We start from the raw sequence: 70,345 nt of genomic DNA, 5'->3' as shown, positions 1-70,345 counted from the left end.
TTAGTCACAAGTTGGCCATCATTGTCTGACTTTGTCCTCAGTGGAAATACTATCTCCTTTGACTACTCTTCTGGCTGGCTGACTCAAACTTCTGCACGATTATCCTCTGGTGGTTGTGTCGTGTGGTGTTTGTAAAAGCAGTACTTACTTTTTGTTATCTTATGGCCTCCTTAGTAGCTTGAATGTTTGGTCTTCATTTGTAAGTCGCTTTGAATAAAAGCATCAGGTAAATGTAATGTAATGTAAATGTGTCTTCACTGATGTGGGACTATAAGTAGAGTATTAGTAGAATATCAGGCACTGACTCTTGGGTTTTAACCGCACCCCCTTCCATATTTACTAAACAGACACCATGATACATGCTATATACGAATATGTGTAAATACATGTGCTTTGTTGCAGTACACATATATATACTGATTCATATAGCAGATTCTTCTGTGTAAAGTGGCCACCAGTGGAGTGCACACGCACATTTTTCCCGGCATGTGCATTTCCTTGGGATTACCTGGTCGTTGTTGGCACCTTGCCGTAGGGAGCTTTCCACAAGAATGATGGCTGGACAAGCACCAACGGAGGTTCCAGTCAGCAAAGTGGCCCAACATAGCGACTGAGATGTTAGTCATGTCGTCAGTCACACAGACAGACAGACACACACACACACAGACAGACACATCGTCTGTGGAATGAAATCCTGAACCAATTAATTCTCAATTAGGCGTCAGATGGGCCCACTCTGATGGCCAGCCAGAGGGCTGTATCCTTTTCGGGGGTGGGCAGGGTGACGTGCAGCGTTTGATTGGCGCCCGTGCCCTCACCGTCGCCGTCTGTCAGAGCTGTCAGGGTGTAATTGAGATGCCACTTGGAAGGTTGGCAGCGTGACTGGCAGGGTGAGAGTACCAAAGTCTTGCAAGGACTTTTTTTTTTTTTTTGAAGTGGGAATGGGGGCAGTGGAGGACATGAGATTGAAAACAGCCTAAATGGTGGCAAAGACTTTTGAGGAGATTGACTTGTGGTTTGGAGGCGCGAGGGAGATAATGCAGGAGAGAGTGGAAACCTTTTGACGGCCCTCCTGGGGGCCTGATTGCTGTTGCAAAATGCTGATAAGTCTGTGTGTGTATGTGCGGGTGCATGTGTGTTTATGTTTTCAAGGCCATCCCCAGGATTACTGGCCTCTCAAATCCTGTGTGTGTGTCATGGGGTTAGTTAAGATAACATGATTGTTGTAATTGTTCGGGCTGCTAATCAGCTGGAGACGTCAGAGTTCGATTTCTGACCCTTATCTCTGCTGCCGGCTGTGTGTGTGTCTGTTTGCCCATGTGTCTGTCTGTGTGTGTGCCTAAGTGTCTGTGGTATGCACAGGGCAAAGAGAAAACAATAATAATATGGAAAGTGTCCCCCTATCTCTGGCCACAGGCTGGTAGGGCAAGCAGACATAGCTCAGACGGGTTGAAATGGCTCTGCCTTATTTTGGAGGCCATTAAAAAGGCAGATTTAGCTCCCAAGGCACCACAGCCTCATTTGTTGAGCAGAATTGCAGTGACCAGACTGAGAAACGGGAATGTCTAATCCTCCTCCTTCGTCCCTGTGTTTTCTGCCAATTGTCGTTTGTAAGGCTAACACAGCGCATCTGCTACAAGCACCAGGTAGCATTAGCTTATTTTACACTTAATTGGATCACTCTAAATGAATTCGCAATTTAGTGACAGTAGGCAGCAATTGTTGTTTGTTGCACTTCATTGTTACAGAGGCAGACATGGTATGTTTAGATTACTGTCACTTAATATCACAGTCAGTGGCACTTGTAATTTGTCACAATGATAAGAGGTGTCAGGGTCGGTTGGCATCAGCGGTTCTGTGGTAGCTCGCTGGAGTCACCCTGCTGTTTGATAAAGCCAGCAAGTACATCATTATTTATTTATTTATTTCAGATTACATTTTAAGTCTGTTAAGAGTTTGCTTTGAGATTTTAGATGAGTGATGAGTTAAGGTCTGTCAGGCGTAGTTGTTGAGGTTTCTATCAGAGTTTGCATAAAGGAGAATAAGGTACAATAATAAGAAGTAAACAAAATATCAGAATCGGCATCAGTTGAAGTTGCCATATATGATGAACCAATGACTGTACTGTATATACAGTATAGAGGTGGAACAGTGTTGATATCTCAAAAGCTTTAAGAACAGGAGTTTGCCCCAAAAATAGCTGAACTAATAATAATAATAATAAAGAAAGCTTAAGAACAATAGTGTGCTTGCTATAAATACAGTCATTGATGTGAACTTGTTTGGATCAGTCCTACTGTTGCCGAGTTGTGTGTGCTCACCTACTCTGCCCACTCCACAGGTACTCGGAGCGGAGTAACACTAAGTGTGTGGGCATCACCATAGAGACGCGGCCAGACTACTGCCTAAAGCGGCACCTCAGCGACATGCTAGGCTACGGCTGCACGCGCCTGGAGATCGGCGTCCAGAGCGTCTACGAGGACGTGGCGCGAGACACAAACAGGTGAAGGGACCAGCACTTGCAGCTGAGGTCACTACACCCAGTCGTTGACTGAACACTATGGATCTGTCCTGCTACGTGTGTGTGTGTGTGTGTGTGTGTGTGTGTGCATGTGTGTGCATGTGCACCCACTGTGTGTGTATTTGTGTCTTTCTTATCAGGGGCCACACGGTGCGTGCGGTGTGTGAATCCTTCCATCTGGCCAAAGATGCCGGGTTTAAGGTGGTGTCCCACATGATGCCCGACTTGCCCAACGTGGGGATGGAGCGCGACATAGAGCAGTTCATTGTGAGTAACACACACACACACACACACACATACATTGAACCAGCCTCCTCTCTCTGTCTGATCTCCATGTGTACCCTTGCACCAGAGCTCTCTCTGTCACACTCACACACGTTCAGTTTCAAAATGAGTATGCAATGAGAACATTGACTTGTTGTGACCCCACAGAATTGCACACATTGCACACAAAGGGTACAGGGTGTCCCCAGAGTCTTGCACCTCCTATGATTTCTTGTAGGCGGATTAGTTTTGGTTGGATCACTATGGCGGTATTATGTTGCAGAATCATTTACCACATTGTTGGAATCAGAGGATGCAGGATGAAGCATGAGGGCTTATGGGAGACATTGTGACGTTGATTTTGGTCCTTGTCTCGCTTACTGCGGTCTGGAAAATTTCAGTTCTCGATGTGGCTGTTATAACAGACGGTTGATTGGCAAGAAACTGATGTGATGATGATTGAATGGGAGAATCAGGCAGAAGTGTGTGTGTTGGCCAAGGAGGTTGGGTGATTTCAAAGGCAGTAACGTATCCTATACTTTTTGTGTGTGTGTGTATATATATATATATATATGTGTATATACATACACATGTGTGTGCGTGTAGGGAGTAGGGACTGAGATGGCCTTGAGTATATTGCCTTCTGTGCATGCGTGGGCATAGTGTGTAATGATCTGGGTGTGTGTGTGTGTGTGCATAGGTGTGTGTGATGATCTGTGTGTGCAGCACATCAGATCATCCTCCTCTGGATCCCCAGCTTTTCCCCTCTCGGAGACCTCCTCCCACACACACACACACACACACACACATGTCGCTATACTCCCCACACAGCAGTCACCATTATCAGAGATGAATTGTCCCTTTATTACCGAAGGGGCCTTTAATACAGAGAGCTCCATTAAAGTGAAGAGGCAATCCCAATCAGGGGTGTCTCCGCATGGGTGGGCCTATTCAGCCTTCTCTCCACCAGAGCACAGAGCCAGGAAGCCCTTTGTGTCGCTGCCGCTGCCGTAGCTCAAACGAGGAGCTTCGTGTGTGTGAGTGAGTTTCTGAGACTGTTAGCAGCGTGTCTGAGGCAGCCTGGTGCAGTGTGAGGAAAGAACATCAGTGGAAAAAATGTTTTTTTTTTTTTTTTTTATGTTTTTTGTCACTTCTACGGCTCCGTTTGAGAAACGTTGTTATCTCACTGGCAATTTTGACTTGTGTTTATTCAACAAGCACTGAAGGATCTAAATTTCTTTTGTGGTATGTGATTATTTCGTTATTTTTTGATTATTTGAGTTATTCGTTTTATGTAGTCATGGCACAGTGGGCCCAAGCCTCTAGGCCAGGTGGTCTCCGATAAGGATTAAGCTCATCATAGATTTAAATTAATGCTTGTCCATCAAACTTTAATCCTGTACCCTTAGTAATTCTTGTCTGGGGAAAAAAAATGACCCCTGGTGATTAATAGACCTAGATATCTAAAGAGATTTATATCTTTTTTCAAAAGTAAGGTGTTCTCAGAAAGTATAAAGACTACTTCCATATCAATGCTTATTCTGAATATTCTCTGATGTGACATAATTGAAGTAAAACTTCTCACCCCACCATCCGATTCCATGAGCTGCGCTGAGAAGATTTAATAACTATTGTGGTGAATGTAGTTCACAACTACATCCCAATCATGTTTCAGTGTTCAGAATGTCGTCAAAGTAATACCCCCTTCCCCCCAACGTTGCATCATACCCTGCTTTGATATTCTCCTTGGCTGTAGACGTACTGTATCTTCTTCTCATTTGGGCTCATCTGATTGCGATCAGTAAGTGGTATTTGCCGGTGGCTTGGCTGGAGCAGGCCTCTCTGGAGATGTGTAGATACCAGAGGAGGGGTTTTGGGCTTGGAGAAGGGAAGATTAATGCTTGGCCCTGGCCACTCCACTGCCTCCTAATGTGACGAGTACCGTGTTATCACACTCAGCCTCAGTTCCCAAAGAGCCCACCTGCGTCACAGGGTGTTCTCTCTCTCTCTCTCTTCTCTCTCTCTCTCTCTCTCTCTCTCTCTCTCTCTCTCTTTCTCCTGCCTCTGTGTTTGCTTTGCACTCCTCTTTTATCTCTAGCTCTGCTGCTCCTTTGTTCGCTCTCCATGTCTGTCAGTTCAGCTCACTTTTCTTTTTTTCTTCATTTCTCTTCTCTGCTTGTTGTTGCTTTCAGCTCCAGCATTAGCTGCGCTCCACTTGCCTGTCACACTTTCCCTTCTCACCTCTCTGTTTCACTCTCTCTCTTTTTTGCTGTCTCCTGCTCTCTTCCACTTCTCCTCCTCCACCCACTGTGTCTTGAGGAGCGAGGGGTCCCTGTCCCTGTCCCTGTCCCTGTCCCTGGTATCAGAGGGGGGAGGTGGGGGTTGGCACAGGAGCGAGGAAACGGAGGCCGATAGCAGAATCCCATTAAACGGCGTCTCCAGCCCAGGCGCTCACTTATCTGGCCCCTCGCAGACATCTCACCGACCAACACACACACACACACACACATAGCTCACCAACACACACACATAGCTCACCGACACACACACATAGCTCACCGACACACACACACGCACATCTCACCAACACACACACACACACACGCACATCTCACCAACACACACACACACACCTCACCGACAAACACACACTTTGGTACACATCCAGTGTAAACCTCAGACAGACATACAATACTTTTAGACAAAATCTGCAGTAGGTCCTCAGATTCAACACAGACAGCAATACCAACCAGACTTTTTAGATTTCTGTGTGTACATTATTTTTGTCAACTGTATTAATATGTAAAAGCCCCTTGAGGGGCGCTGTCTGCTGGAATGACACACTCATGTGTTTGTGTGCTCACTCACTGAGGCGTCCTAAGTTACTGTGCTGTCGCAGAGATTTTAACGGCTCTCACGGCCAAACTACGTCTGACGCAAAGCCTGTGACGTTGGAAGGAGTTGCTGGTGCCTCTTTTGGTAACCATGGCGACCCAGCAGAAGCAAAGTTTACTGCATGAGAACCAGCAGTGATGAACTGATGTAGGCCAAACCTACAATTTAGTTTGATGTCATACACCATATTCCACATCATTTTGCCGTTAGTTCTTCCTAAGCTTCCATTTCACAAGTTCCGTATTGTTTTGCTTTTGTTGTTTCTTCTGTACTTTCTTCAGGAGTTCTTTGAGAACCCTGCGTTCCGTCCAGATGGACTGAAGCTGTACCCAACATTGGTGATCCGCGGGACGGGTCTGTACGAGCTGTGGAAGACGGGCCGCTACAAGAGCTACTCTCCCAGTGCCCTCGTGGACCTGGTGGCCCGCATCCTGGCTCTGGTGCCGCCCTGGACCCGAGTGTATCGTGTCCAGAGGTGAGGCACGCTCCGCGCGGTAGAACTCAAGGGCACTTTAGAAGGCTAGCAGTGTTTGACATGAATGTCTTCATTCATCGATATTGAAGGTCCATGCTTGGGTGGCTATTTAAACTATATGAGGACCCACATTACCTTGTTGATCATGTCAATACAAGGAGCAACTTAAAGGTACACTATGCAAGATTTTCATGTTAATATAACCTCTACGAAGCCAATTTGATGGTAAACAAACTTGTAATAGGCAGATTGTTCACCTAGCATAGCTATACAGCATAGACGTAGCGAGTCGCTGCCGAGAAAACCAGCCATGCAACTTCCAGCAAATCTCCCGAGAATTGTGAAACATTACCTTGTCAGTCTATATAGCTCTTTGGAGATCCTTCACCTCCACAACAAAAGCATTTTCACAGGGGCATAAGTCACGAGAAGTTTGCTATGTACAACAGCAGAGTGAAATATAAATATATCGCGACTCTAGAGGGAGCTCTACAGTCACCAAAAATACCTAAAACCTGCATAGTGTACCTTTAAGTTCATAGATTCACTTAACAATAACTGTTTTTGATTATTGCTTGCTGCCTTTGGGTCATAAAATCTTCTGAACTGAACTTAACCCCAATCGTTACATATGATAAGAAATACTTTTCAATCAAATACTTACAAGTGATTGGTCCTCTGTCTTGTCCCAGGGACATCCCCATGCCGCTAGTGAGCTCTGGGGTGGAGCATGGTAACCTGAGGGAGCTGGCATTGGCCCGCATGAAGGACATGGGCACTGAGGTAAAGACCTCTCACAGCAGCCCAAACATAAATAAAACAAAATACATATGTAATAACTATAAACTATTTTAGGGCAAAACATTTACACAATAAATTGCTGCATATCATGTTAAGTTTGTTTGAACTGAAAGTTGAACCGTAAAAAGGCATGGAATTCCCTATAGCCTAATGTTTGATAATTTCTCATTATGTCTGTGTAGTAAATTACATTTTGTTTTGTTTTTACCCCTGCACTGTAGTGTCGGGATGTAAGAACCAGAGAGGTGGGCATTCAGGAAATCCATCACAAAGTGCGACCCTATCAGGTATGGCCGCTCCGGCATTTAGTCTCCTAAATAAAGAGGCCACAAGGCATGTCAGGGCCATAACGATACATTGTGCAATTTTAGACTGTCCCAGACAAAAGATTACGGTCATGAAAGAAAAATTACAATAACTTTGTTCTGAACATAGGCTCAGAAATTGTGGTCCTACGTTACACTGTATGATAGGATGAATGATGGCAGTTGTCTCAGTCTTGCGACCAAAGATGGCCTGCGACAAACATCTGAAAGGGTCATTTAGGATGGCCAGTACACTATGTGAGTGCCGCCAGACCCTATGACTGGCATGGGAATTGTATTGATGATGATGTTTTATTCTATATTGACTTGTGCCATAGCCTATGGTTCAGAACGCTTTATTAATCTTACAGTCCACATACATCAAATTTAATGTTATTAGACTTAATAACTTAGAATTAGAACTTATTCGATCTGTGCAGCACAGTATGGTTTGAAATAAACTTTTAAGACGGCTGAAATCTCATAGTCTGTAGATGCCATTACACAGCAGTCACACAATCAATAATGCGGTCATAACGCTTGTTGTTAATTTCACTGTTGATTCTCAGGAGCGAATGAAGCAATTAAATAACAGTAGGCCAGGGCACCATTTTCATTTCATTAAAAAAACATCCTTACATCCTTGTGCAAAGTAATAGAAACACAACAGGTTGCAGCTGTCTGAGAATAAAGGAAAAACTGATTTGTATTCTCCTTTAAATCTCCATTAAAATGCATCACTAGTCTTTTTAACTTTTTGTAGAGTAAAACACAAGTTGTGTTGTGGGAAAATAGAGACTCTACACATTTAGTTTGGAATTATTTTGCAGAAGGATCTCCATGTAATGTTGTCTGTGTGCGTGTGTGGGCATGCATGTATATGCGTGCGTGCATGTGTGGACAGGTGGAGCTGATCAGGCGCGACTATGTAGCGAACGGCGGCTGGGAGACATTTCTGTCGTATGAGGACCCGGAGCAGGACATTCTGATCGGACTTCTCCGGCTACGCCGCTGCTCGCCGCAGTCCTTCCGGGCGGAGCTCAAGGGTGGCGTGTCCATCGTGCGCGAGCTCCATGTTTACGGCAGCGTGGTGCCCGTCCGCAGCAGAGATCCCAGCAAGTTCCAGCACCAGGTAACATGCACTGATGCAGTCCTCCTCCCTCGCTCTGTCACACACACACACACACACACACACACACACACACACTCTCTGGTAGATAGAACCAACACACTGACTCATGTTATCTGACTCAAACACACACTCTGACATAGTCTCTTTCTTTTTCTCCTTTTCTCTTTCTCTCTCGCTCTCTCTCTCTCACACACACACATACATCCGGTCATACATTCATGCTCATGCACTGTGATCCCACCAGGTTCCAACAGCAGATAACACTCACAGACACACATACAAACACAATGTCCTTATGCTATTTCCAACACCTGTTGACGCGTATAGGATCAGATATATACACCGGAAGATTCCAGTCCCAGTCAACACACTGATACAGTCACAACTTGACATACGCACTATCAGAACCTGTCGGAACCTTATCAGCGTCTCTCCTCAAATCTCTTATTGCATTCCTGTTTAACAGGTTTTATGTGTGCTCCTAACTGACAAATCACTGTATCTACAACCCCCTGTATCTCGCAGGGCTTTGGTATGATGCTGATGGAGGAGGCAGCGAGGATAGCCCAAGAGGAGCACGGCTCCAGCAAGCTTGCTGTCATCTCAGGTAAAAAAATAAATAAATAAACATATCTACATCTTGCTCCCTGCCGGCTCCAGACCACTTTCCTCTGCACGTCTGGCTTATCTGTCGGAGAGTGGTACCTACCTTGGAGTAGATAGTTCAGTGCAGTTTAGTTATAGTAGCTAAATTAATTATAGGTTAGTTAGTTAATTATAGGTTAGTTAGTTAGTTAGTAAGTTAGTTATAATTAGTTATAGGCTACATTGTATTAATTTAACAATTACAAATGAAACCAACATAATGCAACATTTAATTTGAAACAGTTATTCATAGCTGTAGCAAAAATGTTGAAGCATGGTTTAAAACAAGTACGGATATTTTTAGCCCCCAAGGTGGATAGTTTATAGCCTGGCAAGTAACTGGTCACTAGCGATTGGGAATCGTTTATGACACTAGCATGGTGACCGGCTTAAACATAGCGTTAACTTTGAAATCGTTGGTCCAACCTAAAAAAACACATTGATCAGGGATTCCTGACGTTACTTCCTACTTGGCCTAAAGTTTACAAACTGTCAAAAAACAGCATTGCTAGCCAGGAAACTATCTATGTGAACCTACCTTTGCTGTAAATAAATTTACACATTCTTTCGACTGCAATTTTTTTTTTATGTTTGCAGGCGTTACTCCTACCATTTACCATAGCCCCATTCGGTTTTTAATCTATAGCGCCATCCCCTCTCGTTGCTGATTGGGCAGGTAGTCTGCCGACTTGGGGAAATGCTAGTGAACTATCGTGTTTCAGACTAGTATCACCCTGAAAGGAGATCTAGTGAGCGTGGCCAGGCTAGATAATTTAGGTAGTAAGAATGTTTACGTTACTGTAACTGATGTTCAGTAAGCAAAATGCTAATAAATGATTTAGAAAATGTGTATCAGTAAGAGTATTTGCTGCAGCTGCTCTGCCTTTTAGGTAATCTAATTGGGGTCCTAATTGCAGAGCAAAGCCTCCATGGGGGTAGGTCGTGTAAGCAGTGAAGACACAACGGCTGAAAGGGCCAAATTGCAGGGCGTTCCTGTACTTGTCCCCTTTACCTGGGTAGTGGGCATAGTACCTGTAATGAAAGCATTCCTTATATTGGTCCTAAACAAGTTTCACACTGTTCTTGGCCTACTGTCACCATCGTTATATGGATCTAAGCCACTGCTGAGTTAACAAATAAATACATCTGTTGGCTTCCTCTGATTAATCCCCATTTTGTTTCTCTTATAGGGGTAGGAACCAGGAACTACTACAGAAAGATGGGCTATGAGCTAGAGGGACCGTATATGGTGAAGCGTCTCGATTAATGGTCCTGGGAGAGGCTGGACAAAACGCAGGATACTTTTTATAGACTTTTTTTTATGCCCTTGAGATACCGAAGCAAAATGAGGAAAGGGATGGCTTTATATACACAGCAAACGCACATTTTGAGGCCTTTTAGTGAAAAATCTGCATGGCTGATTCCTTAGTGCAAAGGTCATGGACATTTCTGTCAATGGAATTGGGGACTGAGAAGGTAATGTTACCAAATTCTACAGAAGTTTGCCAGTCAACAGCAGCTTATGACCAATTCTAGTCATTTTTGCTGCCCATTATGTTATTTCCTGTATTTATTTAATGGGTTATTAGGCTACTTAGATAGTATGTCATAACAATTTTGGTTAGTCCATGGACTTAGAGTTGTTTGTATGCAATCTGCAGACTTCCCATTTACCGCAGTCATGTAACATTCTTTTTGGCAGCAGTATAGAGTTTACCTGCTGTTTGTTTAATGAGTCGGTGTGTAGGGTGAAAAATTGAATATCAGCAGTTGAGTACACCTAGCTGTTATGTAAATGCACAGAATCTTTCGGAAAGGAGGCAACTGCGTTGCTTAAGTAAATCCTTGTTAATCTTTGTCCAGTTCCCTTCTGAAATTACATATGCATCCTTTAAATGGAATGTACTAATTATGTTGAGTGTCGATGCTGGCAAAGAACGACATTTTGGGTGGTCCAAGATCAGTAGGGGGTTTTCAGTTTGTCTCGAATAAAGTCTATTAATCTAAAATCCGTGTTATGTGTATTGGTGGCGCTATGGTATCTGACAGCTACGACCAAAATGAAGCAAACTCATAAGGTTCCCTGTCAGGACTGTAGATGACATGTCACCAAATCCATAATGGGCCTCTGAACGAGTCCCTTTTTTCAGTCGACTGAACATTTCACTCGAACTATAATATGGTTACCATGAGCTCTGTAGCATTGCCAGGGAGACGGATAGAAAAACCTCCCGGCTTGATGGTGACTTTGATAAGTTTTTCCTGCTTCATTTGACACCTCAGTACAGCAATTACAGCTCTATCTCGAACTCAGGGCACAGTGAATGATGACCGAATGCTTTTAAAGGCTGAACCATGATGAGCTTCGTCACTGCGACTACATTTGGAGAAATGTGTCATCTGAAAATGGCTAATGAAATCGCTCGTGCATCTCCCACACTGCGGTGACACGCCACCCGCACCTGTTCTGGCGCTCATCATTTCCCGACAAAGGGGGTCTTGTCGTGACTTTGGTGCACACCAACATTAAACTGGGGATGCCCCGTAAAAGAAGCAATGAAAGTCCTCAAGTTCCTCCGCATATTTTAATCCAAAATGATGCGCACATCTTGTTGGTGTCCTCGACTCAAGTCATTTCTTACTCCGCTTGTATGACACGCTTATGCCAGGCATCCGAGTGAAGATTAACTCCACGAGCGAAAGAGCATGGTGCGATGAAGTGCCAGCACACTAACGGACGCCTGGGAAAGCCGTCTGGCCATTTCATTTACGAGCCGCTGATGCATGAAGAACAGGGCAAGGTGCACCCCGTGAAGGAAATGTCATCTGTGTGATCCACTAACAACACTCACCGATGCATCATATCGTGCCGAGACGGAAGTCACCGGGTCATTCACCCTCGCTGCCCTTTTCCTGCGCCCTGCTCCCCTTTGCTCCCGTCTGTCTACACTTTTCTCCCCGTCAAAATAGAACAATGCACCAGTTTAGTTTCCCTGCTGTGGTATAATTTTGGCTGTGGTCACACCCTCTAGACCTCATATAATAATGTTGGTAATGCAATTGCGCTTACTCCGTAAATTGGAATTTTTGTATTCATAGCAGGGATCTCATGCGGCTTTATCGTGTAATTTTCTGGTCTTGTTTTTACAGAGGCTCCTAGGAGAGCTATGCCAAACCACATTCAGGGCTCTTAACCCCACTGAGAGAATGGCACCCCTGTTCATTCACACACAAACAAATTGAGCATTTGAGCAGTCTCAGAGGAACTCCATATGCTGCACACTAATGTTTGTACCGGTACCACCAGCTCATGTTTTGAAAAAAGCCAAATGAGACAAAATGCAAAAGCAAAATGTAGCTTTAAGAACACCAGCAGCACAGAGACTCAGATTAGTGTGATGGAGCCGTTAGCTGGGCTGGGGACCAGACAACCGATCCTTATGACAGATGAGAAGATGAAGTGTTGGTTGATTTGCAGCAGTCCATGTGTTTTTTTGTTGGCCACACATTTAATATCCTGAAGAAATAGAATCGTCTTTGGATTGATCTAGCCGTTTCACTGTCTGCTCTGTACAAACAAAATGGATTTTCCACAAAGGAAGGAGAAAAAGAGACCTCACACATTTCAAGTGGGTGAGATGGGAGGATGCAAACTTTGTGTCTGTATGCGCACAACATACAAAAAGGATATCTCCTGTTTTCATCACACAAACACTTCATCGTCCCTCAGGAGAAGGAAGTATTTTCCTGAGAAATGCAGTTAGACATGCTCAGTCCACAGGGGAACTTCAAAGACCTCACAAGAAAGAATTGTAGATTGGCGCCATTGCTGTGAGCACAATAACTTGTGCAGGGTTTTGCTGTGACCAGACAAATTTCACTCATTTCCTGTGTCATGTTACTGAAATTACATTTGATGTGACAACAGTCAAAAGAAACCTCTTAATTTGACAGAAAATATCCATCTTTTGGAGGAAAATGAAATGAAGCTGTAACACAACATCCCCAACATAGTAGTGCTGGAGAATGTTGCGATAGAAGGAATCTAGGAATCAGACGCCAAACTCATACACAACTTTTTTTTAAATCCATTCTTCAATAAATACATCCAAGCTCATTAAAACACAAATGTAAAAAATGTGTAAAAAAAAACAAATCGCCAGGATCTATCATGATCACTGTTGATTTACAGTGTAGATACCCTTTAAGATCAAGTATCGAGTGCCTCAGATATGCCATTTAATGTGCCTGAGGTTGCAAATCAAGCAAGCAGAAATCCCTTTAGTCAATCCCTTATGTACAGCCACTTTCTCACCACAAGCCACTGACCAGATCTCAGTGAGCGAAGTAGGGGGGGAAATGACATTTTGCGCCAGTTTCCTGTACATGGATTAAGCGTTCTGGACTTAAAGACCTAAAAACCTTTAATGGAGAGACCTCCACTGAAAAAAAGTGTGTCCTAGTTTTAGGACTAGACTTAATCCATGTACCATGAGTAGGACACTGGCCCCGGGAGTCCAGTGATGTCCTGCGAGTCATTCCTCCAGCATATGCCCTGTGCTGCGCGTGAGCAGCCACCGCCTCAGTGCTGCTTGAGGGCGTGTCGCAGGTAGCCCTCCAGCTGCTGGGCGCTGGGCCGGGCGTCTGGGTCTGAGGCCAGCATGTGCAACAGCAGGGTGCAGACGGCGGGGTTGGGTGGAGGGGGCAGCGGTGGAGCACGCCGCCCCTTCATGGGGATCACAAGCTGCAGGTCGGGGTTCTGACACAATGCCTCGCCCAGGGGGGTTAGCCAGCGGCCGCGCACAAAATACGCCCCTATAGACACACACACACACACACACACACACACAAAGAGAAAGACAAGCAAAAAAGGAACAAGCATACAGACAAGGACACACACACACAAACAGGGACACACACAGTCACGTAGGTCCATTAGATACAGATTCACAGTTAAATTGAATTTGACTCTTCAGACAACAGGAATGAACACAAACAACTTTCCACTAAAAGATGTTCCCTCTCGCACTCACTTACTGACTCACTGAATGACGGATCACGCGCATGACTAAGAAGTTAACTGGCCTTAACAGGACTCTGACCTTTCTGTGATTCTACACCACCAGACCGAGTAAAAGCCTCTGCCACTGTTCCTTCTGTTCACCTGCATTTCCCCTCAGTTATAAAGTGTTTCTCCTTATTAAGTGACTCAATACAAGAAATGTATGTGTCCTCTCTAATGTGTTCCCTCATTCATTCAACCTTCATTTATTCTTGGAGGTTCGTTGAGGGTAGTCCTCTTTTCAGTGAGGCCAAGATTACAATAACAATGAAACAACAAAAGAGATAGTAGACAATAATTGTAGTGAAAAGTAATTGTTAAATTTATTTAATAATAAAAATAATATTATTAAATAATAATAATTAAAAAATGATATTTAAAGGTACTCTAAGCAATGTTACACGGTTTCTAAGCTAAAACATTTTTTGGTCACATACAGCAAATATCACCTCACCATCCGCTAGCTGGCTATGCCCTGAATACACTGTAAAAAAAAAAAATTGTGGTTTCTGGACAGCCCAGGCTCCAAAAACAGCAACATGCATGTTTAAGAGAGTTTCAATTGCACGAGAGGGAGTAGCGAAATAGCTCTCTGTTTTGTTTGAACATCAACAGAAGTGACATTACCCAACATCGCTTAGAGCACCTTTAAACAGGTTCAAATTGACCTAAAGTTTATCTTCATAGTGTGCCTTGCTTGTTGCAAAAAGTAAATAAAACCTATAATTCTAAATTTAATACATAGCTAATCATACTCAATATAGTGTATCTGGTATACACTGAGTAACTCACCGAGCTGTTCATGAGTGGATCCATCTTCCAGAAAGGTGATTCTCTCCAGGACAGCCCAGAAGAGCACCCCCATGGAGAAAATGTCTGCCTGAGCTGTGTAGTTGCGCCCGGCCCACACCTCTGGGGCCATGTAGAAGTCTGAGCCACACGTGGAGGAGAACGCTGGCAGAGTTTGGTCGCCTTCCGACAGACGCTCTGTTATCTTACTGAGGCCAAAATCTGCCACCTGTGAATTAGCAAGAGATGGACAATGTTCATACAGACACAGGTGTTAACTAGTTGTATGGGTAAGAAAGTAGGAATGACTAAACTCCACCATTTGACTCTTTGGAATGCTTTGGAGGGGTACAGCACTTCCTCATGAGGGACATATTCAGCTAGACTGAGCCCAATTTAACAAGGTTCACGCTTCTCATTTCTCCATGGGTTTTTAACCAAGAGGTTCCCTGCTTTCTGTATAGAACCCCTATCCTGATTGAATACAATTCAACCTTCAAACCAATCTTCAGGGGACGGTAGAAAGAACTGGGTGGAACTTTGGTTACTAGGGCTGTAACAATTAATCAATTAGTTGTCAACTATTCCCATTCACGGTGTTTTTCGATGGATTTATTCTTTTCAAACTTCTGGTTTACATAATGCTCTATGCCAGTAAACATCTTTGACATGTGGACAAAACCAAGCATTTGAGGACATCACCTTGGGCTTCAGGAAACACCGATTGACATTTCCCACCATTTTCTATCATATTATAGACCAAACAACTAATCAATTAATTGAGAAAATAATTGATTAGGAAAACAGTCCTTAGTTGCAGCCCAAGCTTCTACCAAAACTCAACTGTGTTAAGCAGGAGATGTGCACAATTCCTCATCCGTGATGTGACTACTGCTTATTGGATGCTGCTGGAGCGTGTCATTTTTCTGCCATCATAGACATCTGCATCAGCGCTCTACAAAGGTCAATTAAAGGTTCAGTCCATGATTCTAGAATGCTTTGAGAGCACAGAGTCATTTTACTTGCTGCTAACTTGAAATCTCAACGTTTTGCCAAAAACACTTCCTCATGAAGTAGGGCTGATTCAGACCGGTTGTGTGGCGTGACAATGTCAGCTGTGTGGCGTGTCCGTTTTTATTTCGGCTCCCATGTTAGCAGGTTAGAACTTGCTCACTGCCTTGCGTGACACGCACGTCTCAGGTGTGGTTCGAGCCACGCCAAAAACACATGCATGCCAGAAATAGGACCGACGCCTATTTTTAATGGAAGCGTTTCCATTCAAAACAGAAAATGAATGATGTGAATGAGATGTTTTAATAGGCAGAGAGGCCGGCGCAGAGCAGTGCCACGCAGCACGCAGCACACAGCAGACGCATTTGTGGTTCACGCCACGCAGTCGGTCCGCATCAGCCCTTAGGAAGTGTATAACATTATGCACCAAACTACATATGCTACCTTAGGTGTTTTTAGTTATGGGGTCAAATTACAGACAGAACGTGTGGTAATGAAATATACATCTTCACCATCAAATCAGTCACCTAATGGGCATTTGATACTACCTTATCACTATTTAGTTCTGTTTCTTTCATGTTCTAGAAACAATATGTGGATGGGTGAGGGCTAGACGATGGTGGTAAGGGTCTAATTCGTGACCATGTTCACGTCAGTCACATCGAACTGAGATTTATTCATGGAGTTGTGCATCGATGCATGATCCCCCTTTTTTAAATTGATCAGAGTTCTGTGACACTGAAGGGATCAATACTCCCCGAATCAAATGGAGCAAGTGGGCGTCTGTGACAACCATACAGCCCTGTAAATACAAAGAACTTTTAACAGAATGGAGTTTATGATCCATTTCTTTATGCAGACGTCTACGGTGACACAAAAAGAGCCTCTGAAAACACTGGAAATTACTTCCAGCTGGCAAAAAGAGTTCAGATGTACTGACACATACTGTAGGTTGTACCCTCAGGGAGAGAGCACCCCACGGTTACGAGTCAGCAAAGTACTCGCTCTTAACAAATGGGCTTTGGTGAACCCACACTTGTATGTGCTAAAAGGTAATTAAAGGCCTTTTTTGTACAATGGGTGATTGATTTTTTTTTTTTTTTTTTTTTTAAAGCAAGACTTAATCAATTTTCCCATTAGACCATCTTTTGCCTGCTGCTGCAAGTGAACGGAATCTTATTCAAGTTAATGAAGTGAGGAATCGATTTGGGTTCATAAAGGTAGCCAGTTGTTGAACATTAATAGACACCAGACCCTTCTCAATACAATTGTAATAAGACCCAATACCACCTGGCAACACAATATGTGCCAGTTATGGGAGCATTCTGAGAAGGGAAAGGAATGGTACCAATAAACAAAAGTATTATGGACATACATAATACCCTATCAGTAAATAGTATTCTTCCCCACAGCAGCCAAAATAGTTACAATGTGTGTCTTGAGATAAGTCTACTTGATAATACTCTACAGCATGTTTATGAAAGTAAACTCACAGAAACAGGCTCCTTAACATTGCCAGTAAGTGATACTGTGAAGTATTGCAACAATCTGCATTTAAACAACTGTTGATATCAATATAACATGCTGTTGCCAAGGACTGTGTGCACTTCAGCATTTAAATATGATGATAATTATGTGCAATTTGTCATCATTTGTGATAATAATGTGTGTGTGTGTGTGTGTGTCTGTGTGTTGGGGGTCCCCATCCCCAACCAGTTTCACTCTACCTTAATGACGGGCCCCTTTTTAGTGAGTTGCACCAACACATTATCGGGCTTGAGGTCGCGGTGCACAATACCCAGCACATGCAGGAATGTCATGGCACTGCTCAGCTGTTTGAGCACGCTGTGGTTGCGCTCCGTGTCCGGCGGCCTGGACAGCATGTAGTGGTTCAGATCGCCCCCTTCACAATATTCCATCACCAGCCACAGTGCGGAGCAACGCCGGGGTACGACCTCGGCTCTTGGCTGCATTGGTCGTTTGCGGGAGCGAGAGTTTGTGCCTTTGGTACTGTGCTTATGACCCGAGGCCAGGGCGCCTTTCAATGCGCTCTCCACCAGGTCCAGAGGTAGTCTGCCGGGTTTAAGTAGCTGAAGCGTGTTTGGTCCTGTCTGTGCGAGACAACTGTGCAAGGCAATGACGTTCGGGTGGTTCTCGGCCGTTGTTCTCATGACCCACAGCTCCTGCAGGTACAGCTGTATGCCTTCAGGGCTAATGCACGGCAGACGCTTGATAGCCACTCTGTCTCCGGCTCCTTTCTCGAGACCCTCGAACACCACTCCGTAGCTCCCTCGGCCCACTTCCCGTTGTAAAATGTACAATTCTTCCATTTCGGTAAAAGCTGTTTGTACGTTTCTATTTTTAAGGTTGCGCTAAGGCGCTTTGAGATCCAAACTTCCTTGTTATTCAATGAGCAATGCTGAGTAAACAACGTACCTGTGGGAAAAATACACGTGTAGTGTTAATGTTGCACTCAAACAGATCAATGAGATAGCATTCATCTACATGAGCGTTCTGCCGAGAATCTGAATCTGAATTCAAATGCAATGGTGGTTGTCTTGTGGTCAAGCAGCTTACTGGGATAAAATAGCAAACTTTCGTAGATAGATCAGATGAAAGTTACAATGCTGAGTCAGTAATGTGGTTTGCAAGTAGCCTAATTATGCATAGTTTAACGTTAGGGTTTGATTAACAGATTATTCACCGTGAATTGGGATAATAGGAAAATTAGCAAGTTACCAAGACTGCAGAGGCCTCACAAAAAATAAAAAATAAGTTGGCTAGCGCGTCGATAGCTAATGTACCGTTTACATAGGCTAAATGACAGTTGTAATGTTATCGGGTTAATTTTGGACCAAAACGTCCGAAGTATGACGTCCGGACTATAGATACTTTTAGCTAACTGAGCTAGTTTCTACTTTGCTAGCTTACCAGTTTAGTCATAACGTCTGCTAAATGTTAGTTATCGATACTATTTTACTAATATTGTGTAATTGAAGTAGAAGAACAGAAACTTACCCATGTACCAATACAGGTCTATCGCACTGAAGTTGTACTCTATCTTCACTAGTTACAATAGTTTTTGATCAAGTGAACAATGTTTCAAGTTAAATGAAAACACTGTTGCACTGATAGAACTAGTCTTCCGTAAGCCTACTTCAGATATTCCCGCTTCACGCACGCAGATAACAACGTTCTTTCCCATTGGTCAAAGCGCACTGTGTGACCAATCAGTGACGGTTACAGTATCAACGAGTTTGAAATATCCTATCAATTTAAACACCACGAGATGGGCAGTTCTCATGGCAGTTCTCCGTGTCCTTGAGTCACTACAAACACAAAAACACGTTTCCTCATGTAGCCTAGTCCTAGATTACGCCTGCGGGCATTTAAAAACGTAGGCTATAGGCTAGGCCTAGAGGCCTACGCCACGTTTATGTCACCGTTCACCTTTCATATAGCCTTCCTATAGGCCCTATTTTGTTGAGACAAAAAGAGCGTAAATAATACAGTAGGGCCTACATACGGAAAGTAGGCTATTCGCAGCGCTTTACTTTTTCCACATTTTATTATGTTTCAGTTATTAAAATGGATTCAATATTTTTTTTCTCATCAATCTACACACAAAAATATAAATAGCCAGTTTATGGTCTACAATTGGAGTTTGTAGACAACTTGAGTGAATATAGCCTAAGCTACAAACAGGGGCATTTTTTTCTCTTCTCGTAGCTGAGTATTGGAGACATGGATTTCTATGCAACGTCACGAAAACATGCGTGCGCAACCAAGAGGCAGAAAGCACCATAGAACAGCATAGAGCAAAAGAGCAAAAGAATCAAATTAGTTTTTGTGCTGAAAACTGCACCAATTAGAAATCACGATGGTTAGAGAATGTTAAATATGTTCAATATCCCTAACAGAATGCATGTCTTCATCAATAATGTCAAAATATGATGTTATATTAATAATGCAAATGAACGTCAAACTTTGAAATATAGTCTGAAATGAGATGTTATTATCATTGAGACAACAGGGGTATACAAAAAAATCTGATTGTAGCTTACAGCAGCTGACTATTTAGGTTAGGTTTATAACGTTGTGGACGGCCACCAAGCGTCTTCTGCCTCACAGCTGCGCGCGCATCTAGTTTTGTTGGTAAACGGGAAACCCATGTATAGGCAGGTGCGCACATACGGCGAACACTATGCACGTGTCAATGAGCGTGCTCTCACTACAACCACGCTGTTAACTTAAATAGGTTAACATCACTCTAAGTTCGCCTTCAAGCAAGCAAAACGATGATTTAAAGATATCTGTTTCGCTGGAAGGGCAAGGGGTAGCAACATGGCAACACAGGGACAGAGACAGGCCCGATGGCTGTGAGTATTAAACGGGCAAGACAAAAGTTATATAGGCCTATTGATAAACCCGGAAAAAGTTGGCAGGTAGGCTAGCCTATATGTTTCGGTCCCTGTGATTATTTGTGAAATTGTGCAAACAGGCTTTTCAAGGCATTTGAGAAGAAAGGAGTGGTAGAATGTAGCCTGGGTGCCATTCCGAACTTAGTCCCGCCCACAGCATTTGAGGTCGGGAAGTTCGGTCTGGCATTGTTCCATTGTGGTGGAAGTATGCTCGCCCTATATCAGGCGGACCAATCAAATCAGGCTTTACGATGATGGACGGGTGAGCAACAGCGCCTGGTCGGTCACGTCATCTGAGCACCTTTGATTAGGCTTATGTTTGAAACAAAAACGCTAGAAGGATACATGCTTTTAAGACCCCATATGGAAAATTCATATTATTTATTTAATGAGGTTGTATCACTGAAAACGATTATTTCTGAAAACTTTGGCCAAAGTTGAGATGTGGGAAAACTCGTGGTTTCACTTTCATCAAGGGAAAACAGCTCTGTTGCATTGCGTTCCCTCATTGGTTTGAAATCTCTGATTGACCACCTGTTCGAGGGATTTGCGACAGCCTTTCCCAGCTGTTTAACATGTTTGTAGTATATCACTGTTCAACAGAATTCTTTTTAAAAACGGAGGGATATAGGAGAAGAAGGATGGTTAGTGTGTTACCGGTCCTCACGGTAAGCTATTTTGTTGCTCTGATTGGTTAGGTCTATCCGATTGAGTGCAGAGGCATTCCCCTGTATCGGTTGAAACACGCCCCATAATTACGTCCCAATGGAGCAGTATCATGGTAGCCTAGAAATCTAGACGCACCCTAGCGGCGGCAAATTAATTTGCTCAGCCTGTACGTCTAGTATCAAACCATAGGGATTTCTATTGGCTGACGCCGTGGACGTCATCCAATCACAGCGCTCTATTTTGTTAGAGAGTCTTAAGGCAGGCTTAACAGGATAACGACAGTCCTGCAACGGTGAACAACAAGGAAGGTGGCTATGGTGAACGAAGAGCGGTTGTTTGAATCGGCGTTGGCGTCAACTTTGGAGGAGTTGGACTTTTTTTTTTGAAAGATGAGCAACACAATGCACTTAAGTCATTCCTTTTGAAGAAGATTGTATTTGCCGTTTTGCCGACCGGATACGGATATGGTCCTAGTGCTGGGCTATTGCATGCCTAGGCAGTTTGAAAGACAATTCTCTGCCCACCCCTTGGATTAAGTGAGGTGAATGGTTCGATTCCAGACTATACATTTCAATGATAGGATGGCCCGCCAGGCTAGTATCATGGTGCATTCAGGGCAATAAGGAATGACAAGGACCGCCCCCATGGCTAGGCTACTTTGTTTTTCCGACAGCTTTCCGTATGCACTGTAAATATCCCTGTCAGTTGCTGAGAACAATTGACAACTATCTTATGAAATTCCTCAGACATTTCATGAGACCTTTGGCCTGTATTTAGATTAAATGTCAAGATGAGTAATGTGGGTGCAAACCTTCACATAAGCCGAAAGTTGTCACACATTTCAGCACCTCTTTTTTTCAGGCGTCATGAGAGAATGCTTCAGTGAAGCCTCAACGCTTTTGAAAGTCATGTTGTTGTAAGTGAATCACTAGGCCGAGATAGGAATTCATGTTGATTTACAAATGAAAGTGGTCAATTCTTCAGCCTTGCCAATATGCTGCATAATCATTACTTTGTGTGGTTCCATATGGATTTACAAGTCTTATTGACCAAAACCATTAGCCTATAACAACTTTAAACGTTATCCTATATATAGGCTGTTACATGCTCTTACATAGCAGAAAATGCTTAGGAACACACTATTTCACATGTTCCCTGGAGTGGTCCCTCTGCACTGTGATTGCTCAGTTTCTCAAACGGAAGCATCTAAAAATGTGTCAATGGAGTTTAAAAGGCATTCAGCTGTGATGTGAATTTCCAGCACTGTATACCATAATGCCTCACGTGCGTTCTTTCTGTGACTGGCAGGCTCTCTGAGTCAGTCATTTTACTGGGGTTTGAAATTAACCTCTGTCCCAACATTTGAGCAATGCATTCCATCAGTCTGATCCCCATATTCTTCATTATCTGAAGGTGATGAAGTCAGTCACGCTTCGTGCCCTCTCCCTTATTCCATAACCGTACATCACCCCATCTGCTGTTTTGTTGTGTGTAGGCTACTGCACACATCACACAGAAAATTGCCTATGCATATGGTTTGATTTTCATGACTTTGTTATCCTCTTGTTTTTGGTAGTGACCCTGAGAAGCTATATGGAAAGAAAGAGCTACACAAATACACTCAACATTGTCTAACTGAAGACATTTTCAGGCCAGAAATTCATGATCAGTTGTGCTGGCGTTTTCCTTCCACAGGCGGCATCCTAAATCTCTAAGAGTTTGTCATTTCACTCACAAGGTTAATTAGTTGACCAATGAAAGATGACTTTTAATTTGCACTTAGACTGAGGTCGCAAAATATCACTTTTATTTCTCTGTGAGTTAGTCTATGTATGTATTTATTTATTTATTTCGGAAGAGGTTGTATGACTGTAAGAAGAAACACAGAGAATATTGACTTCAGATGCATTTCAATTCACCTTTAGATTTCCAATCATCTCTAATGAAATTAGCAAGTTTATGAGGCAGTTAAGAATATGTTATAGGCTAGGATGAAGATTCCACTGTGTGTGTTTTATTCATTTAAATATCTGTGAAGAACTCATGCAATTACATAATTTCAGTCCAAGGTACATTTCCATATATAAATATGATGTCCATATATTTTTGATGTTGTTCTGTATTTCCCCTCAGGCACCTGTTCCTGGTTCAAATTACTGTGATTATCAGAGAGGTCTCTACTGCCAATGACAAGGAGTAGTGCATTATACTTCAGTCCAGTTGCCCCAGGTGATTCAGGTTTGCTTCAGTGAATTTCACTGTTTGGCAAGACCATGAGACTTTGCACTGATACCAAGACTGTGGGGCAGGCAAAGCAGGCACAATCCAGAGAAACCAAAATTACTGCATGTTTATCCAATATGAAGTTTTCAATAACACTGTTAGTGTTTTCTGTGATCTGTAGTGAACTCAAACAATCATGTTAGTTGATCCAAATGACTTGTTTTGTACAGTACATTATTTGCTCTCAAATTTCTTAATTTAGGAGACACTGTGACACAGCAGTGACACTGACCATGTTGACTTTGTGTGTAAAGAATAAAGTATTATTTTTTAAGATTTTAAGAGTTTAAATACAAAATGTATGCCCAGTAAATATATCCATTAAAGGACATCAATCATACTAAATATGTATTACACAACACTTAAAGTAGCTGTATTTTTAGAGAAGGAAATACTGTTGGTATTTGTTCTGAATATTGGTTCTTAAATGATGCTGCTTGATTAAAAAGCTAATTTCAAGTATGAACATGCTTTCCTCTCTAATCCTTTCATTCATATACAAAAATAAGAGTGCATGGTTGTAAAGATGAAAGCTTGGTAAGAAATATAAGCTTATCTAAAAATACCTTTCCCCCCCCATCATAATTCTAAGCCATGGGGGGGGTGTTCCCTCCGTGTGTGTGTGTTTTCTCTCCTTGCATGTTCATTCACCCCAGGGTCACACAATATATGGTTGTCTTCCTAACAGTAACAACATTGAGTAACCTTTGGCCACATTGCCCAGTTCTGTCTCTCGAGCAGCCAGAACAACAATAGAATGATGTAGGGAAAAATCTCTCCCCTCAAATTTGTATCAAAATATACATGGCATGGACAATGAATCATACTTCCTCTTCATATGTTTTTTCCCCTTATATGTGACTACTGTGTGGTTTGCCATATCTTTTGCGTGTGTTCCAATTTCTTCTCCTGGTGGCATGGTTGACTCTGGCCAGGGACCCAGAGAGTATATTCTACCTCAGGGAGCTTTTGTTTTTCTTCCTGATGCAGGTTTGAGCAGCCACTGATATGCTTTAACCATCATCTGCCTTTTGAGCAACCCTATATTAGGGTCAGCTAATCACAAATAAAACCTGGAAAGCCTCGTTTCAGTGTCTTATCGGATGATTAAGTTTAATTGCTTTTTTAATAGGCTTTTGTATGATTCGTCCTCTCGTTTCTTGTTTCCCTTGCTTTCCTCAGTCTCAAGTCATGGTTTCTCATCAAGGTATAAGGTATACAAACACACACAAATACACAAATAGCCTAGAGGTGTGTCAGTTAGAGGAGACTTATATATTTAGCCATGTTCTGTGACTTCTTTGGGGGGAGGGCGGGTCGATGGGGTGTGGGAATCTAGGGTCATGACGTCAGTGGTGGGGCTCAAACGTCAGCGTTGACTAAGGGATGTGTGTCTGCTGAGATGTGCGTGCAGAGTTACACATCACATGCCCCTAACCCCACCCCTCCCAAAAACTCTCCTCCCCACCCCTAGTCTATGCAGCATATTCCAGTGTTGGGGGGGGGGAAGGGGGGGTATGTGTGTGGGTGAGAGTGTGTGTGTCTGTGGGGTGGGGGGGGGGGGGGTGCAGGCAGGGTATGCACCAGAGGAAGGGGTGTGTTATTATAAGGAGCCAGGAGGGGCCTCAGCGACATCAGATGCCCAAACCCAGAGGAGAGAGAGAGAGAGAGACGGAGCAGAGCCACCCCTGCCACAAGAGAACATCATATACAAGGCATACACTGAAGATACACTGGGAGTGCTTATTTCTACTGCTGTCATAGGTAAGACAGGGTGCTATGATTCTTGTTTCTTGATGTGTGTATGTGTGTGTGTGTGTGTGTGTGTGTGTGTGTGTGTGTGTGTGTGTGTGTGTGTGAGAGAGAGAGAGACTGATGCTACTTTCCGTTGTGTTTATGCCTCATGCCGAATTATGTCAGAAGTTGCTCAGAAGGGTATGAGAAACAGGGTTTTTTTTTTGAAGAAATATTTTGTTAATATTAATGGAAATGTAAGATGGGAACTGTACCACGTTTTTACCTCTTGGAGCTATCCAGTGACATGCACACGTACCCTCGGCACACTCCTCTGTGGTTATAAACTAGTCCTCTGTGATCTAAGTTAATGACCTCACTGGCTTAATTAACCTCTGGTTTCCATTAGGCATTGTTTTTTCCCCATCGTCATCACCTACACAACCTCACCTCCTTTAACCTCTTCACTCCTTCCTCTCCCTCTTTCTCTTGTTCGTCCCTCATGCCATGCTTGGGTGGGTGAAGTGGAGATCTGGAAAGGAAATGCTGTCGTTTCTGATTTTCATGATATGCAGCCTGCGTTACACACACACACACACACACACACACACACACACAGATAACATATGACATTCACATACAGCTTTTCATGTGCTGGCTGTTGACTCTATGGTTGTGCTATTTGAGCTATGAGGGTGGTCTAAATAGCATATGCAGTATGTTATAGATACAGGTAGTATTAAAGTTAGAAATATGCACTACTGGTCAAAAGTTTGGGGTCTCTTTGAAATTTCCATTACACTTATAGACAGAATACAAGAGATCAACAGAGATCAGTTGCATTGTTTTTTCAGGGCAGCAGTTTTCAGATTACATTATGTGCTTACATAATTGCAAAAGGGTTCTCCAATGTTTTCTCAGTTAGCCTTTTTAAATTATATCAGATTAGTCAACAGAATGTGCCTTTGCAACACTGAATGAATGGTTGCTCATAATGGACAATGTAGATATTGCAATAGAGATCAGCCATTTCTTTCTACAACAGTCGAGAACCCTTTTGCAATTATGTAAGCACATAATGTAATCTGAAAACTGCTGCCCTGATTAAAAAAACAATGCAGCTGATCTCAGCTGGCATTCTGTCTATAATGGAGTGGAATGGAAATGTCTAAGTGACCCCAAACTTTTGACTGGTAGTGTAGATATTAAAGTTTTTAAAGGTTTTTAAATACAATGATATGCTCCAAAGATGTGCTAGTGATGGTACAGATGAATACTGAAATGGGGAACATAATACTGCATGTTTTAATAGTTTTAATACTGTGCCTGGTCTTCAAAGCTTTTCCCATCCTCCGCAGACACCTGTTCTAGAAGGAGGGGCAGCTTCTTCCTGTGTGTGAATGCATGCAAGATATGATAAAATGATGAAGGTGAAATAATTTGTCTAAAGTTGGTCAATTAGTCAGTTTCACTGTCTCCATAGACTTGCTTATGTAACAGCCACATTTAAGACTCTGAATCTTATTAGGATGCTATTGTTGCTTATCAGCAACAGATGCAGCGTGGTCCATCAGTATTCAAATGGCTTTTCATTTCATGGGTAGGTTTATCAAGAAGTGATTTGTGGCTGTGACGATTAGTGTGTGGAAATCTAATCCTTATGGTCTGGTGGGAGAGTTTAATCACATTCCTATTAAAACTGATTTCTTTCTTGGTTAATTTCCACCTGAACCTGCGGCTAATTCTTTCTGGAGATTTTAGATGTGGGGAAACTTGCTTCCTTGCTTCAGTTGTATCAAAAAATACAGTGATGCCTTTCTTCTTTTTGCCTTGATTCTTGAAAAAAAATGAAGATGTTAAATTGTTTGTCTTAAATTACTGTAATGCCCCTCCCCCACCACCACCACACACCCTGACTTTTTAAATGCTTCTTATATGTATCACAAGACCTGGATTTAGTTTAGTATAGGACATTGTTGGTCTCATTTTGATATGATAAATGACACAGGCACTGTTATGACAGTTCTGATGAAATGTTAATCATTCAGTGTATGCAGATCAATGACAATTGCTGGTGGAATGGTGATACCCAAACTCATCATGGTAGATAAGGCTACTAATTCAAATTGCTTATCATCAAACACTGTAATTTCTAAAAAACCTCTATTTGGTATAGGCCTACTTTTGGTGTTCATTTTGCACTGTTGTGTGTGTTTATACCCTTGTGATTCCTAATTATTACCTTTCTCAGTAATGCCAGACAGCAGAATTGCATGATGTCTATTTGTCAAAGCCCCTCTGCATCTCTCCTTGTCAGGTTTTAATGTAGACAGGAGGCAATTTCCATAATTGTGGACACTTTTGGCTTTTTCCCTTGCACACAATTTGCCCTGCGTGTCCATTCTAAGTGCCCCATTGTGCCAATGAATTATTCATATTTATACTTTAATGGTATTTCCACAAATGCCTCCCCCTGATGAACTTGCTGCATGTGACATAGTTCCAAATTCCAGTGAAGTAACCATGGGTTGGCACTAAATGAGAATTAGAGGGGGGATTTTTAAATAGCATAGCCTAGCCTTAATACTGCTTTACAAAAACAATAGGTGAAAACACATCGAGTGCTATAACCATTTTCTTTGCATTTCCTTTGAAAGGCCCTGGCATACGCTTTCAGCTAATCACTTCATTGTTTTTAAACGTATTTAATTGGTCAGTCATTTCTAAACCACAATTGCCTTGGTGAAATGAACTGAATTATATTTGCGTAATTTTATTCATTCATTCGTTCGTTCATTTGTGATTGTGATTTTTTTTAGCCTATAGGCCTTGCGCATCCGTAGCCTATTTTGCAATTTCAGACAGCAGGTTATGACCACATGAAATTGCAATTACATGTAAATCTGTCATTAAATGGCATGTCTGAATAGCTGTTGTTCACAGGTATCCTTATGGCCTGGCTGGACTGTGGTTGTCTGAGTGTCATCATTTAGGCTAATCGCCCTCAAGAATGATGGAAAGGTGTGCGCAACGACGGTGCAAGACCGACGTAAATGTCAAAGCCACAGATCACACCACCAGCCATCGACTCCTTCATTAGTACCGTTATTATGACATCGCTCCTCGTTCGGACTCTCGGTCGTGAGGCTCAAGATAATTGCAATCGTCAGCGCTAATGGATAACCCGAAAAGGAGAAGATAATCTCTCCAAATATGATTGCGAAATACAAGCGCGGTCCCTGAGGCGATCAATATGTTTTCAATTAAAATACCTACGTGAATCGGGTATTCTATGTCTGAAAACAATTCTGACAATAAAGACAAGCTCGATTAATTCAATACGACGACTTAACGGTGACTGAGTTTAATTGATCGTTGTATTAGAACTGGGGGGAGTAATGTGTATTTTATTTGCGGCGTGTCTGTTTCAAATGCCATTTGTATTCAGGTTGCGAGCGTTTGTTGAGATATCACTCAGACGGAAAAGTTTTGCCTGAAAAGTAAGACATTTCCTCTGCGGGTGTTTGGCAGCCCATGGAGGTTTGAAATGATTTCCCCTCATTTGTATTTTCCCAGTGATAAATAAGTGCATTTGCATTTCTTAACTAGGCCTACCAGACGTAAGTGTTCTCTCGCACTACTTTCCTCGGGATTTTGGCGAACAAGCCTTTTAGGACTTATTCCAGGGACTGCATTTGCAGAACGCAAAAACACAATTATGCTTGTGTGGGCGTCTCAAGGCCAACCAGTAAATGTTTTAACCTACTAGAACTCCACAACACATTTAATGACTGATATCACCTCTGAATAAATTTACTTTGCAAACTCTATCACAGAGTGCCTTCCAATTAACATGCAGTGTGGGAAGCGACACCTGTGTAACCAAAGACACGGCGGCCCTGTCAGAAGATGTTTGATTGTTGCTCTTTGTAGCCCTCCCTCTACAGCGACTGTGAATCATGTTTATCTGAACACTAGCACGGTTGTGAAATTGGTAGGGAGTGGGGCTGTTTACCGGAGAGGTGATACCATCAGGTGGCTCCTCTCTGGGAAAACGGGAGCCAGACACAACTAATCGGATTAAGCACATTCACGCGGTTTAGCCATTTCACATCTCACCCCACGGGAAGCTCTTCAGACGGGACTTTGCAATCGGTCCATCTCAGACACAACAGGAGCGCGCGCACCTCCACCTGCTTGCGTGTGGTGACGTCAGTCTGATATTTTATAGAGCACAGCCAAGGCACAGATCAAAATATTAATGTGCTTTTAAAAACAAGGGTTTCTGTAGGACCCTTGAAGCGAAGTTTTTTTCCAATATGTCTCCCTTCATATTTGGAATAGCGAAGGGTTTAGGAATTGACTAAATAATGAGTTGTGAGACTTAACCAAAGGTGGGCCCAAAGAACATTCATGCTGCATGACTACAGAACATTTTAGTTGTTTGAAAGTAGAAAACATGTAAACAAATATTATCTAAACATGAATAAGGACCTTCATAATTTGTACTATTACTACCAATGGGTAGTGAACAACAAATGCACAACAATTCAGAAAAAATACTGGACATGACAATGAAAGTCAAAAGCTCAGGGTTGAGTCAGTTCATTTCATAACCATCAGCTAACAACCTGAATATTGTATCTCTTTTATATCCAATTCAAACACATTCAATGGAACTATGGCGTGCGAAATAATAATAATAAAAATCTTCCTTATCAAGGCAGTTGTGTGAAATTAATCAAGTATTATTAATGGCGCATGAGGGGTTTGCCGCTTGGAGGCCATTTTCAATCATCTCCCCCATCAAAGCCATAGACCATTCTTTAAACCATGTCTCTTTACAGTAATTGCAGCAGTTGGGGCTTTTGATTGATGGGATGCTGTGTCGAATAGGCAATAACTCCAACATCCTTATGCTGTTGTTTTGCTTGGCGCCTCATGCTGTTCACAGGGGTAAAGGCAAAGATACGCTCAACACACACACAATGCAATGCAATGCAGTAGGTCTTATCAAGGCTTCATCTGCAAAAGCACCCCACACACACACACTCCCCCACCCTACTCTCCGCCTTCCAACTCTAATCCAATATGACTAATGCACTATGTTGGCCAGGGGAATGAGTCAGTGACTGGGCTGTGTGGCTCCCCATCTCACAGTCCCCACTGTTGCCCCCACACACACACACATTTTCTCCCTACCCTCTTTTTTCCCTCTCATTTCCTCCTGATTATGCCAGGAGCTTTTATTCTTCTGCCAATTAAGGGCAGATGATGAGTTTGGCTGATGAATTTGGGGGGGTGGTTTGTGTGTGTGTGTGTGTGTGTGTGTGTGTGTGTGTGTGTGTGTGTGTGTGTTGGGGTGCCGAGCAGCTGGTGAATGCCCTCCGCTATGAACTACTAGCGTTTCATACATGAAAAACGCCGGCGGCCTGTGAAAGAGATGCAAACGTTGTCTTGAGTGACGTGCCTCGAAGTGAACATTTCCCCCGTACTAGTGACTTGAGTCGAAGTGTTGTCTCGAAACACATTTTGTCTTGGTGCAAAATTCTGTCGCTGGAGGACATGCACCTGGCATTAGATATCAGATGGGGAAGCAGATGCAATGTAGAAGGAAATATTGCCCATTTCTAAGCACAGTTAAATTCTCAGACTTTATATTAGTTGTAGAGGAATATGTGTTGTTGTCCCTAAAGCTATTCCTCTATTCCTCACAAAGTTTAAATATATCCACACAACCACTCTTCTGAAACCAATTTGAAACTGGATATGAATGACTGTAGGGGATATTTTTTAGTATATTATTAGTAGTGGTGACGTTGGTTCTTTTGTAGCAGTTATTAAAGTACTATTTGTCAGTACTAACACTAAGGAGTAAGGGCAAAAGCCCAATAAAGCTTGGGCACACCGAGCGTCCTTTAACATTGGGCTCGAGCTTGAGGTTGGCTGGCTGGACTTATTTTACCCACACACAAATTGCTGTGCTCTTTCACCCAAGGATTTAAGATGTTTTCCCCAGATAGTGCTGTCTTATCTCTGTTCATGAGAAATCAATGGCATCCTTGGCACCCTGGGCGTGCACTGATATGTGTTTAAAATTGGCTTTGCAGTCACGTCATTGAATGTGTGGAGGGGATCAACGTACAAAAAATGACATAGGATGTTAATCCTTTCCTCCATCGTTGTTGTCCTTTTGTCCTCCTCTCTTCTACTTTCCTCTCCTCTCCTCCCCTCCCTCTCCTCTCCTCTTCTCCCCTCCCCTCCCCTCTCCTCTCCTCTCCTCTCCTCTCCTCTCCTCATACTGTATATCACACCTGCTCTTACCTACTCCCTTTCTTTTTGTCTCCCTATTCTCCTCTCTTTCTCCCTTTCTCTCCCTCTTTCTTCCACCTTCCATCCCCTCCTCTCTGTCATTTCCTGTTCCTCCTCTCTTTTCCATTCCACTTCCTGCTCTTTTAACTTTTCCCCCATCTCTTTTACGTCTCTTAACCATCCCCTGACCTCCTTTATCTATTTCCCTCCCTCTCTCCTCTCCTCCCCTGCCTCTTCCTGTCTCCCCCTCTCCACCCACTTGTCCTTCCGCAGACGTCTGGCCCCTCAGCCTCTGCGCGCGTGTTAGTCCTCCCATCCCTGCCACGTCATCGCTGTCGTCGTTGTTGTCGTCTTCGCTATTCGTTCCTGTGAGCCATGAAGACCCCTCTCTGGACCCTGTTACTGCTGAGCCTGGGCGCCCCGGTGCGGGGAGACTGCCAGAGGGACTGCGTCTCCTGTGGACTCCTACTTCCTGAGCACCAGGCCTTCAGCACACTGGTGAGGACTCCCAACTCAGCTCATCACACCCCACACACAGCACTGCCCACAGCCCTGCCCCGTATCAAACCTTTTCGAGCGAGCAATTTATTGGCAAGATGAGTTTTTTTTTTTTGTCGCCCTCAAGAAGATTGAGAAATGTTGGAGGAACCTTCAAAACTGTGGAAATAGTGTGAAGTCTGCTTGTAGTTGTCAATCAAGCCCAATGCACAAGGCGATTTGATACCTTCCAGTGCAAAAACTCCGACTTTTTCAGTCTTCATAAGGAACACATGTGGATATGTTTAGAGCAACTTGAATCAGGAGAATGCAGAATCTAGCCTGTGTTATCCATTTTCATGGGTTAGAAAATGATTTGTATTAGGGTTATTTTTTATAGGCTATCAGTGGCTCCCGACAAAATAAAAGAAAACAAGGATGAAACAATAGATACACTGTACTCTCAAGCACCACAAACTTACAAACATGGCCTAAGAGAGAGATTTGGAGAGAAAATGTCTACCAGTCAGCATGGAGAACAGAGAGGGCTCAGACTGATTGAATACTGCACAGTGAATGATTGGATTTTACAAAGATAAATGGCTATCTCAAATAAATTCATTCAAGAGTAATCAATCGGTTGTTCAAAGATGTTCTGGGCGTCATTGTTAAAAACTACTGGTTGAACTATTGGGTGAGGTAGGTTTGGTCAGTATATGACTAAATGTTTAGAGGCTCTAGGCTTCATCTAAAGTTCATCTAACAGACACTAAAACACTAATAATGAATGTGTCTCGTTGAATTACTTAGAGGACACAAATAGAGTTTTTAATCACCCAAACATCAGACAAATATTGGCGTGTAAACAGCAAGAGCGGGACATTTGCTGAATGGTCTTGAGTCATGCTAGTTTACTTTTGGTAGGGGCCACTGATGTTGCAATAGTTGCACCAATTTGGCTAATGACCGCAGAGAGACGACACAGCTGTGCTACCCAAGGAGAGCGTGGGTGATGTCTGCGGCTAATTGGCTGTGGAGCAGTTATCAGCTGGCAGAGGAACCGGTGGTAGAGATTGACGCTTAACACAGAGAGGGGGGTGGATGGGTGGGTGCTTTGATGGGTCCAGATGTAGGCCTGGGGCCACTGTTTTCCACTTTTCACTGCAGGGATTGAAAGGGCACAAACCTCATTGAGGAGTACTCAATGAACTCAATGAACACACACACACACACACACACACACACACACACACACACACACACACACACACACACACACACACACAGAATCATGTATGTGCTCCCACAGGGATACACATACACACAGGCATGAAAGCTCATGCAAGCACGTACACATTTTGGCACATATAGACACACACACACACACACACACACACACACACTTATTACCCTCTATTAGCGTCTGTTGAAGTCGTGACTCAGAGAATCCCCTGCTGTCCCCATTATATTTGTAATGGGTAATAAATTTCCACAGATAGCTGCCCGCTGCTTCCTCATCTGTCTGTAATCGCGATATACAGCGGTGGATCTTATACTGTCTCTCTCTCTCTCTGTCCATTATCACGGTAAACTGGGTTGGGTGTTTTGTTATCTTTCCATTTCAGCTGTGTGCTGTTGACTTGCACAGGGAATACTGCATACCTGTCCTGCATGAGAGAGCGTGTACATTATCTCTCATAATGTACATCAATGCACACAGACACAAAATGCATTTAAACTCAAACACAAGCACCTCTGACAAACACAAACATCTCCTTACTCAGACTCACAGAGAGACATAGCTTTAATTCTATTCCACAGTCACTCCTACACATTGCTACCTACTGACATCTCATACACACTCTTACATACGTACATACAGTTCATACTTTCATACTTCCATCCTAAAAACACACAGAGACACCATATACATGTATATTCCAACACAGACGAGCACATGCACACAAAAACAAATAACCTGAAGTTCACTTTACATTACCATTCTGTACATTTCTTTGTGCGCAACTAGCGCAACCTTTTTCTGGTAGTGTCAGGCCCCTAACCTTCCTCTCTGACCCCCTGTCAGGTGTGTTTGCTGGAATGTGAGGCCCAGATGTCCCCTGCACTGACCTGGGATCTGTGTCAAGCCACCGTGAGCCAGATGCCTGCTTCTCGCCAGCTACACGAAGGGGCCATGACCAATCGAGATGACTATGGTGGCCCTATGAGCCTAGAGGAGGGCGAAGAAGAGGAGATCAACCAAGAGGAAGAACAACAGCAGGAGCAGCAGCAGCAGCCGGCCATGGAGACCCGGGCTGCCGAGTGGTTCCGATCCGCACTTGAAGCCGAGCAGGTCCGGGATGCTCTGGTGAATGAGGAGGAGGACGAGGAGCGGGATCGGGATCGGGACGGCAAAGCATCGCCGGACCGCCAGGGAGTGGCAGGCTCTGACCTGGAGGCGGCTAGCCTCCATCTGGCCAAGCGCTTTGGTGGCTTCATAAAGGGCCGCCACAGCTACCGGAAGCTGGTGGGTCGGGACCTGCCGGCGCCGCTGAGCCCAGAGGCCGACGGCCGGTCGCTGCAGAAGCGCTACGGCGGCTTCATCGGCATCCGAAAGTCGGCGCGCAAGTGGAACAGCCAGAAGCGCGTCAGCCAGCTCCTGCGACAGTACTTGAGCCTCACGGGCCGCCCTGTCCGCTTCAACAACCTCTCCGCACCTGGCCTGCGCCGGCCAATTGACCTGTAGGCCGCCACGCGCCCCACCTGAGCCCCAGTCCACCGACCTTAACATGACCCTTCCCACTCGTCATACCTCAATTCCATGCTGTTCTGGCAGCATCCATGCTAATGGTCCCATTGTCCCCTCACACCGCGCATAGTGCCGCAAAGAAACAAAATAAAAATGGAAGAACACATGGATGTGGGGAAAAGCCTGACCATTTTAATGTTAAAAAATAACCAAGGAATGTTCTCTTTTAGTTTCTTTACTACTGATATTTTCATGTTAGTTTTCAGTGTTTTCTTGCTGTGAAAATCCAGAAATAGGAACCCAAGCATGCAAGTCCTTTTTTTATGAGATTACATTGAGGCTCAATCATTTTCTTATTCATTTTCTCATTCATTTTTTATTCCCTGAGGTCAAGGCGTTGTTATGGATATCTACAAAGAGTAACAAGCTGGTGTATCAGACATCGCACTTTAATCTTTGGTTGTAGTTGTAAGTCTGCACGTAACCGTTTGCATTGGTTTTCGTTCGTTTTCGTTTTCGTTCATATAAATTACAAGCACTTTGGCTGAGTTATTTTCAACCAATGAATGTGTGTGTGTGTGTGTGTGTGTGTGTGTGTGTGTGTGTGCATGTGTGTGGTGTGTATGTACATGCTTGTGTGTCTAAGTGTTTCTGTGAGTATGTACGCTGTGTGAAAATAAAGTCATCTGTGTTCGTCTGGGTTTACATGTCAGTGATGGTGTAAGCTGGTGAGCTCTCCTCCAATAATGTTTGGCTTCCTTGGGTAATACTGCCCTCTAGAGCTCATTTACCAAGCGGCAACCTAGTTTCTGCAGTGATACTGGAATGTCTGGACTGGCAAATAAAACTGAATTATTGGATTTTGCATGCAAGCAGTCAATCTGAGTTATATGCACAATCACAACTGTTGTGCTTTTAACATCATACTGTTATAGCTCATAGCAGACTGAATAATGTTGTAAAAAAAAAAAAACACCGCCCTGGGCAGTATTCCGCACTGAGAAATTTTGTGAGATTGTATTTGTTTTGTATTTTAGAACTGTGAATACAATTGTATTTCATACACATACCTTTTTATTTTGTTTCTAATGTAATATTTCTTTTTTGGTCATTTTGAAACTTGTACATAGCAAAAAGACAAAAAAACAAAAAGAAGTGCACAAGAAATAACAATAAAATAGTTTACTATTTCTCTGGTGGATTGTCATGCACAGACGATAAGCATGTCATCTCCTTTCTTACTCGTTCACCTCTCTCTCTTTCTCCGGCATGCTCGAAAAATCGCCCTTCTTTTAAACACTGAAAAGCGATCGTTTACAACTTCAGATCCTTTCGTCACCTCTGTTCCCAGGGAGTAATGGTCCAGTATACAAATAAGACTAACACTTTTCTGTGGAAGATTTAGAATGGGAAGAACTAAGCTGGCAAAAAGCCATTATTAGCTAAACTTTGAACACAACCATCATAGAAACGCTTAAACAAAAGAAGAACAAAACAAAACGGTAGTCCAACAATGAAATCATACAATGACAATACACAAAATACAATGTTAAATGATAAAAAAATAAACATAAGAAAAGGGTTCAAATGAAAAGCACTGTACACAATATATATATATATAGATAGATATATAATGTATAGCTACCGATACTAAAGTAACACCATAACTCTGATTAAGAATCTGAAGGGGTTCTGGTAAAACGACAACACTTGTTTCTTCTTCTTCTTCTTCTTAACCGGGTGAGGAGATTGACACTGAAATTCTTTGTGCAAAGGACCTACATAGCCCTCTGAGCGAGGGGTGAAGGGGGATGAGGAAGGTTTTCAGGAGAGCCTACCACACCAAGTGTCTCCTAGCACCGGCTCTCCAGCAAAGGGCATGTACAAAAGACCCAGAAAGGTGGGGATCAAGAACAACAAAAACAAAACATCTTATAGCTCTTGTAGGAAAAAGAACACCACCACAAAAAAATAAAGAATTACAAGTACAAAAGTGGAAGGAGGCTGATCCTGTGTCCTCTATAGTGCTATAATGCATCGTGAGTCTCTCTTCCGTGCTTTTTCACGCTCTCTCTCTCTCTTTCTCTCTCTCATTCTCTTTCATTTCCATGTCTTCCTTTCTCTCTGAAAATCTCTTTTTAGTCTGTGTAAGTGCTTTAGTCAGGGAAGCGCTGGCAGGCTTTCTTCCAGCGGCAGGCTGTGCACCACTGGTCCCGTCTCTCCACCCCGTAGACCTTGCGGCACTTCTTGGCCTCGCCCCGCCCCTTCCTGTCAATGGTCACATGACACAAAAAACAAAACTCAGTGGGATGTGGAACATCATCATCTGATGTAGTGCACTACTGCCTCACACCATGCTTAAAGATAAATGTGCAGATATGAATATATCTGTAGTATATATGAAGAAGAAAGATACAGAGGTTGAGCAAAAGAGAAAGGATAGGCAGAGGAAGAGTAGAAAGGTAGAAGGAAGAAGTATTGAGCAGAGACGATGAAGACTAGGAGAAAATGATGATGATGAAGATGAGGAGCCCCAGCTCACCTGAAAGTGCAATGGTTGCGTGAGGGTGATGCGCTGATGGTATGTGACCTGGTGGGGGCGCTGTTTCTCTGCAGCCACTGCTCTCCAACGCTGACCGACCGACTGCGAGACGCCAACACCTAAGAGACAGAGACACGAGTTAAAAATCCTCCTTCTAATTGACTTATTTATTCCCTTCAGTTCCCTCACTCATTTCCCTCCCACACACACACACTGACACAAACAACCTGAGTAGTATCTCACAGGCGACACAAATTCCTTTTTGACGATTTAAAGGGACACCAGGCAACGTTTTCGTGTTAATTAATCATCTTCGTAAGTCGGTATATGGTTAAATGACTCATTACGGGGCGAATGAAGGCTCTCTCGCCCGCCCCTACTGCCTGTAGGAAGAATATCCCACTTGCAAGTTCGGTGTATCCTACCCGCCGACCCCAAGCAGGATCAGTTTACAGCACAGAGGCAGGCTAACTAAACGCTAGAGATTGTTGCAAACGTGTGTATAATGGCAGAGCCGGGCGAAGAAGCAGCTTAAAAAACACTTGACGGAAGACGAAAAAGAAAGGAAAAAGAGCTTCAGACCGAGCCAGAGGGAGTTTCGTAGAGAAAAAGCATCAGGCTTGCCTGGTGTCCCTTTAAATAGACAGCAGATTTTGCTCAAATGCTTCAAACCCAGTATGCAACCCATGTAATGTAAGTAAACAGCAAAAAGCGCATGCCTCTCTGAATGTCAAAAACACAAGACAGAGGAGAGCAGAAATGGGTTTCAAATGCCACTGGCAACACACACACACACACAAACACACACACACACACACGCACACACACACACACACACACACACACACACACACACACACACACACACACACACACACGGGCACTCCATCACACCAGGGAAGGCCGCTTTCATCCTGCCACGCCTGGACTTTCATGTAGCAGCAGCCCAAAGGTGGCGGTGGAGCGACTAAGAGGCCCACCTGGGGTTTGTGCTGGGCTTCACTCGAGGGGGTCCAACAACATGAGGAGGGGGATCCCGAGGACACAGTCACCTGGATGGGTGCGCAGGCCTAGGGGGGAGGGCAAGGACTTATGGTTAGTGACGTTAGTTCTGTGCTGAAGAAATTGGCTTTGTATTTTGTATTAAAATACTTTATAGGTGTGTATTTTTGTAGATTAAAAATACTGTCAAATATTTCTGGTAAAACCAATAGTTTTGATGATGTGATGACATCATAAAAGTGCAAAAACAATGAATGAAGCCTCTGACTAGTGCTGCTGATTTAATTTGCCCACACTTGTTGTGATATTTCAGATACAGGAAAAGAATCCAGTGAAAGATGATTAAAGTGTATGTTGCTCACACACACACACACACACACACACACACACACACAAAATACACTCCCTCTCACACCCAGTTTCTTGAGAACTTTAATCATCAGTTTCGTGAGAACTTTAACTATCCAATCGAAACACATGGAACCGGTTATATGGTTGCCCTGCAATCTTGCTCAAAAAGTTGCCCCATGTATCACCAAAAGCAACATGATGAAAAATTCATAGGTATCCCTCTTGGCATCAATATAATACCATTTAGTGCTTAAACAGTACCCAGTTTGTTAAAAACCAACTAAAAGGGTCATGATCCTTCCTGATCAATAGTATTACACATTGCAATATCGAGCAATCTAAGCATGCATTGACAATGTCAGGGACTTGTCTCCACTTTTTACCACTTGACAAGTTCAGTTGTGACTTTTTGAGTGCATCTGTGATACAGTATTTAGGCTATGACATGTAGCAGAAAGGTCAGCATAGTTGATCTGTTGACTGTAAGTTCATGGCATGTCTCGTAGGCAGAAAAAAGCTATTGCTCTCAAACACTGTCCAATCAACAGAGTCAGTGTACTGATGAAGGAATAGATTAAATAGACAAGGAAATTAAATATGGAAGGTTTACAAAGTGATTTCATGCTCCCTTTAAAGAGTATTTTTAGTTTTTATTTTTATTTTCAAAATTCAAAAATACAATATTTTATTTTGATACATGGTGTGGCTACTGTAGTTTATAGTACTATAGTACTTTGTAATTTTTTTTGATACACTTAAAAATATGGTATCTGATATTTTATTTATACATTTATACAAAAAAGGTAACTGTCTAATAAATAAATATATTTAATCAAAAAGGCCTAAAAAATAAGTCTTTGGTGAAGCCAAAGTTAGCTTGTTATGGGGAGCCTGCCCAATTCAGAAGAGTTCAGTTTAGGTCTCACTTCAATGAGTATGTCATGAATTATGGATAAAGTGTTCATGCAGTTTTCCACAACACTTCACTGTAACAAGAGTTCACTAGAAAATACTATTTAGTGTTCTCTTCTTGATTACAAACAGTAAAAACGAACCTAAAACTCCTTTTCAGCCGATCATAAGACACTAGGTATTATATCTAGCTACCCATGAAATTTTGTTAATTATAATTCTCTCAAATATCCATAAAAATGATCATAGCTTATGATTAAATTCAATAATACAAGAAAGGTTAATGTAGCATAATAGATTACAGACAACATTCACACCCGAGTTTGGCTGACTAGCCATGGAGAAATGGAAGCACTCAGAGTGTTTGGGCAGAGGCGAGATGAGAGCCCACCTGGTAGAGATGCTCCGTGTGAATCTGCCACACACTACTGGGTGCCGACTGACTGAGGGGGCTGGAGTAGGCCGAAGCTGAAGCCTGGGGCCCCGGTGTGCTGGCGCCCGACGAAGAGCCACAGGAGGCCCAGGGGCTGCTGGACATGGTGGGTGCCGGCGACGGAGGGGCAGGCTCCTCTTCTGAGGAGACCTCTGTGTAGTAGAAGTCCTCTTCCTGCTGGGAGTGCTCCGATCCCACTCTGAGACAGGAGACAGGAGGCAGACAGGTGAGGACAAACAACCATGTGTATTCCTTGTCATCAGTGTACATGCATTTCATTTACACATAACAAAAACAGCAGCATCAATAACAACACCAAGAACAACAATAACAATATTTCATCAGTAATAATAATAATGATAATAATAACAATAGACTTGTTTTCTAATGTCATCGCTGATTACACTGTGAAATGACACTGTCATGACACTCACCCCAGATGGTGCAGCTGGATGTGTCTCTTCATGCCCACTCTGGAGTTGAGCACCTTTCCACAGCCAGGCCACAGACACCTGTAAGCCCCCTTGCCAGAGCCCTGCGTCCCCATCCCACCAGAAGAGAGGGTTAGTGGCTGTCTCTTCGCTTGTGTGCCAACATCCATAGGCAGATATGATCTGATCTATAAAGATTTGACTCTTAAATGTGGTGGTTCATAAAGATGATTTGGATTTTAAGGATTTGAATCCAGTAACTGGAAGTAAGTCCAATTCTATCCTGGTAAATGCATCCATTCAGGCCGATCAAATCAATTCTCAATTGAATAATCACCATACTGTGCAACACGAAAACTGATTACATTTTCATTGATTCAATTAGCAAATGCTTTTATCCACCAGTTTTTCTTCCATTCAATTAGGATTCAATTAGCATATGTCCCTTAGAATGAAATCCATAACCATAACATTGTTAGCACCTTTCTCGACTATCTCAGCTACACCAGCTCACAAAACAGAAGGTGGCCACATTCCTCACCTTATACCTCCGGGCTTCGCTCCCTCCAGAATCCATCTCCATGTGAAGGCCTTCATCAGGGGCCTGACCCAAGCTGCCATCCATCTCTGTGACGGACAGGGAAGGGGCAGGACTCACGCTGCCATGGTCCCAACTCCAGTAACCACTGCTGCCGCTGTCCGAGAGCTCTCCCCCGCCACATTCCATGTCACCTGATAATGAGGACGCTGCAAAAGGTGGCTCAGTGGTTAGATTAGCAACAAGCTTATAGAACAAAGCAGAAAGAAGAAGAAGAAGAAGAAGAAGAAGAAGAAGAAGAAGAAGAAGCTATCTGTACATTCATGACAGAAACCGTAAAACTGGCTCTGTCACCAAACATTCAAACTGGCTGCTGTCATCCCTATCCTTCCCAAAACCTAAACTTGATCCAGTTGCCACAAGTATGATGCCATTTTCCGCCCCACCTCCAACCTCCCCATTCTGACAAAGATGATGGAACATGCCATTGCTTCCCAACTTGAAGTTCACCTAACCTCCAATTACTTGTTCAAACCATTCCTATCTGGTTTCTGCCCTCAGCACAATGCTGAGTCAGTCACCAATGACCTCCTTCTCTCCTGGCCACCATAGTATCCTCATCCTTCTTGACCTCTCTGCAGTTTTCGACACCATCAACCACACCATTCTTCTCTCTCTCCTAGAATCCTCCTAGCCTGGGTGCCATTCCGAACTTAGTCCCGACCTCAAGTTCGGTCTGGCATTGCTCCATTGTGGAGTAAGTATGATCTCCTTAGATCAGGCGGACCAATCAAATCGGGCTTCACGATGATGGACAGATGAGCAACAGCACCTGGTCTGTCACATCATCTGAGCACGCTTAGATTAGGCTTATATTTGAAACAAAAAGGCTGTGGCTAGAAGGATACATGGATTTTAAGACCCCATATGGAAAATGCATATTATTTAATGAGGTTTTATCACTGACAACGATTATTTCTGAAAACTTTGGCCAAAGTTGAGATGTGGGAAAACTCGTGGTTTCACTTTCATCAAGGCAAAACAGCACTGTTGCATTGCGACATGTTCCCTCGTTCGTTTGAAATCTCTGATTGACCACCTGTTTGAGGGATTTGCGACAGCCTTTCCAACATGTCTGTAGCATATCAGTGTTCAACTGAATTATTTAAAAATGGTGGGGATGTAGGCTATCAGTTTTTTTTCCTAGCCTACCCTACTACGTATCTCTTAGATTTCGCTAATGAGTGTTGTAGGCTAGGAGTTATTGACGGCACTAACTTTTACAAAAGACCAAAAAACAATGTTAAGGCATTTGTGGAGAAGAAGGATGGTTAAGGTGTTTTTTCCTACACCTCACACGGTAAGCTATTTTGTTGCTCTGATTGGTTAGGTCTATCCAATTGAGTGCAGAGGCATTCCGCCCCTGTATCGGTTGAAACACGCCCCATAATTACATCCCAATGGAGCAGTATCAGACTCATATTCTGACTAGAATTGAGGCTAGAATCCTCCCTCAGGCTAGAATCCTCCCTCAATATCACTGGAACTGCCCCTCTCCTGGCTAAGGTCATCTCTCACAAACCAACAACAGGTAGGCCCCCTACTGGCCCCTCACTGACCTGCCCGACCATCACACTACCTGCCCCAGCCTCTGGTCCTCTGATGCCAAACTCCATATCCATATCCCTCAGGACCAAACACCAGACTTGGGGTGACAGAGCTTTCTCCATTACCGCCCCTTCCCTTTGGAACTCCCTCTCAAAACCCATTCAAGACTGCATCAACCTCTCCATATTCAAATCATGCAAAAACTCATCACTTCAGAATTGCATACAATCTGTAGCACAATGTTGATTAATACTGTGTCTGGAAATAAAGATCTTTTTATCATGTTAGGCCTTGTGGCCATAAATAAGAACATGAGTGGGTCTACTGTATGTCAGTTTTTTTAAACTATCTTCCCCCTTTAGCATGTGATGCCAAACATTCTAGTTTTTCAAGGCCCATTTGAGGCTATGTTTACAAATGCCAATATGAGGAATACATAAATCATTTTAAATAACTTTGTTATTTCTTCTGCTCATGTCAATATAAGTCTTTCAGTAGATGGAACAAACAATAAAGCCCCTAGAATGGGGTTGAGAGAACATGCAACCAAACAGAGAGATCGAGCCGACATCGAGCCGATACGGCAGTTATGAAAGCTGTTCTGTTCAAATAGCTTTGTGGGAAAACGCTAAAGGGAAGGTATGCCATTTAACTATGGAAAGTAAAACTTTTTATTGCCTTAAATGCTCCATATCATGTTAGTCATACACTGGTACATTGATGATAATGATAATGATGATGATGATGATGATATGAGACAGAATGTCCATAACATTTCCTTGAAACATGAATATTGTTTTGTTCTCAAGTAGTGCATTAAATGGCAAAATAGGTTCACTTGTTTGCATTGGGTCAAAGAACACTGATATATGACAGTAAAAATTGCCATAGAGATAGCAGAAAGCGGTGGGGAGATGAGCTCACCTGGAAGTAGGTCCTTCTGGGGGGGACTGTGCACCATAGGACTGCAGGACAGAGTTGTGAGCACCATTGCAGCCATGATCTCATCCATCTCCACCGATTCTGGACTTCGGAAACTGAGAGACAAAGAGACAGAAGAGAGAGAGAAAGAACGGCAGAAAAAAGGAAGAAAGAAAGAAAGGCAGATAGAAGAATGAAAAAAGAAAGAAAGAACATAGAAAGAAGGGAAAAAAGACGAGACCCATACAGTTAAACTACTAAGCTTCAAGTAAAGACAGCTGCTTGTCTCTGAACCATCTAGTGCATTATTTGTTTCAGACACAAATTTACAATCCCTTTTTATAAGTATATACTTAAATCAACAACCAACACAGTCAACACACTGGCTAGAGATGTCCAGTCAGTGAAAAAAACACAGTGTGAAGAACGATAGGTTAAAAGTACATCTGTATTCACCTGTATGTCATCTGTTTGGATAAAAGTGTCAGCTATATATGACTAAATGTAAATGTAACAGCTTTTTCTAACATAATAAATGATGCTGTTCTATTGTGTCATATTACTTGTTCAAAACAGTAGAACACGAGTAACAGAAATAAAATAGAAACGAGGCGTCCGACAAAAGTTCTGCTTAAAATGTCGCGTCACGTCCAGTTGGGACATTCCAGTTGAAAACAAAGGAATGTAACTGATTTTGTTGTTAACGATCGTTTGCATTGCATGCAGTTAGGACACGTAAGGTGTAGTAGAGAGTGTGAGAGGGAGTGTTACTTTCCCCTACCTGTTGGAAGAGCCTGTGCAGGTGAGGGGTGTGGCTGCGGGCAGGTAAGCAGACACCTGGCTCTGGCTCTCTCGCACCTCCACGTCCTCCTGGCCACAGCACTGCATGTAGATCTGCCAAAGGAAGAGAGAAGTATGTGAACAAATTACGAGAGAACACAGAGTATGTGTGTGTGTGTGTGTGTGGTGTGTGTGTGTGTGTGTGTGTGTGTGTGTGTGTGTGTGTGTGTACGTGTATGTGTGTGTGTGTGTGTATTTACTGAGGTGTATTGTGGCTGTAGAGTTTGACAGTCTTTTATTCTTTGTCTGTGTTGACTATATCCTAACGGGACAGACTGCTGGCCAAACAGGGATTAAGTCTGATAGTATTGGGGTCCTCTATTAAGAATGTATTTAGTCTGGAGCTAGACATAATCATGATCTAGGTGATTATCTACATAATGATTATCTGGCATATCACAGCATAGACCAAAAACATATTTAGACACACCCATACCAAAGCATAGTCAGATAGTAATCCTGTAGGCATTTGTCTTCACTGAATAAACCGAAATAAATTCAAATGCAACTCACCAATGGAGAAAAAAATATGTATAACTGTTCAACCATTTCCGATAATGAATGTGCTAATTTTGAGAAGGCCTTGTTTAATTAATGATTAAAGTTTTACTCAATGATTAAGAAAATCCATTCAATATTTCACTGACTGGTCTGTCTCGAATGTTACCCCATATTCACTGGTCTGTCTGTCTGTATCATAACCTTCTCTCGGAGAGAGCGTTGACCCATGCGTGGACCACTCCTTGCAACAGAGAGGGTGAGTAAACAACAAGACCCGAGCGGGCGGGTGGGCAGTCACTCACCAGCCCCTCCTCGTCCCCAGGCCCTCTGGCTGGCCGGGTGTCCGCCGGGCTTGGCCTGCCTCTGGGCTCCACAGCTGCCATGTTCGGCCTGTCAACTCTGGTCCCTGTCGGTTTGCCTGTTCACCGTGAGGCGTTGGGCTCACTCCTCTCTTCTCCTGTCCTCTCCGCTACGCAGCAAAGCTGGGTAATGCAATGGAAGAGCACTCCAGGTAAGCAGCCTTTCTAATACGTGAGAACAGGTGAAGAAGTGATTTACTTTTTACCCAGATAAGAGATAATCATATCACCCCTAAGGTGCAAGACCAGTGCTCATTCGTTACATTTACATAGTTCAAAGATAAAGATTGTGAACCAACAAAGTGATTTCAATACTTATGCATTATTAGGTCTCAAATTATCTGAAAATCTGAATACAATTTACAAATGTAGGGCCTCTTAAAGACCAATTGTTTTAATTACAGTAAACATAACTACCCTTACGTCATGCATTTGCCTCTTTCTTATGCCCGTTTTCTTTTTTTTAAAGAGGGGATGGGGGTGGGATTAAGTGACACACCCCCTATGAGCAGCCTACAGCAACCCCTCAGATAAATGGAACATTTAGGGGGGGGGGGGGGAGATAGAAAAACATTAGAACTTGTCTTTGTTGTCCAAAATGTAACAATGTCGCCTTGTGAGGTTCGATTAGCGCAAACATTGGAGCAGTTGTGTGATGTGCGTGCTGTGTGATGGCAGTAAAGAAGTCTGAAAGCCGCCATGCCATGCAGCGCTGAACGGTTTCATATTTCAAGTCCCCTTTTGAGGGAATGATTTTACCTGCAACCCCTAATAATACGGGTATCTCGATAGGCTTACAAAACGTGAGGCGAATATACAGTGTAAGAACATTTGGGTATAGATAATGCAATTGATTCAGAAACATCAGTAGCCAAAACATCTGAACTACCGCCGACACGGTAAATCCTTCATTTCGCTGAGTCGATTTCAATGGGCGTTTACACTAAGTAGTAAACAACCTACCCACCGTGGGCGGGTCAGTGCTCTGATTGGCTGAAATCGAGTGTCAAGCTGACACGCCTTTCCCAGGCAACGTGTTCGGACACGAGTTTCTGCTGAACCTATGTTGATGTACATGTATAGGCTACTACACAACCGATTGCATTTGCATTAAAAACTCTAATGTCAGACTTCACAAGAATTCAACCCAAATTCAATATTTCCGTTCAAACCAACCATTGCACAAGAACGTGTACAAATACAACCAAGAAACATAATTTGCACACATACTTTTCAAAGAAAACCACTGAAGCCGGCATCCCAACAGGATTAAGCTATTTTCTGCCTCCGCAAACGTCAGTCTGACATGCAAAAACAAGATAATTGACTGAAGCACAATGGTCTACACGTGTTTGTAATTATTAAATTTGAACAAACAATAGAGAGGCTTATAATAATCGTTTTAATGTCAAAATACCTTTCGTTGATTCCGCCGGAGGAGCAGTAGATGCCGCTGTCAGTGTCTCCAGCCGAGGTGCCGTGCCGCTAGTGAAAAGGGGGGCTGGTCTGTGCGTAAGCTACGTGCAGTCGTATGCACAGACTATGTCAAATGACAGCTGGGTTCTGTGATAGCCTACTGGCGATCACTCCGACTTTGACTTAATGCGTAACCCGCACAAAGGATGATTCGGGTATGAATTGCTACTGTAGGCTATACTTATTCTAGGAAAGACCCGAGAGTCTACTGTGGCCTATTGTGAGCCATTGTAGAATATTTGACATTACCCCTAACATTGTAAACAAGGTTGCAAACAAAACAAATGGCTATTTGGCATCTCTAGTATTTCTTGCGCTCCCGTTAACGCTGAACTGAATAATGCGCAAACGTGAATTGGATACATGAAAGCACCGATATATATGCAGATTGCAGGAAATGATAATATATATGCAAATATTGTATATGTTGTGGATAATTCTGCAGCGTGTATTTCATTGCAGTTCACTAAGTCCTCTTCCCAAGTCAGGAATTTCCTCAGCTGCTGCTACGCTAGGCAGTCACCTTTCACCTAGATAGTGCCCACAACTCCAAATATAGAGGGGCGGACTTAATTTCGCAGCGCCGTGTTTGTTTGCCAACAGATTTATAAAAAGAAATGTTAGTCATGTAATGTCAGGGGATTATAATTCCCCTCTGTCGACTGTGGAGCCGCTCCGACACAAGCCAGCATTGAGGATTTTAATCACGGCGAGCGTCGCGGAAAGAAACGCCAATGCTGTTTGAACATTTCCCTGCAACTTGGGTCACATGACCTATTCTGTCTGGCAACAGCCTAGATTGTCCGGACAACAATGGTGCAGATCTGAGGGACTTAATTTACGTGATGAGTGAAATTGTGTTGTCTTTTGTTATGACAGTATATCACATGCGCAGAGGATGTGGGATCAAACGTTTATATATCTGTTTCAGCTTATCTTTACTGTCAATTTCAAAGCAGACACAAAGAGTCATTGAGATCGTTTATACATGACAGACACACATGTCAGACGCAGTGAAACACACCATCTTTTTAGCACTGGACTAGGTTTTTGTCAAGTGTTGCGCAGTGTATAAACCACTAGAATAAGAAACACCCATCAGAAACAGTAGGCCTACAGATGCTTTGGTTTAATTGGTAAGAATACTGGTAAAACGGCTGTTTTAGCAAACGCCATAGCGACACGGCCCTAAAAAAACCTTGTTTAGGCAGGTGTCTCAGAAACTATACCCATAGTGCTAAGTAGAAAGTTCAGGACAGTTTACGCAATAAAGTGTTTCTCAGGGATCGGAGGGCCAAGTTCTGAGATCACGTCCTTGTCCTCCTCTCTTTCCTCCGGGGCAGAGTCTGAGCTGGAGGGGAGAGGGATCTCCGTCCTGTATCGGCTCTTGTTTCTCCAGTTAATGGCTGCATACTCAGCAGTCGTCCCTGTGTCAGTCAAACTTGGTTCTCTCTTGTCAGACAGAGTGGGTGGGACCTGAACCGACGGCCCTGATTGGGCGACGGCAGCCTCAGCTGTGCCAACAGCTTGGAACAGCTCGCGGACTGTCTGGTATGGATGCTCCGCTGGCTCTGATTGCTCAGCCTGTGCACGGGATTGAGGACGCTGGGAATCAGTGACATTTGTTCCCTTGATACACTCATACGGATGCTCCATATCATCATCATCCTGGTCCGTTTCAAAGGCCTCATCATGAGTCTCCTGATAGGAATTTGGGAGTGAGGAATCTAAGGTATTTGGCTCCCTGATGAACGCATAAAGATGATCCTCTTCATCATCCTCTAGTCCCGGCTCTGAGTATATGTGGTGTGCAGAATGGGTGTGAATGGCATCGGTCTCATGTTCTGTGCTATTATAAACCATGTTACCGGTGCCCTCAAAACCATGCATGGAGCGTCCTGCTTGGTTAAGAAATGCAGGGTGTGAGACAGAGGCTATTCTGGTTTGGTTGTGCAGATGTTCCAAATTCTGGGCAAACCTGTCATATTCGGGGGTAGCCCATGTCCCGCTAAAATAGCCATGAGATAGGCCTGAGGACATACAGAAGTAAAGATTTAATGAGTTTAAAGAGTTAATGATGGGTTATGGTAAGTGAAGGTAAAGAAATAATCGACGTACAATATTGATTTAATATAACAAGTTTTCAAAAACTACATAACATTTTACAAATCCTGCCCCCACCTCGATTATGTGCGGAGGTTTTGGTCTGCTGATTATGAACCATAGTTAGACTTCTCATGGGAGGGTTGGGTCTTCTTTGTGCTTCCCAGTTGTATTTCTTAACACTGAAACCTTAGTGAAAAAAAGAATCATTTGTCATAATGCAATAACCATACAAGTTTCTTCCAGATACTTTAGGGTCTATTGCATTTTTTTACAGACATCACGTTTCAAAGGCAGATTGAAGCCTGAAATATAATACTAAAAAGTCCTGCAGCATTCCAAGTAAATTACAGCATCAACCAATTGTAATGGTTTACTCACAATTGTCATCTGAAATTGAGAGATGGGATGCATTTAGCTCCAGCGGTCCACCCACCTGCTGTGTTGAGACCTGAAATAGAACAGTTTGATTAGCCTGCATTTAATATTTGGTTTCATTGTCCTGACTCAATATGTGTCATGTCTATGATCTGACACCCTGTGTCCATCATAAAGATGACTAAAATGTAGCAAATTCCTTTCAAGAGTTTAATGTGTTTTTCCTAAAATCCTCTAAAGTCTGAATGCTGATGTCAGAAACAGTCAGCAACATCCTGCAATTAATGAGCAATTTAATACCTCAGGTGGTCATACTGATTTAAGAAAGCATAGATAGATAGATAGATAGATACTTTATTGATCCCCAGGGGAAATTCAAGGTCTCAGCAGCATACAGACAACACAAACACATTCTTTAACAGCAGAAAGAGTAAAAACACAACTAAAACACAATAAGGACAGTAGAAGATAAAGAATATGCTAAATATACTAAAATACAAATTATACTAACTAACACTTAATCTAAATCAATTCTAAAACAGTATCCACATAGTGGTGATTAATCAATCAGAGGCTTTTTGCAATGACTGAGGCAGGGACTGAGCCTGTGATTCTCTGTGCATAGTAAGGTATGGTAAGGTGCTCTAAGGTGCTCTGTGTGAATGAGTGTCATGGTGGTAGTGCAATGGTGATAGTGCAAATAAGTAAGTCCAACAGTGTAAATATCTATATATTTAACTATTTAAAGAAAATGTATAAGTGTGGCCACAGTTCGGCTGTGGCATGGAGGGGGGCTATGCATATGTGCTAACGCAAACAGTGAGGCATAAAGACAGTGGTAAAAGTGGCTAGTGGACAGACAGTACTTTCTCAGTCTGTCAGTTGTGCAAGGCAGTGAGCGAAGTCTCCAGCTGATCAGGCTCTTCTGCTTAACAATAGTGCGGTGGAGTGGGTGACACTCATTGTCCAAGATGTTGATCAGTTTGTTCAGGGTCCTTTTGTCAGATAATGAAGTGATGCACTCCAGTTCAGCTCCCACTACAGAGCCAGCTTTACTTACCAGCCTGTCAATTCGCCCTGCATCCTTCTTCCTTGTGCTTCCTCCCCAACATACTACTGCATAGAAGAGGACGCTGGCAACAACAGACTGGTAGAACATCCTAAGGAGCTTACTGCACACATTGAAGGACTGCAGCCTCCTCAGGAAGTACAGCCTGCTCTGCCCTTTCTTGTAGAGTGCATCAGTGTTGGCTGACCAGTCCAGTTTATTGTCCAGGTGGAGACCCAGATACTTGTAGGTGCTAACCACCTCCACATTGACCCCATCAATGTGGACTGGTAGCAGAGTGGGCTTAGACCTGCGGAAATCCACCACCATCTCCTTGGTCTTTGAAGTGTTAAGTTGAAGATGATTGAGTTTGCACCATTGCACAAAGTCCTCCACCAGGCTCCTGTACTCCTCCTCCTGCCCGTTCCTGATACACCCCACATTTGCAGTATCATCAGAAAACTTCCGCATGTGGCATGACTCGGTGTTGTAGCAGAAGTCAGATGTGTACAGGGTGAACAGGACTGGAGAGAGCACAGTTCCCTGTGGCGCTCCGGTGCTGCAGATCACAGTGTCAGAGAGACAGTTCTTCAGTCTGATCGAACTGTGGTCGCCTCGGGTCAGGTAATCTGTAATCCAGGTTACCAGGTGAGCGTCCACACCCATCTGCAAGAGCTTGTCTCCCAATCTGAAGGGCTGGATGGTGTTAAAAGCACTTGAGAAATCAAAGAACATGATTCTCACAGCACTTTTCCCCTTGTCTAGGTGGGAATGCATTTCACGACAGAAACAGACAGACAAGAACAGAACAAATGAGAATAGAATGAAATCACTTCAACCCTTCATGACCTTGTCAAACAAGTCATGAGTGATATATATATATATATATATATATATATATATATATATATATATATAGTTTATATATTACATACATATATATATATATATATATGTATGTAATATATAAACTGTCATAGTAGCAAATGTGTTGAAAGAAACAATGACTGATAATTATGACTAACTAGACACTGACTGACATGACATGGTTTGGCATATGTTATTATTATATTATATATTGTGGTTATGGCAGTCTCATGATGGAGAGTTAAAAAGTTAACATTGCAAACCATCATGAGAAGGTACAAATATAGATCTAGAGACTATCTGTATTTTATGATCCAGTGACAGAGATTGTCATAGATAATTTTAGATTTTCAAATTTATGTAATTTCATTAATTTCCTAATTATTGTAAATAAATGGAAGTGAAACTGCTAAATGAATAATACTAAGTTTGACTAGGCCTACATTTGATTTGGAGTATGCTGAGGCAGATGGTTATTTTGCTGACTGGGGAAGCTCTTTGTAAGAGAGCTGGGAACTCTCTGGAACTAGTGTAGTAATTGCTCCCCCTGCTGGCTGTGCTGACAACATTGCTTTAATATGTTACAATATTTGAACTTGCACCTTTTGTTTTAGGGATGAACATGGTTGACCTCCTGCTGCCGTTGTGTGACTATAAAAGAAAGAAAGAAAGAAAGATCTATACAAATGTGTACATTTTATTGACAAATTGTTTTACATAAAAATGTTTAAATATTATTGACACCATTATATTGTTTATTATTTATCTGTGATGTATTTGTTTATTTGTTTTGTTTTCTGTGTTGCTTTGTTTTGTCATAGACTGTGTTGGTTGTCATGGCATACCTAAGATGAACCTATCCCCATTCCACTGAGCAACCAAACCAGTCTTGCAGCCTTCTCATGACAAAGAAAACAGAGCTCTCTAAACATATGCCTTTGGTGCTGCTCTCATGTAAAGTCAAACACTCATCCGAACATTTTTATCAAGGTTTTATGTGCCAATTCAACAATGCTTTCATCAATTTTACACCTGAGCCATCCTAACATCAAGGTCATGTTAGGTCACATTCCAAGGGAATACAAGTCCTAAAATTATGAGCTCAAAATGTATTATCTTAGTTCTTCAGAAAAAGGGAAATAACCATGGTGGAATGTACACCATCAGAGCTAATTCTGATGGAGGAATTGAATTGATCATTTTATTGAACAACAATCAAAAAGAAGTGTTCAAAAGGATAAAAACACACCATAAAGCCCAAATGCTTGTTTCCAATGTGGTCCTTAAGATGGAAGGCGAGTAACAACACATTGACTAAAACATTGAGGACAAAGGGGAAAGGGGGCAACTAATAATCAAGACAAACAAGTAAAAACCAATCAAAAACACAAATAGAATTTTTTTTTTAATAAATCCAAAAAAACAAGAGCTAAGTTCCCAGACAAACAAGACACACAAACAGACGGTAACAATATTCAGTACTCAAGAAGGATGACATTGACACCTGCAGTATATGTGTGATGTCTGTGTGAAAATGAAATTTGGGAACCAGAATTTCATTAATCTCTCTCCAAAGTCCACCAAATTTCTAAATGGATTATTATAGCCCACATGTTAGTCTTGATTGATGTTTATGTTGTGACGCATTCATAAATTAAGTATTTGCACACATCCACATATTCACTATTGTTATAACCTAATTATCTCCTGATCACGCTCCACCCATTCAAAACTCATCATCACCACTCTGATCAATGGTCATCAACTTCATCTCTCTCACTTGTTGAACTGATTCAATTGTCTTATTCAAACCCTCCTGTTTGGCTATTTGTTGTGAAGTCTTGGTTTGATAGGAGGACTTTGTGCATTAACCTTTTTTGTGAAATCTGACCTTCTCAGTTTTGCACTATTACCCGATTCTCAGTGTTCTTTGTTATTGCCATCGTGCTAAGCTTTTATTTCGATCCAGTTTGTTTTCACCTGTGTGCAGTTCCCTGATTACTCTGTGATAATCTTTTTCATTTATTTACAGAAAGCAGGGTAAGAATCACTAAGTCATTATTTTGGTTGTTAATGTTGGCCAGTGGTATGTCATGGTAATAATATTTTCAACATGAAAGAAAGGCCTCTGGTGGACTTACCTATAACATGAGGAACACAGAGAGAGTAAAATGATGCATAGGAGCAGAATCAGTACGGACAAGAAGAGGACAGGGGGTGATGTAAAAGCTGCTGCCCATGCTGTGATATGGTCATCAACAGGAGCCATATCTGAGGTGATATTACAGTCAGAATAATCAGAGACAGATAGCCATTATCACAGGATAATGAAGTGATTATGTGGTGCCTTTTAGGGGAAACAAACAACTCATACTGTACATGGATACAAATTATGATTTTAAACAACAGTGTCCTGTATTTCGATGTGAGAGGTAAATATTTTGTTGTCATAAGAGTTTGTCATGTGCTGAAGACAGAACAGTCATGTAACAGATAAAAGAATGACACATGATACAGACAAACAGAAAATATGGTCATATGTTACACCACAAAAGCCAAGATCAGTGCTGTAAATGTTGTATATTTAATCAAAGTCCATAGGTGTCCCTGTGCACAAACCTTCAGTTGAACAGGTGCAGGTGAGGCAGGTAAGTATAATCCAAGAGTGAAAGATCAAGCAGCGTTTAAGTTTAAGCTTCATCAGGTTCGCTCTGAGCGAACCTGATGAAGCGCTAGGCAAAACGCGTTGTTCGTTCTACAATAAATATTAAGTTACAGTGATCAGTGTGCGGTGATTTTTGATCTTTCACTCTTGTATATTTAATGTTGTGTATGTTCATGCCTGAGGTATGGAGGTCATGAATTTTACTTGTTTAGGTTCCTGTTAATCACTGCTGTTACATAACACCATTTCTGGGCAGCTCCCAGCACTGTAAATATCTCACACTCTGTGTGTGCACTAAACACAGGGATTGGTAATCAATATGATTTCAAGGTTTCTTACCTGTGCCATGCAGTTGTGATGCTGGTCGTCACACATAGATCTGACACGCATAGGTCTGATGTGTGGCTACATTCTACACTCTGATTGTGAACTGAGACACCAAGACCCATCAGTATGCACAATCAATCACGTGTTCCTCAGGCGAGTGAATGTGGCTCCTGATCAAGATAGTAGAATGTTCTAACATCCAGGTGCCATTGCCACTGACAAACACAGAGTTGAGATTTGAGGCATTCTTTGGTCCATGGTGCCTCACAAAGAAAAAAACGTAAATTGTGGTGCATGTTCCCTTCTCTGTGTTCTATGCTACAGGTACTACAGGTGCTAAAAACAACCTTGTTCTCTTTTGTCAGGGATGTTATCGTCTGTCTGAAGCTTTAAGCTTGAAGCGTTAAGCCCTCATTCCATTCCTCTCTTTGTCACGTCAAAAAAATGCACCCGCGGTGTGAAGTCCAAAACTCCGCTCCAGCATCTCCGTCACTCCCAATGGCTATTAGTGGTTTATGGGTTTCAACAGCATGCCTGAAAAAGGGTCTGATGTTGTCCACCTTTTTTGTTTTCTAGATGCATTAGGTAGGCTATTTTGTTGTACTTGTGGAGCCATTATGTCTAGCTCATCCTAATTCCTGAGAAAATTAAATAATCACATTCATTTGTTAGTGACAACTCCTTGGTGTAGGATTTGGCAATGTAAAAGCTTAAACACCTCAAAATTCAAAATGTTCTGGACTTTGTATGACCACATCAAAAACAATTTTACTACTACTTCTACTAATCTACAAGGCCTGAGCAATGGAAAGGAGAGTTCTAACTTGACAAAGACCTACTTGACAACATTCTGAAAAGATAATATGGGCACATGGTCACATTCCCATCTTTGATATTCGTAGAGTTCATTTCACTCAGTCACTTTAGGGCAGTGGAATCCACTGAGTGAGCAGTTGCTTTAAATCTGTGAACATATTTCTCTATTTAGGTTAAGGAGGGCTGAGTTTGTAAACTGCAAGTGGATGATCTGATTAGATTTACATCCTAAAACTCATAAGATCGTTCTTTAACAAGAAAATTATTGTGCCTTTTCCAAAACCTTTTTTCCTGTTGGTGAGGGAGTAGTGAAAGTTCTCCAGATTCATTCTAATGCTCTTATAGTCAGGAGAATTTACACAATGCTGTTGATATAAAAACAAATATGAACATGATGCCAGGGACTATTTGGCAGCAGATATGATGCTATTGTAACCGGCTTAAAGATTATGTCAGTGGATTTCACAAATTATGAGTGAAAATTATTGGACTGGTTTAATACATAATCATTTTTATTGCATATGATATGTGATCAGACAAAAAAAGTGTTACAATGTTACAACCCACAGACATTTCAAGTCATGTTTTTTTTTGTTATAGCTAGACCTAGTTACACTCAGTCTGTAAAATAATCCTGAATTAAAAATACATTGAAGCCACGATACAAAAGTGTTGGTTTGTTTTAACAAGATCGCTGAGGTAATTATTCAGAGGTTACACAGTATGTGACTGTAGTATGTACCCAGTTCTCAAATGTATTGATATTAATTGACATAATACCAAGCCTGGATGAGAGAGAGAGAGGACGGAGAGAAAAACACATGGCCATAGTTACATGGTCAGAGAGAGAGTGTGAGAGATGACCTCATCCTGGCCTGTTTTATAAAGGTGAATGCAACTTCAGTACAGGCAGTACAATGCGGCCTTGTTGCTGATAAACATGAGAAGTAAGCAAGACCAGATTCATGTTACTCTGAGTAAATAAGTAACTATTTCATTTCTTATAGTGTGAGGAGTCTACATGGACTGCTTTGGATATTACTGGACAGTCTTGTAGGTTGCACTCTATGGTCAATATAGTAAACAATGTTAAATTCTGTGATGCTGCTCTGGACCCAGGAGGAATTAATCACAAAATGTAAAACATATGACTGAATTGTTGGCTGTTTAGCCCTGCAAACAGCTTTGCCAAAATACTGCTTACAATAGGTTTGCATACCAAGGTACTCAACAGCTTTCTTTGTTCTGTGTTGAATGAAATCAGAATAGATGTTTAATCATGTTTTAACAATGTGTAAACAGTGCATGTTGCCTGTACGACAAGCATTACAAAAAAACTCTTGCTAGAGGAATAGCCTTCAGAGTTAGTTGCTAGCAGCATAGCCTTCAAAGCACTTGCATTAAGACAAAGGTACTTCCTAATTGGACCAGAAGCAGATTGTCCAATCAGATTGGTCATTAACCAATTCTAAATGCTAAAAGAGAGAAAAAAAAGACACATCTGCAAAAAATAATAAAAACAGATGTCTTGGTTCAAACCCCCTCTTCTACCACTTCCCTCTCTATTAGCGAGTGAGGTTTCGCTCATTTTTTTCACAAAAAAAAAAAAACCCTAATCCAGCTTTATTCCTCCATTCAATCTTTTTAGGGACGGCGGCTGACCAGACTCCAAAGCTGGCTTTCAAGTAGGCCAGAGCAGCCGGTGGTTCCAGGAGGAATGTTGTCTGAGCTATAGATTAAAGCACAATGGAATGAACACAGCACCCACCAGGGTTGCCACTGTAAACTCACAAATGCTGACCTTTTTTTTTTTTTTTGAGGGGCTGACATATTAAGACGATACAGCCAACACACAACAGAACCCAAATAAATTCAATCCTCTTGCATGTGCTTTAGAGCTCTCTATCTGATAGCACTGTGAAAGACTTGGCAGTATTTCCGTTTTGATTTGCAACTGCACAATGGCAAAGTGGTCTGGAAAATTTTAAGTTAATCGTTCATATGAAAACCATAATGTGCATACTATATGTTATATTACATCCATTTATTTATAAATAATCATATGAACATTTCATAAATATTGCTATGTTTCAATACAACTCTTAAGTCAGTGGTATCTACCCATCTTTACTCATAGCAAATTGAGATTTAGTCTAAACAAGATAAGAAAAACGGTGAGAGGTTCTATGGCTATTTGTTCTTCAGCTGCTTGTGAACAGTCCTGTGCATCCAACCTGCTGTGGCCAAGCAGCACAGCACCAGAATGAAGAAAGACACGCTTGCTTCCACAACGAGCTCTTCTCCATGTACCTCCAGGATGGCTTCCCTCCGCGCAACGAAGTCCCTGAAGAGCGCTTCCAACTGGCACATAGTGCACATCGAAAGGAAGAGGTGGAACACCTGATGGGCGTGGCCGACGATGTCACAGTGGCCTGGGAGAAAGCACTCTGGGAATGGGTAGGAGAAGAAGAAGGCCGCCATCAGGAAGAAAGCCACCTGGCCGGCGTGGAACGGCAAAGCTGCGTCCCGCTCCCAGTCGCCTGTAACCAGGCGCTGCACCACGGGGCTGATGTCGAGGAAGTACGCCAGGGAGGTGGGGATGAGCTGGCACACCTTGCGGCGCAGCGGGTACGGCCGACGGTAGTGGGCCTTGGCAAAGCAGCAGCAGGCGCAGGAGAGCCATGCCAACAGGGCGGCACCTGGGAGGAAGAAGGTTCTGAGGCCCCCCGTGTTGCGCCAGGCTGCCTCGGCGGAGTAGAAATAGTGGCCCAGGGCGCAGCCATACTGGTAGACGGCCACGCCCACGTAGTCCAGGAAGAAGAGCGAGTAGTGGGCCAGCTCGGAGTGTGACTGCAGCAGGTGTGCCGCCACACTGCATGCCAGGTACGTCAGCGACGAGAGCACGTACAGAGCCAGGGGGAGCACAGAGAGGTCCAGCAGCAGCGGGTGCCCGCCGTCGTCGCCGCTGGTGACGGCCAGCAGAGCCCAGCAGCGCAGCAGCAGCACAGGTGCGGCCAGTAAGTGCGTCCACACATTGAGCGACTCGTTATGCCACTGGAAGACGCTCAGCAGGTAGCACTTCCAGGACTGGCCTGTGGGCCGGTAGCCGGACAGGATGTAGGGCTCGCGGAACAGGCTAGGGACGTCACCGGCCGGCACAGTGGGTTTTGGGGGCGGGGAGGGTGGGGAGGGAGGTGGACAGCCGCGGCAGGTTGCCCAGCTGCTTCACGGTCAAGGACAGCGTGCTCAGGCGTTGCAGGATGACTGTTGACATGACGACGGTGGAGTGGGGAGGGGATGGTGGAGAAAAACAAAAGCAAAGAAAAAAAGAAAAGGGAAAAAAGGAAGGAGACAGGAGAATACAAGACAAAACAAAAGAGCAAAGAGTGAGCAAGAAAGGGTCAGGAGGAAGATTGTCCAGATGTCCTGTGGATAAATACAAGGTATAATTACATGGAGCTATAGAGATGCGCACAGTATCTCTAGACCCGATTATGTTCAGAATTTTTAAAACTTTGGTGCTATCTAGTGAATCGGCCTACTTTTCCACAATTTTGATGAATGTAACCAAGCATGCCCCATCAACTGAGGATGTTGCATGCATAACTGAACTGTAGAATGACACAATCATTCCAGTACACAGAAAAAAAATATTTTATAATATTTGTTTGGTGTCAGCTCCTAACCAACATTTCAGGTTCTGAACAGAGTTTGTTTGGTTGAAATGCTCTGGACAGTTCGATATCTGAAGCGTGAACCTGAACAGAGACAATTCTTTGTTGTAGGAAAAGACCTATGAGACACTTTTGCTAAACATGTAAGTTCAGTAACAGTTGTACGACAAGTCCTCAAAAAAATGACTTCCACCGACATACAAATGGGACTGAATTGACTGAGATTCTTTCCCCATTTTTTTGTAAAATGCACCTGAGAGGTTCTCAAACTGGTAATTGCATTCTGCTGATAAATTATAGTGTCTTCAAAACAGACAGTATGTTTGCACCAGGTTGTGTGTATTTCTTATGACCCAAGGGAAGAAGTTGGTGTCCAAATGATGGTCACACCCATCAAGACATTTGAGTCCAAGGGAAAGATTGGGCAGTCCCTTATCGTTATTATTGTTATTTCTGAACAAGTATTGTTGGACCGACAGGAGGAGGAGTAGGGTGTCAACATCACCCCAGGCTGAGGAGATGAAGAAACAGCAAGAAAAACTTTTGTGGGTGCTACCTCATTGTCATGTAGTAGATGATCACATAAGATGAAGATTTAAATCAGTGTCTCTCACTACATTTTGTTGTAAAGCTATTGTACAGGTTTTGACCTAAAAATGAATGTTCACTGCAGTCACTGCTGCGACAGCCTAGTTGTAGGCTGGTCCCTGAGGAATTACAAATCAGTGGAGAGTAGGCTAAGTGTCCATTATCTTAGTCCATGTCTAAATTAATAAAATACAGACTGATTTGATGCTGACTTTACTCACATCACATGGTAATATCATGAGGAAATGGTTCTGATTTTATTCCATTTTACAGCAATATAGACAATGTCCCCAAATTTCATTCACATCTAGCTGATAACATTCCTAATGCAGGCTAAAGATTAGCAACGATCAGTATTAGGCTAAACACAATTTCACCACTCCTACATTTATACGAACAGCAACTCACGTACCTTAGTAACACCAATTCTTTCGAGAACACCTGTTGCTTGTTTGCGCTTGCAGTCTCCTCTAGGGCTTCCGTAACAGGGGGCTTCAGACCTCCATTCTCGGGGTAAGCCTAACTCTATAACCCTGTGATTTAGATGAATTCGCTCAGTAGCCCACTGCAAGCTAGTGTGTGATTGTTGACATTTTCGAGTAAACTCAAATCACGAGAACGCTGAGCTGAAGCAGCGCATATGTGCGCTCTAGAGGGCGGAGTTGGGTTGAATGCCTTTCAGTACTAAACACACCCACCAACGTCTCAGTTGAGGCGTCAGCTCCCTATTAAAATGATAAAATGAAACTTGGCCACATTGCCAATAAAACCTTAAGTAAAACAACCTAGCCACATTAGATCTATGACACATTTTTAATTAGGCATTAATTGACAAAATGCTGTAAATATGCCGAAATTAGCTTCATTGGTTGTCTCTGCCATTTCTTAAAAAGGCAGCCTAGAATAGAAGAGCCAATAAAAAAAATAAAAAGAACAAATGTAGGTAGGTAGATTTTTACCAGTCAGTCATTTCCAATGTTTTATGCTGTGGTGTGCTGGGGAGGCAGCATTAAGAAGAGGGATGCTGGGTGACTGAACAGGCTGGTAAGGAAAGCTGGTTCTGCTGTTGCCATTGAGCTGGAGTCACTCACAACAACTGCAGAGAAATGGACCATGAGTGGGATGCTGGCGATCATGCACAATGACCACCACCCACTACACAGCACATTCAATAAACAGAGGAGCATGGTCAGAGGCAGACTTCTTTTACTGTCATGCTCAACAGACAGGCTGAGGAGGTCCTTTGTCCCCAGGGCCATCCAACTTTTCAACACCACACAAAAGGGGAGGGGAGAAATTGACTTTTCAGCATGAGCCTGTCTCTCTCAGCCCCTACCATTATATCACTTTGTCTGCTGTACACCTGGCTGTCTTACAGGCTATTAGCCATCCTACACAATCTGGACTGTGGTCATATAACATCTACATATTTTCCTGTTTTATATTGTTCTTAAAGTATATTATTTGTTCTTGTTTGTCAAGCAATTCTATTATGTTTACATTCTTGTCTTTTCATAGTCATAGTTAAAGTTTAATAATAATAAGCAAAGCTATTGTGGCTTGTTACTGTCTTGTAACTGTTGTTCAATCCCTGCACTGTTCACTTTTGCACTACCTACCGTACTCTACCATAGCACCATCACATAGTCAGCCCATACCGGACCGCAGTGGTGTAGTCTACGTGATAGGCAGGACTACGCAGTATACCCACTTAAAAACCATCACCATCTCAGTATACCCACTTAAAATAGGCAAGGATATGTATTAACATTTGGGGTTGATCATACCCACTACAGCCTACTACTACATCATGGTATATCCACTACAGCAGGAGTCTCCAACCTTTTTTCCTCCAAGAGCTACTTTGACAAAATGAACATGGCCAAGAGCTAGTGTTTTATAAGCTAAAGTAGTATGTATTCATATGTATTCAGATAGCTGAATAAGTTTTGTATGCGTTTTAACAGTGGTGTAGGCCTAGTCTATCTACGCCTAGGCCTAGATTATAGCTGACAACAATTTCCTCTGAAAGAGTATCTATCATCCTTAATGGGTTCCCTGCCTTTTTGTAATCAAATGAACAGTAATTAACAGGGAGGGATGTGTTGGGTGTGGCCAGTCCACTGATACTAAAGGGTAACCATGACTCTCGCAGCTTAAGCAGGGAGGTATACCAAGAAGCCTATGTGGTTTAGTGACAAACCTGGGTATGTCAACTCAAAGTAAGTGGTAACCTCCTACAACAGAGCCCTATGGCATTGTTTTTTTCGCCAAGGAGAATGAAACCATACAGCTCTTCTATTAGGAGGTTTACCACTTACTCAGAGTTAACTTACCCAGTTTTGTCACTAAACCACGTATTTCAAATACCCCTCAGGACGATAAAATATTCAGCAGAAAGAAACCACAAAAAGACTAAAACTACTGTGCATCAAACATTCTACTTGCATTGATTTCCCGGTAGATGGCATAATAGAGTCAAACGGCGCAGAGCCCTACGGTGATACAGCTGTGAAACTACGTTTCCGGTATCTTTTTTGCATTTCTTACTTATTCGTGTGTTTCATCCATTATTTTTTGCTTAAAATACTGCCTTTGTTTTTTTATACGTTTTATGACATAGGCCTACCATCCTAGTGAACTTGTGCGACGTCATATGTGTCTGTGTTCTAAAGATCAAACTAGGAACTAAGGTAATATAGACGTTATATTTGACGGGATGTTAAAGAAGTCGGACAACAGCACATCAACATGGACGTGTAAGCAACATCACCTTCCTATTGATGGCATAAAACCTGTTGAGACGTTTGTGTTTTCCAGTATATAGCATTATTGTTTCCGTTTAATGTGTTGTTTAAACATATTGACATTTGCTTTTCAGGAGGGATGCAAATGCGGGAATGCTAAGCAACTATGAGGTGAGGTTACACACTGCCCATGTAGCACAATGCCAGCAAGGGCTCTGGCTACATGTCTTGCTGTTTACGTGTGTTGCCAGTGTTAATACGTTTCCCTCTGTTGCCTCAAAACGTAAATTATTCAGTGAAAGTGACATATAAACAATCAATCCGAGATTACACCCCCTCCCGTTTTGGTTAAAATATTGAGCTGTGTTTGCCCATTATTTTTAACAGGTGTATCAACTCCTCACAGACCTCAAGGAGAAGAGGAAAGAGAGCGGTAAAAAACACAGCACGGGTCAGCAGAATCTGAACACCATTATGTATGAGGTCAGGTGGCACATAATAATTTTGCCTGTACACATTAAAATGGATGTTATAACGAAGATACTCCCAGATACACACAATTTGACGTTTTATGCTCACTGACTGTTATTGTGTGTTTATCTCTGCCTGTAGACTTTGAAGTACCTTTCCAAAACGGCATGTTCTCGACAGAATCCCGAGATTGTGAAGGAGTTTCTCACCACCATGCGCGGCCACAAACTCACCAAGTTAGTGTATTAAACAACTAATTTATGTGTGACCATGTCCAACTTCGACAAGGCAGTCAGAAAGATCTTTTTGCATTTGACATTTGCATCTAAAAGTACTGGGTGTTATTTTACTAATGTCGATTACGTTATCCTAGTTAATACCAATAGTAGGCTAGATACTAGGAAAATATTTAATGATATTTCTTCCATTTAAAGTATTGTGACAGAGTTGACTGTGTATGCTATGTGCCTGTGGAGGGCTTGATTGGTGTGAAAAGGTGGTTTTCCTGATCAGTTACAGTTTTCTATAAAACTTCTGTAGGTTCATGTTTAGTTCTGGCAAGCAGACATTGATTAATCTATTATGTGTTATTGACCAACAGAGCAGAGAAGCTTCAGCTCCTAAATCATAGGCCGCAAACTGCTGTCGAGATCCAGCTGGTGAGATACTTTGCTCTTTCATCAGTTTCCTGTTAGTGTGCACATCTCTGCTCTGAGATGGCCTCAAAACCACTAAATGAGTTTTTTGGGTAAAGGAGAAGACATATTTTCTAAAGACTGAGAAAACACAACAACAATTAAGGAGAATCATGTTAGGCCTACTCTGGTTTCCCTTTGTGATCTCAGCAAAACTCTGAATCGACTGTGTCACTGATTGACAAATGAATACCACAGATGATTCTCTCTCTCTCTTCTCTCTCTCTCTCTCTCTCTCTCTCTCTCTGTCTGTCTCTCTCTCAAAATATTTATTTTGCTCAAATAGCTTGCAGGTTAGTGTAGTTATGCAAACGTTGTCTGTGCAGATGGTGGAGGAGAGTGAGGAAAGACTGTCGGAAGAGCAGATTGAAGAACTCATCCAGAAGGTGACAGACGTTCTCCCAGGAGACCCTGCAGAAGAAGGGGAGGCCGATATGGAGGCCTCAGCAGACCAGTAGAACCCTTTCTTTCATTGTATCCCGTGTGTGTGTGTGTGTGTGTATGTAGATTTCCCTGAAAACAAATATATTTGTAGAAAGGAGTTTGTGACCAGTGTGAAATATTTATTTAAAATTTTATTTTTACTGTCTGAATAAAAAATAGAATCTCACAAGTTGTACAGTGTAAGACCCTTTCTGATGTATTTGTTTTCAGTTATGTTTTGTATAAAATCATTCTGGAAATAGATAGATAGGTAGATAATGGAAAGGGAAACAAACATTAATAATAACAATAAAAAATACAAATGACATGAACCATTGCAGTCTGCATTTAGTTATGACACACACTTACGGCTCATACACACAGTTGCGTGCGTTGCAGTGCTGGAGACGCATCCGTTGCCGAACTTAATTGTGGGTCCGTTGCGTCGCTCCCGTTGCTCGCGTTGTTTATATGTTATTTTAAGGGCCATATTTTTCACCCTGGCGCATGGCGTAAAACTCGTTTTCCACCTGCATGGCACAAAGTGTATTTCCTTATTTTGCACATTTACTTTTTTAAACAATGCGCCCAGGGGTTTGACAATTAACAACCTAGGGAGTTGCCTAGCGCATTGTCCAAAAATCGCAAAAAAAAATCGTTGTTTATATGTTATATTAAATCGTTGTTTATATGTTATTTTAAGAGCGCATTGTCAACAGTCATATTGGCGGGTGCACAACGCACCATCCTTCTATCCTCCATGAATGCGCACCAGCGCACATCCATGCAAAACATTACAAACTAGATGTACCGCAGAGCGGTACAAAATATGACCGCCGCCCAGTCCAGCACATTTTTTCCACAAAAAGAAATCACGCTGAAAGGCCTATATGATTCTAACTGTCTCACTAAATTGCATTATCCACACTCAATTCTCACTTGTATCAAAGTACCAAAACATGATTAGTTCATAGATTTCACATGTAAAATTCATTTTATACAACCCCACCCCCATCTTGCCTGTTCATAATTCTGAGAAATTCATGTGTGCATGTACATGTTTATGTTTATGTTTATGTGTGTGGGTGTGTGTGTGTGTGTGCATGCTTGTGTGTGTGCCTGCGTATGTGCCTATGTTTGTGCATGTGCATGCATGCGTACATATGTCTACTGTGTGAGTTTGTGTCATACGTATGATTACTGTGAATGTATGTGTGTGCATGTGTATCTGTTTATGCACATGTGTGCACATGGAATGGGTTAAGATGACCCCTGGAGGCAAACATGCGGAAAAAAATGGTCATCCTAGGCCCTACGGTTCTCAAGATATTCACAGAAAACTGTGTCTGCCCTACCCTCCTTTCTGGGGGTCCAGTCCAGCGGGGGTGCTACAGATCAAAACGAAAAATGATGGTTCCATGCTATCCATGTGGGGTTACATGCCCACCAAGTTTCGTGTACCCCGGTCTAACAGTGTCCCGGGAATCCTTGACGGAAATTTGGACATGCGAAAAAGAAAAAAAAAAGAAAAAAAATCTGACTAAAGCTATATGACCGCCGCTTCGCTGCGCAATTAGGCGAGAGCACAGCTGAAGACGCACTATAAGCAACTCCTCTGCAGGATAAATGTTGTTTTATTCAGTCATTCGAAAAATATTAGGGTAAGTGTTGCTTTTTCCAGCCTATGTTTTCAATGGTAACCCATTGTCAGTCAATAGTGAAAGTAACTGACTGCCTATACCTGTCTTGTCATTGACTGACACCATGGTGAAGTTAGTTTCACTTTGCCAATGAGTTCAAATAATAGACGAGTGCAAATGTGTAAAGGCTATGTTAGGTTTTTAGTAAAGCAAAAAAAGGTTTAGTGGAATGACTTTTCCATACGGTCTTGCAAGCAGACTCCTTCAAATGCGCCGTTGACCGTCAAAATAATAATGCATTCTTTGACATCGTGCTTTGCGCCGTTAAAGGGAATGACAGATTCTCATTGGTTTAAATGATGTTACGCTCCAAACACACCCATGACTGATTTCGAAACCTAGAAACCTGCGCCATGCGCTCGACATTTGATTACGAAAACACTCCCAATATGGACTGGACATCCCTACTAAATTTGAATAAGCTTTTGACTAGTGACGATGCGCTTTAGACTGTCATGATAGGGCCCTAAAGCTATTTTAATTCTTGTTCTAAAATTCTACAATCAAGAAGCTTTGCTGAGGCCAATGGGTTAGTTGATGTCAGGCCAATAGCTAGTTGGGGGCAGCCGTGGCCTACTGGTTAGCGCTTCGTACTTGTGATTGGAGGGTTGCCGGTTCAAACCCCGACCAGTAGGCACGACTGAAGTGCCCTTAAGCAAGGCACCTAACCCCTCACTGCTCCCCGAGCGCCGCTGTTGTTGCAGGCAGCTCACTGCACCGGAATTAGTGTGTGCTTCACCTCACTGTGTGTTCACTGTGTGCTGAGTGTGTTTCACTAATTCCCGGATTGGGTTGGGATAAATGCAGAGACCAAATTTCCCTCACAGGATCAAAAGAGTATATACACTTATACTATATTAGTATCTTTACAATTAATCACATGGACTATCACACATTAAGTCACTTTGGACTGTTATTCTGTTATGTTTATTATACAATGACTAGAATTCTTATATGTCTATGATATAATACAGTGCAGCCTAAACCTCTTACTTTCTGCATTTTTATTTGACCTCTACCACAGCCTGGTTCTTGAACAGTGTAAATGTTTAAGCAAAAACCTCTTAAAGGAGAATTCCGGTGTGATATTGACCTAAAGTGTATTGAAACATGATACCGAGTGTGAACGTATGTCTCATAGCCCATCTTGGCTTGTCCCCTGCACTCCAAAATCTGGCTAGTTAGCCCGATGCTACCAACAGCTTTTTTCAATAGTGGTGCTTCGGCATCGGGCTAGCCATGCAAATAAATCACTGTTTTACACCCATTTACGAGGCTCAATGTATCTCCACACTTCATTGGTAGACTTCCAAGGGCCCTGACATTTAAAACGAGACATTGAGAACTTTGAAAAAGCACTGGTAGTTTACTTACAAGACGATTTATACAGACAGTATCTTCACAAAGTTTAGCGTTTGCAGCCATCTTGAATTTAGTCCGCGATAAGTCGAGCAACGAGTAAGAATGAACAGGTATGATAAGGGATCAGATTCCAAAAATAATTCATTGGAAATGCATGGATTCCAGTTTCTTCCAGTAGCAGCAACTGGAATCCAGAGTCCTGAGTGCTGTTCCCTATTTTCTCCGCTTTTCCAAAATGTCAAAAAAGTTGTCTGTATGTGCAAGTACAAAGAAGTGGGTTCACACAGGTATTGAGAAACGTAAAGCTATATACAATATTTTTGCTTAATATTGAAAAGCTAAGGAGATCAAATATAAGATGTCAGAGACAGCCAGATTCAGCAGCAGATGCAGGGTGAAGTTGTCCTTTTTAAAGTGGCGAAGGATGACCACCATGACTACGATGTTCCCAGGAATACCGTGCTGGTGTAGTTTGAGTCGTTCAGAACCTGCATGTTGCCCCAGTGTAAGGTGTGCATCTAATGAGAATTAGTGCTGTAGTTACGTCTATGGAAAGCAAGTAAGAGCAAACTTGCCACAAGTGCTTAAATAAGTCTCTACGGTTGTGGTTTCCTGTGCAAACCACATGTGAGTTTCCGATTCTGAAACAAAGTGATATAATCTTTTCCTGGAATTGGAAACATGTGTAGCAAAGTGTTTGGTTGCAGTAAATAATCTACACAGAACAGGCTATTCAAGTAAATGAAAATAGAGGCCGTCTCAATAAATAGTTTATTTGTGTTTAGGTCTTGTCTTGTAATTTCCTTAGTTAAAAAAGGAGAGAGTAAGTGATGCACATAACAATAACAAAGGAAAATACACACAACCAAAATAAAGACATAATACCATAAACAGACACAAGTGGGTGAGTGAGTGAGTGTTACGGCATTGGACGTTGTGCTTCGTCCCAGCAAAGATTCTAGAACTCCGCTCTTCAAGCAAAAAGGAGGACAAATACGCATCCTGCTTGATGTTGCGCAGGACACAGGACAGGGCATTGAAAATCAGGACTGTCCTCCCTAAAGCCGGACGTCTGGCCACCCTATGTATATAACCAATCAATCCGAGATTACACCCCCCTCCCGGGTTGGTTAAAATATTGAGCTGTGTTTGCCCATTATTTTTAACAGGTGTATCAACTCCTCACAGACCTCAAGGAGAAGAGGAAAGAGAGCGGTAAAAAACACAGCACGGGTCAGCAGAATCTGAACACCATTATGTATGAGGTCAGGTGGCACATAATCATTTTGCCTGTACACATTAAAATGGATGTTATAACGAAGATACTCCCAGATACACACAATTTGACATTTTATGCTCACTGACTGTTATTATGTGTTTATCTCTGCCTGTAAAGAATGTTTGATTCAAGTCCAGCATGTGTTGCAAACTATTTGTTTCTCTGCAAAAGCCACTACAAAACTAACAAATAAATGTAAAGAGACATACTGTATCATGTAGAGTTTATTTTTTCGTTTTGGCAAGGAGCCCTATAATAAGCGGGATAATGTATAGGATGCCGGTCATTATAGGGAAAATTAGGCCCTTCAGGGCGAAGCAGTCCGGTTCGCTCTGTTGGGACTTATTTTCCCGATAATGTCCGGCATTCTATACATTATCCGTTACGTAAAATACAACCTTATACAACAGTTGTTAAAAGTAAATGACACATAACTAACACATTCATTTCATCAACAGAATGGGCAGTGCCAACACCTCCAGCTCAAATGGAAATTTAGATTTATTGTGATGGGTGACAAGTAAGCCATTTGAGAGAGAACTTTATTTTGCCGCGAAAACATAACTTCCAGTGCAAATTACATTTTTGAGTATTTATGACAAAAAAAAAAGTAAAAAAGGTAGAGTGAAAGTTCCATATGCTCACAACAAGCGTGGTCCCATCACCCTCTCAGGAGTGTTGAAACAAAAGCTCAACTGTTAACATAGTTAGGGAAAGTTAGACTTTTTTTTCGACAATCTGCAAAAAAAAATGTCTTACCAATAGCTTTTTTTACTATGTGTTATATAGGTGTCTAGTAACACCTCCCAATTTCTCCACGGCCAAATCCTCGGGGAAACACCTGGAGAGCCCATCAAGTTTGGGGTGCCCAGAGGGACTGGCCGAAAATAATAAAAAAACATATTGTTGACCAATATTAGCTTTTGAGATGTCTAACTAGGGGTTTTTAGGGGTGCTGAATCTATCCCAGCCATTAGTAAAAATGACTCCAAGTCCATAAAAAATCCATAACAAGTGGTTTTATTGAACAATTACAAAACAAAACTTTCTTAATCAGTTTAAAATTTAACAAACCTTATCCCTCAACTCCCCTGCACTTCCTCACTCCTGTTATCTTCTGGCTGGTTGATGTTCTGGCAAGAGTTACCATGACAGTTCCAACAAGCAGAAATACACTTGACTCCTTGCTTTTTACAGCAGCACCTGAGAGTGTCACAGACGCCTGCACAGTTGCAGCTGACAAACTTCAGAAGGTAGTCTGGTGCAATGGGATCTGGTGTGACTGGTGCATAATCATGTTCTCCTTGTTTCTATCTAGGGCTGCACGATATATCTAAAATCTATCGTTATCGCGATATCAACGCTTGCGATGGACATACCGCAAAGATTACTTAATTTTTGATAAATTTCGATACATTTTCTGTGCCGTGCGCATTCCATACAGTCTATGGTGTATTCACATTCTGAATGTCAACATATTTTACCAAACCGATGCTGTCATGCTGCCCAAGAAGCCCGTCCCCTACCAGTTTAGGTGTGTGGTGTTTTAGGTGTTGAAGCGGGAGCTAAGTCGTGATGGCTGAAGATAGTGAGTCAAGCGAGGTAGGCTTCACTTGGGTGAAGAGGAATTAGTGACTAAAAGGAAAAGCACGTCTGTTATATGGGAATATTTTGGTTTTATGAAGGATGCCGTGTTACAAACACAGCGCAAATGCGTCCTTCTCCACCGTGTTAAAATAAACAATTTCTTTCGTTATCGTTATATCAGAAGATATCTGTCTTTCACTGTCTGTAAGGCTTGTATTTCATGATTTGCATTTAGCAAAAGCCCCAGACAGCAGGTAATCAGGATTCGTTATTTGTAAAAGTTGTTTAACCTACTTCTTAGCCTGGATTGTGCGATTGCAGCCCAATTACTTTCACTTTCCGCTGCCCTCGTAGTCGGCATGCCGGTAGCCTAATAACGTGGGATGCACACCGTATGAGGTTACAGACTGAGATGACTGCCGCGAAATAGCTTAAGTAGCTTCTTTGCTAGGCCCATCGAAGGCTGGCAATGTGGAATATTCCGCTGGTTGGTGCACAAGTGTTCAGATTGGCTGTCCATCGTCTTTTATGAGGATTTGGAGCAGATCTTCCACATAACTTCGATAGCCTAGTCAGTAGGTCTCTTAGCTGTCCACTTTCATCAGGCCATATATAGCCTAGGCTACATGATATTTTATATTGTTTATGTAGAAAATGATACATTTATTTCTGTAATTATACATTTACCCCCCAGCCACCCCCCACCCAACCCTACAGTGTATGCTTGCAGCAAGCAGAATGGGGAAAGCATTAAATATACTGCTCAAAAAAATTAAGGGAACACTTCAATCATACACTGGATCAGTACTCTGACAATGTTTGGTTTTGAGCACAAGTAAAACTTTTGAGGCGAGTGTTTTATTTTGCAAGAACTGTCAGACATTCTGTGAATGTAGTTTGAGAATGGAGAAAAGGGTGGAAGGTTTCAAAAAATGTGTGTAAAACCTTTTTTGAGCAGTATATTTAAATATCGCAAATTATATCGTTATCGCAGTACTCAATAATGTTATCGCATATTGTATGTTTTCTTAATATCGTGCAGCCCTATTTCTATCCACACTCAAGGACATCTAGTGATGGATTTTGTAGCAGTAGCCAATCTCTAAAACTAATGGCTAACATAGATAAAAAAAAAAAAAAACTATTGGTAAGAATT

The 70,345-nt window shown here is 42.5% G+C and overlaps 7 protein-coding genes and 1 long non-coding RNA gene across 13 annotated transcripts in view; 3 read left to right on the top strand and 5 right to left on the bottom strand.

The window, feature by feature from the left end:
- The window catches only part of elp3 (elongator acetyltransferase complex subunit 3), a 20,850-nt gene extending 9,803 nt beyond the window's left edge, over positions 1-11,047 (top strand). The window contains exons 8-15 of one of the 2 annotated variants that reach the window (XM_048249890.1): positions 2,342-2,503; positions 2,662-2,788; positions 5,962-6,155; positions 6,848-6,938; positions 7,178-7,243; positions 8,130-8,393; positions 8,919-9,000; positions 10,229-11,047. In XM_048249890.1, the coding sequence (XP_048105847.1) occupies positions 2,342-2,503; positions 2,662-2,788; positions 5,962-6,155; positions 6,848-6,938; positions 7,178-7,243; positions 8,130-8,393; positions 8,919-9,000; positions 10,229-10,305 (1,063 nt within the window). In that variant the 3' untranslated portion in view covers positions 10,306-11,047. The remainder of the gene's footprint in view (positions 1-2,341; positions 2,504-2,661; positions 2,789-5,961; positions 6,156-6,847; positions 6,939-7,177; positions 7,244-8,129; positions 8,394-8,918; positions 9,001-10,228) is intronic. The other variant, XM_048249891.1, reaches the window with a different exon arrangement.
- A 2,056-nt stretch (positions 11,048-13,103) lies between these two features.
- On the bottom strand, positions 13,104-19,217 carry si:ch211-63o20.7 (Serine/threonine-protein kinase pdik1l-B-like). The gene is made up of 4 exons (XM_048250623.1): positions 18,919-19,217; positions 17,628-18,336; positions 14,893-15,118; positions 13,104-13,853 (listed from the first exon to the last, which is right to left on the bottom strand). The coding sequence occupies exons 2-4, from the start codon at positions 18,228-18,230 to the stop codon at positions 13,621-13,623; spliced, it is 1,062 nt and encodes a 353-aa protein (XP_048106580.1). The 5' UTR covers positions 18,231-18,336; positions 18,919-19,217; the 3' UTR covers positions 13,104-13,620.
- Positions 19,218-24,920: 5,703 nt separating this feature from the next.
- Positions 24,921-35,546, top strand: pnocb (prepronociceptin b). Its single transcript, XM_048250556.1, has 3 exons — positions 24,921-25,037; positions 31,593-31,817; positions 33,883-35,546. The coding sequence occupies exons 2-3, from the start codon at positions 31,695-31,697 to the stop codon at positions 34,540-34,542; spliced, it is 783 nt and encodes a 260-aa protein (XP_048106513.1). The 5' UTR covers positions 24,921-25,037; positions 31,593-31,694; the 3' UTR covers positions 34,543-35,546.
- Positions 35,547-35,712: 166 nt separating this feature from the next.
- On the bottom strand, positions 35,713-46,659 carry znf395b (zinc finger protein 395b). 5 transcript variants are annotated; one of them, XM_048250551.1, is made up of 11 exons: positions 46,401-46,659; positions 46,214-46,284; positions 44,927-45,148; positions 44,065-44,177; positions 43,287-43,399; positions 40,758-40,963; positions 40,220-40,320; positions 39,744-39,984; positions 38,068-38,157; positions 37,088-37,206; positions 35,713-36,813 (listed from the first exon to the last, which is right to left on the bottom strand). In XM_048250551.1, exons 3-11 carry the CDS (start codon positions 45,005-45,007, stop codon positions 36,702-36,704), a joined length of 1,176 nt encoding a protein of 391 aa, XP_048106508.1. In that variant the 5' UTR covers positions 45,008-45,148; positions 46,214-46,284; positions 46,401-46,659; the 3' UTR covers positions 35,713-36,701. The 5 variants fall into 5 exon arrangements, with proteins under 5 accessions (XP_048106508.1, XP_048106511.1, XP_048106509.1 ...); XM_048250554.1 differs by having other exon boundaries at positions 44,927-45,106; XM_048250552.1 differs by lacking the exon at positions 46,214-46,284.
- Positions 46,660-48,324: 1,665 nt separating this feature from the next.
- Positions 48,325-53,944, bottom strand: LOC125299316. The gene is made up of 6 exons (XR_007194352.1): positions 53,860-53,944; positions 52,997-53,126; positions 51,458-51,506; positions 48,944-49,013; positions 48,641-48,751; positions 48,325-48,489 (listed from the first exon to the last, which is right to left on the bottom strand). It is a non-coding gene; the product is annotated as an uncharacterized LOC125299316 (long non-coding RNA).
- A 1,242-nt stretch (positions 53,945-55,186) lies between these two features.
- On the bottom strand, positions 55,187-59,565 carry paqr8 (progestin and adipoQ receptor family member VIII). The gene is given in 3 exon segments (XM_048250558.1): positions 55,187-57,855; positions 57,857-58,089; positions 59,338-59,565. Coding segments are annotated over 2 exon segments (1,083 nt in total). The 5' UTR covers positions 57,938-58,089; positions 59,338-59,565; the 3' UTR covers positions 55,187-56,853.
- A 1,934-nt stretch (positions 59,566-61,499) lies between these two features.
- LOC125299055 (calcitonin gene-related peptide-receptor component protein) lies at positions 61,500-63,451 on the top strand. Its single transcript, XM_048250132.1, has 6 exons — positions 61,500-61,684; positions 61,807-61,843; positions 62,060-62,155; positions 62,285-62,379; positions 62,745-62,802; positions 63,165-63,451. Exons 1-6 carry the CDS (start codon positions 61,677-61,679, stop codon positions 63,294-63,296), a joined length of 426 nt encoding a protein of 141 aa, XP_048106089.1. The 5' UTR covers positions 61,500-61,676; the 3' UTR covers positions 63,297-63,451.
- A 6,483-nt stretch (positions 63,452-69,934) lies between these two features.
- Positions 69,935-70,345, bottom strand: part of LOC125299052 (putative methyltransferase DDB_G0268948) — a 3,333-nt gene continuing 2,922 nt past the window's right edge. The window contains exon 6 of the mRNA XM_048250129.1: positions 69,935-70,345. This exon is cut by the window's right edge and continues 163 nt beyond it. The gene's annotated coding sequence lies outside the window, so the exon portion shown is untranslated.

Source organism: Alosa alosa, chromosome 8, assembly GCF_017589495.1.
Source record: "Alosa alosa isolate M-15738 ecotype Scorff River chromosome 8, AALO_Geno_1.1, whole genome shotgun sequence".
Classification (NCBI taxonomy): Eukaryota; Metazoa; Chordata; class Actinopteri; order Clupeiformes; family Clupeidae; genus Alosa; species Alosa alosa.
The sequence above is the reverse complement of the archived record's forward strand: the minus strand, read 5'-3'. Positions and strand labels throughout refer to the sequence as shown.

What these genes read in the sequence shown, in the direction of transcription:
- si:ch211-63o20.7 (XM_048250623.1), bottom strand. Translation starts at nt 18,230, where the DNA reads ATGGAAGAATTGTACATTTTACAACGGGAAGTGGGCCGAGGGAGCTAC. An exon ending in AAAAGGGGCCCGTCATTAAG is followed by an intron (nt 15,119 to 17,627) that starts GTAGAGTGAAAC and finishes GCTAATTCACAG; the next exon opens with GTGGCAGATTTTGGCCTCAG. An exon ending in ATCCACTCATGAACAGCTCG is followed by an intron (nt 13,854 to 14,892) that starts GTGAGTTACTCA and finishes GTGTGTCTATAG; the next exon opens with GGGCGTATTTTGTGCGCGGC.
- pnocb (XM_048250556.1), top strand. Translation starts at nt 31,695, where the DNA reads ATGAAGACCCCTCTCTGGACCCTGTTACTGCTGAGCCTGGGCGCCCCG. An exon ending in ACCAGGCCTTCAGCACACTG is followed by an intron (nt 31,818 to 33,882) that starts GTGAGGACTCCC and finishes ACCCCCTGTCAG; the next exon opens with GTGTGTTTGCTGGAATGTGA.
- znf395b (XM_048250551.1), bottom strand. Translation starts at nt 45,007, where the DNA reads ATGGCAGCTGTGGAGCCCAGAGGCAGGCCAAGCCCGGCGGACACCCGG. An exon ending in CTGGGGACGAGGAGGGGCTG is followed by an intron (nt 44,178 to 44,926) that starts GTGAGTGACTGC and finishes TTCCTTTGGCAG; the next exon opens with ATCTACATGCAGTGCTGTGG. An exon ending in ATCCAGCTGCACCATCTGGG is followed by an intron (nt 39,985 to 40,219) that starts GTGAGTGTCATG and finishes CTCCTGTCTCAG; the next exon opens with AGTGGGATCGGAGCACTCCC.
- LOC125299055 (XM_048250132.1), top strand. An exon ending in GAATGCTAAGCAACTATGAG is followed by an intron (nt 61,844 to 62,059) that starts GTGAGGTTACAC and finishes TATTTTTAACAG; the next exon opens with GTGTATCAACTCCTCACAGA. An exon ending in CGCGGCCACAAACTCACCAA is followed by an intron (nt 62,380 to 62,744) that starts GTTAGTGTATTA and finishes ATTGACCAACAG; the next exon opens with AGCAGAGAAGCTTCAGCTCC.